The sequence below is a fragment of the Podarcis raffonei genome, chromosome 15 (assembly GCF_027172205.1).
Source record: "Podarcis raffonei isolate rPodRaf1 chromosome 15, rPodRaf1.pri, whole genome shotgun sequence".
NCBI lineage: Eukaryota > Metazoa > Chordata > Lepidosauria > Squamata > Lacertidae > Podarcis > Podarcis raffonei.
Window position 1 is genome coordinate 17,962,562 of NC_070616.1, and position 71,676 is coordinate 18,034,237.

The 71,676-nt window shown below is 47.1% G+C and overlaps 1 protein-coding gene across 1 annotated transcript; it reads left to right on the top strand.

The window, feature by feature from the left end:
• The first annotated feature begins 9,433 nt into the window (after window positions 1-9,433).
• ADAMTS15 (ADAM metallopeptidase with thrombospondin type 1 motif 15) lies at window positions 9,434-50,056 on the top strand. The gene is made up of 8 exons (XM_053366637.1): window positions 9,434-10,922; window positions 29,428-29,560; window positions 35,395-35,562; window positions 39,082-39,365; window positions 41,326-41,503; window positions 42,826-43,007; window positions 44,346-44,521; window positions 45,769-50,056. Exons 1-8 carry the CDS (start codon window positions 9,924-9,926, stop codon window positions 46,547-46,549), a joined length of 2,901 nt encoding a protein of 966 aa, XP_053222612.1. The 5' UTR covers window positions 9,434-9,923; the 3' UTR covers window positions 46,550-50,056.
• Window positions 50,057-71,676: the final 21,620 nt, after the last annotated feature.

The window sequence follows — 71,676 nt, forward strand, 5'->3', positions numbered from 1 at the left end:
TAGTAGGGGGAGATGGATGCAGTCAGAGAAAGAAGAGGGTGAATGTGCTTCCAGAATAAGTGCTCTGATTTCCAGATTAGGGCAGAAAACTCCATTGCAAATTTTTGGAGAAATGTGAATTTCAAAGGATAGCTGTGTTTGGAAAATGCAAATTTGCTTCAGTTCACTTTTAAATGGGAACTGAATCTAATTCCCCCCTCTTCCCTCCTCCTCAGATTAGATAAGCCCACACAGACTTTGAGTTGCAGATCTTGATGTATTTATGTCAATACTTTAGTTTATCCAATGGCCTTGTGCCTGGTCTCTTTATCTGGTGGTCCCTGGCAAAAGTACCCCAAAATTATGGAAGTTTGCTTTGTTATGAAAAAAATTGTTTGGAGATGTGATGTTAAAGGGTATATACTACGTCACAAGGCACTCAACCAAGATGATTGGTCAAAAATTGGTTTAGAACTAACTTTCATGGTTTGGGCTGATGAGTCAACTGATTTAAACAGTCCCTTGTGAACTGGAGGTGGTTTGATGATTCAGAATGAAGAAAATGGCGCAGTAATGCTGGAGCGTAATTTTAATCTATCATAGTTTGCCGCACCCCACAAGCCGAAATCAGATTTAGGTGGCAAAAGCAGCATTTTGCCATGGGCCCTTGGATCCTTCTCCAGATGTTCCTCTCCATCAGAAGCTGAAGTCCACACCCCTCATCATAAACCTTGGCTCAAAAAATGTAACCAAAGCAGGAGCTATAGTTTCAGTCCTCTCACCTTCCACCTGGCTCTTGATATGAATCGGCACAGATGAGGAACATGTTCATGAATCGGCACAGATGAGGAACATGTTCACATGTCGTCATAATGCACCACAACCACCAACACCTAAGACATCTAAGACATGAAATCTTCTGGCCATAGGACCTCACCTTCTGCATCATAAACCATTAGTCTTCTTGATGTACTGTGGCTGTTCACACACCGTAACTTGAAAGCACATTTCTCACCCCCGTAAAGAATCCTGGGAACTTTAGTTCACCCCTCACATTCCCTCACAAACTACAGTTCCCAGGATTTCCCTTTTTGGGGTGGAGGAGGAAATGTTCTTTATGTGCTCTTCAGCCGAAGTGTGTATTTCTGCCCTTAATGATACAATTAAAAAGCGCTTTGCTTTCATGGGTCTGCCCGTTATCAGGTGCCTTTCGAGAGTCGGTGCTCCGCCGGATGGAGTTGACCTGCCCATTGTGTTTCTGTGCCCCTCCTTCGGCAAAGTCCTCATTCAACCTTTGCCAAAAAGTCTCCAAGTGCCCATTAAGGGGAGGCGTTTCCTGTTGACTTAGCAATTAATGACCTTTTCCTCGACTGCTCCCCTCTCCTTCCTCTTTACCCTTCCGTACTTGAAACACAAATACAAAAAGTAAGGGGTGGCGAAAAGAGATCTGTGCAAATGCTACAGTGGGGGTAAGTTGACTGCACACAAGGGGAGGGCCAGGATTTCTTCCGGAGGCTTTTTCTGAAGTTTTCCTCCCTCTCGCATAACACTGTAACTTAGGGTTACCATCTTTGAGCTATTTTTGTGGAAAATCCAGACATATGGCAACCCACTAACTAGTGAACATCCAATGGAGCTTAAGGTTGGAAGATTCAGGCCATTTTGGGTGCCCTGAAATAATTTGATTTTGGGCCAAGATCTTGTCCTGAAAAAACAACAACCATTTTTCAAGGCAGCAATCATTTGCGGCAGCCAAAAATGTGCATTTTGGGGCACCAGGAGAGCACATGTTGGACAGTATGAAAGTGTATTTTAGCAGATTCCTCTCCCCTCTTCTGTCACTGGGCCCTGGTGGGCTTCCCAGTAATAGACAACTGTGGCAGCAGTGGTGCTCCAAGCAGTTACCCACAATGCACTTTGGGGACGTTTAAATGGTGGCAAGACCCACATTCCTTGCACTGCTTGAAGCACCCAGTCAGAAATGTTTTTAAAAGGAGCGGGGGCTTAGGGTAGAGGTGGGGAACCTCCAGCTCAGTCTGAACATGACCCACTAGGCCAGAGTGGGAAAGGTCCAGCCTGCTGTAGGTACGTTGATCCAATGGCATCAGGGATGGGTAAGCAGATTTTAGGACTACAACTCCTATCAGCCCCAGCCAGTGTGGCCAATGGTCAGGGATGATGGGAATCGTAGTCTAAAAAATCTGGAATGTGTCATGTTGACTTTCCCTGCAACACTCACCCACCCACCAGTGCATAATACCCATTAATAGGATCACATACCCTCCAGCGTTTCTCTGATGAAAATCAAGACGTCCAATTCCATAATGATAACTTTACTATTTATACCCCACATATCTTACTTGGCTGCTCCAGCCACTCTGGGCAGCTTCCAACATATATAACAACATAATAAAACATTAAACATTAAAAAACTTCCCTATACAGAATTGCCTTGGGGGTTGGATAACTCCAGACCCTTCAACATTTCTTCAGTGAAAATAGGGACATCCTAAGGAAAAATGGGATCAAATCTGGTATCAAATCAGAAACCGGGACAGCTTCTCTAAATCAGGGATGTCACTGAAAAATAGGGATACTTGGAGGGTCTGGGACATGGGTAGGCAAATTAAGGCCCGGAGGCCGGATCCGGCCCAATCACCTTCTAAATCCGGCCCGTGGACGGTCTGGGAATCAGCGTGTTTTTACATGAGTAGAATGTGTCCTTTTATTAAAAATGCATCTCTGGGTTATTTGTGGGGCATAGGAATTCATTCATCCCCCCCCAATATAGTCCAGCCCCCCACAAGGTCTGAGGGACAGTGGATCAGCCCCCTGCTGAAAACATTTGCTGACCCCTGGTCTGGGATCAGTATAACTGCAACCCTGTGCAGAGTTTTCTGGGTGTAAATTTCATTGAGCTCAGTTGAGCCTCCTTCTGAGCTCGTATGTTAAACGCCCTGAGCTCTCACCTTTGGCCTTTAATTAGAAATACAGTGGTACCTCGGGTTACAGACGCTTCGGGTTACAGACTCCGCTAACCCAGAAATAGTTAAGAACTTTGCTTCAGGATGAGAACAGAAATCGCTCGGCGGCAGCGGGAGGCCCCATTAGCTAAAGTGGTGTCTCAGGTTTAGAACAGTTTCAGGTTAAGAACAGACCTGCGGAACAGGAATTAAGTTCTTAACCCGAGGTACCACTGTATCGACAACTTTGCAAAGAAGTGCCACCACTGAAACTCTTCATTCAAAACTGTGTTTCCCTTTCTACATCAAAAGAAAGAAAGGCCCAGCCTCTGCCTCATTGATCTCCTCATCCGCTGCTTTCCTCTATGCTAACCTCCCACCCAAAAATAATAAAACTTGAAAGCCATGTTATCCCCTCATTCACTTGCTGGAGCCACGAGGATCCCTCAATGACCCCGGTGCTCTGGCAGATGACATCATCACTCTAATTCTGAGAAAGGTCCTGGAGGAGCCCCACTTGCCTGCATTCTCCCTCCCTTCCACCAATGATGGGAACGTCATTTTGGTCTCTGAAGGATCATCTGACATGCATCTCAAGAGGTACACACAATTAGGGCCCAGCACTCTTTCGGAGGAGACAGTTCCAATTAAAAAAACCACACGTCAAATATGCAATTACTGAATCAGCCCATTCAGCTATACTCATTCGTTTTTCCCCCTTTTCCTTTTCCAGCAATAAACTGTCACGTCCCAGAATCAGGGAGAATCTTTTCAAACAAGGAACATCTGACTTTCTCTAAGTGAGTGAGGTGCTTCTGGGTGGGGAAGTTCTGTTAAGTCTCTGAAGTCCTTGAGCCCTGTAAGTGCAGCTGAATAAAATTCCCTCTTTTCACCCGCAAGCAAAGTACTGTTCATTCAAGTAACTGAGCTCATTAGCTAAATTCACCCATTCACTCACTCTGAGTTGCTCAGAAAGCTTTTGTGGGTCACAGGTTTGGCCCAAAAGAGGCCTTGATGATGGCTGATGTGAGCGCTAGCAACAGATCTCTAATTTTATGCGCTAGCAAGACAGGCTTGTGGGGTGGAGGGAAAGCTCTCTCTCAACCTCCTGGTAGACAGCCCCGTTGGTTTAGATTTCAGAAATGCATAAAATTCTTCAGCTGCAGCTGTCTCCCTGCCAAATCTTTAAATCAAAGCAGAAACCAGCTTGTCTGCAAGGACGGCTTCATTTACCATTAAACCATTTCAGGGCAATATAAACAAGCATTGGTTTTGACTACGTGACTTATGTGCAAACGTGTTGCACAGGGGCGGGGAAGGCGGGCATCACAGTGTGTGAGAGTGGGGCAGGTGTCAAGGGGCACAGAGTGCTGGCAGAAACTGGCCAACTTGATTTTATCAAACTATTCCCATGTGATTTGCACTGGCTGCCAGTTAATTTCTGGGCTCAATTCAAGGTGCTACGGTTCACCTTGAAAACCCTCAGTGGCTTGGGACCTGGGGCATCTTTTCCCCAGTGCTTTTGCCACCATTGCAGATGCTGAGGAAGAGCTTCCTGGCTGTAGTTTCTATTGGGGGACAGAGCTGGGTTTGCCACACAGCCCAGCATGGATCCTTCCGATGCAACAGAGGACACTGTGCCACCTCAAGTGCTGAAGGCACATTGAACCGCCTGTCCAGACAGCTTATGGATCAGTTCTGCTTTCCCCATATGTTTTCCCTTGCATGTTCTGATTGCCATCTGAGCCCCTGCTTCAAATCTCTTGGCCTCAGGTGCAAGGCTGATGTTAGCACCCAGTGGCAGGGCCTTTTGTGTTGTGGCACCTACCTTGCCAAGTGAGGTTTCTCAGGCTCCATCGCTATGCTGCTTCGGGTGATCAGAGAAGGCCTGGCATTTTCCTTTTTCTTTTTATAAAAAAGATATTTTGTTATTTATGTTCTTTCTGTGCTACTGAAATTTGCTAAAATGCACTGCATATTGATAAGTTATTCATCAGAGGGCAATATAATGGAACTCCTTCCCTAGAGAAACTAGATGGGACCCCTCCTTGTCCTCCTGCCGGCAGGTGAATATATTCTTGTTCCAACAGGCTTTTGGAAAATAACTACAGTGGTACCTCTAGTTACGGACGCGGGTGGCGCTGTGGGTTAAACCACAGAGCCTAGGGCTTGCCTATCAGAAGGTCGACGGTTCGAATCCCCGCGATGGGGTGAGCTCCCGTTGCTCGGTCCCTGCTCCTGCCAACTTAGCAGTTCGAAAGCACGTCAAAGTGCAAGTAGATAAATAGGTACCGCTATGGTGGGAAGGTAAACGGCGTTTCCGTGCGCTGCTCTGGTTCACCAGAAGCGGCTTAGTCATGCTGGCCACATGAACCGGAAGCTGTACGCCGGCTCCCTTGGCCAATAAAGCGAGATGAGTGCCGCAACCCCAGAGTCGGCCACGACTGGACCTAATGGTCAGGGGTCCCTTTACCTTTACCTCTAGTTACAAATTGAATTCGTTCCAGAGGTCCGTTCTTAACCTGAAGCTGTTCTTAACTAGAGGTGTGCTTTTGCTAATTGGGCCTCTTGCTGCCGCTGCACCGCTAGCACACAATTTCCATTCTCATCCTGGGGTAACGTTCTCAACTTGAGGTAACTCTTCCAGGTTAGCGTAGTTTGCAACCTGAAGCATTTGTAACCTGAGGCATTTGTAACTCAAGGTACCACTGTACTTTTAATGAAATGGTTGGTGCCGTGCTGTTTTTATTGTAATTACTGGTATGGTTTTAATAGATTTTAAGGTCGGTAGTTTGAATCTGCATGATGGGGTGAGCTCCCATTGCTCTGTCCCAGCTTCTGCCAACCTAGCAGTTCGATGGCATACCAGAGCAAATAGATAAATAGGTACCACTGTGGTGGGAAAGTAAATGGCATTTCTGTTCGCTCTGGCACTCGTCATGGTTCTCCGTGTGCCAACAGCAGTTTAGACATCACCTGGAAAGCTGTCTGTGGATAAATGTCAACTCCCTCAGCCTGAAAAGCGAGATGAGCACCACAACCCCATAGTCACCTTTGACTGGACTTAATTGTCCAGGGGCCCTTTACCTTTAATAGATGTTAATGTATTTATGTAGCTTTAAAAAAACAATAAAACACTGATAGAATTAAAACTACATAAATACATTAAAATCTATTAAAGGTTAAGGTAAAGGACCTTTTGTTATTTCCCTATGTTTTTAGCTGGTCTTATTTGATCTGTAAGCCACTTTGAGTCCTTGTACAGGAAAAAGGTGGGGTGTAAATAAATATTTGATAATAATAATAATCATATAAGGGGACTGTGTATGTTTTATTCTGTTTTTATTACTTTTCATTAGCTGCCTCAAGTCTCTTTGGTAAAGTAGGTGGGATGGAACTTTTGAAAATAAATCAATAAAAATAAATCACCTCTCCTAGCAGAAAGCCTTTCAACCATGTGACTAGAATAATATTTAAGATGAATGAATGATTCATCTTCATGAAGGAATAATCCTGCTTTGATCAGGGCACAGGGATGGAACAGCAAGTCACAGGGGAGACCTGGGCAGGATGCAGTGCCCAAAGCGGTCATGTTTACATCCCTTTGATGATGGAACCTTATAGTCTCCTCTTCCATCTTGCGTGCCTGTCCAGCAACTGTCAAAACCTGCCTTTTCCTCCTCCCTGCTCTCTGCTGCATATCCATAACTTTATTTAATTGACCATGCACACCAACTCAGATAAACTATCAAGGGAATGTACAGCAATATACGCAATAAGACATCAACCACCAATAAAACAATACCTATTAACTGGCCCCTCTTTTTATCATGTCTTTAACTATCCTGAGTGCAGAGACAAACAATTTAAAAACACTAAATAAGCCTGATCTATAATCAGCTGTTGTCAGTGTTTAGGAAATACTTTACATCTTCCGAAAAGGCTGCGGTCCTACAGACAACATGGGGGTTTGTGCCACTGAACTCAATATGGTTTATATATAGGAATGCATCACATGGTATAATCCCAAGATGCAGACGTCTTGTATTTTTTGAAGGGACGTTCTTAATTATTTCAGATTGCTTAATAAACGCCTCCTCTGCAGTTTTCAAATGGCTGACCTTTGTGTCTGTTTCAACTATGGATGGGAGTTAACCATTTTCAGTCTTGCATTTCTTTCTGTTTATGCTTTGGCCAGCTCTCTCTGCTCTGTTTTGCAAGGAAAAGCAACAGACAGCATCCTCTCATTCCTCTGCTGATGTCAGCATACAAAGCTCATATGATGTTGCTAGTGATAAGAAGAGGTTACTGGAGGGTTGCGAATCCCATGGAGACTTTTTCACATGGACGCTTCCCTTACAATTCATTGCAGACAACTTGAAAATAATACTGAGCATTCATATAGCACTAGTTCCCCAGTGTTCTGGGGGTGCTTTCAGGTGGGGAGAGGGTTTCTTACTGCAAATGGGTCTTTGAGATATTGCAGATGTGGCACTGGCAACAGCAGGTTTTTCCAACTGGATTTTCCCCAGGAAGAGAACACTGGGTGAAATGGAGGAGAAATACAAGCTGTTTCATTCATGCACAAGTTTAACATGGGGGGGGGGAGCAACACAGTCCTGCAACATCGGTGGGTCTGCCCCAATCGGAGGGGACCTGAGAAAGCGCTTTCTGTGTCCACACGTAGGCAGCAAGCGCTTGAGAAAGGCATTCTCATTGGCACAAAATGGATTATAACTTCTCAGCGGAACGCGATTTAGGTTGACAAAACAGTGTGGGACACGGACAATATAGGGAATGACATAGTGTGTGCAGCACCCCCGAAAGGCCCTTGCCTGCAGCACCGAAAGCACATTATTACAAAGTGTGTACCATATATATTTGTTTCATAAAATTTATACACTGCTTGTTTTTTCTTTTAAAAAACCCCAAGAAACCAAAGCATTTTAGAATGAGATTAAACAAGAAAAAATTACAGCGGTACTTTGAAACATACAAAAGTTAAAACACTGAAACAGATTAAAATTAGCACAACTTTCTAAGCATCTGGGCAGGCTTGTCTAAACAAGAATGTTTTTATCAGGTGCTGAAAGGTATAGATGGAAGACACCAGCTAGATCTCAATAGGCAAGCAGTTCCAAAGAGCTGGAGCTGCCACACTAAATGATTTGAGTTCTTACAAACGCAGAATAGGTATTGGCTGGCAGCTGCAACAGTGTCCTTTCCACTGATAGAAGTGGTTGAGTGGGTTATGGCAATATTGTAGGCCGGATGACTGGAGGCCCCTGCCAAAGGCCATGCCAGGAATGCACTGCGAGTTTATAACTTTCTTCTAGCAAGACTCCTCCCCTGGGCCTTAGACAAGCTCTGCATTGGCTTGCTCATGGAAACAGATGGCTAGGTAGGCAGGTAAATAGAATTAAGGGCCAGGATAAAGGCAAACAACTGCCTCATGAAGGTGCTGGATACACCTCTTTGCTGAGGGAATTCCATCATAAACACCCATCGGGAAGCACCCTCCAAACCCTGACAGACAGGAATATTGTCACAGTCCTCACAACAGTCCATGAAAGTCTGATCAGCAGAAAATTACGCCCATTTTTCTGATGAGGGGCTGAGGCTGTGTGAGCAAGAGAGGTTTTTCTAAGTCCGTCTCTGGACTTTGTAGGCGAGGAGACAGTCAAGACCCAGGCCTTTGTGACACAAGAGTTTGCCTATTTCTTCGTGACTCCACACTGGCTGTTGTTAACCCATCTTCTTATCCAAGGAGCTCAAGGCGGGGTACAAAGTGATTCTCCCCCCTCATTTAATCCCCACAACAACCCTGTGAGGTAGGTTAGGCCAAGAGGCAGTGACTGGTCCAAGGTCAGCCAGTGAGCTTCGTGGCCACATGGGGGGATTTGAACCCTCCTCTCTGACAGTTCCATGGTGGTCACACTGTTCTGAGCTACCCCTGCAAGGTCTTTGGTCTCCAGGCTGCAAGGTGTGCGCGAACACGAGTGTGAAAATAAAGAAGGAATATCTGTGGACGAAGGAAGGAGGACAATGGAAAAGGTTATTTGTTCAATTGCAAGCAGCCGGTAACAGGCGGTGCTCAGAAGTGCACACAGAGTGCTTTCCAAGTAGGAAATGATAAGGCGAAGGCTAATGAAGAGAAGGGAGACGGAATGCAGCAGCCCAAGGCACTTTTTGGCACATTCAGAGTGCATCTTTCTTTAGAAAAACACATACACGCACACACAAACATCCTTTTGGCTGGCTGTTTTGGCTTGTCAAGGCTTTCCTGGGGTTCAGGAAAACGCAGAAGATCTGGCCACAAACACAACACAACAGCCCTGTGAAAAAAAGCAGAGTCAGTGGAACTGAGGAACTTCAATGAGAGAGGGGCTGCGCTGAAGAGGGGCGAAGGGGCTGCAGAGGAGGCAGGAAAAAGAACAGCAAACGCTGCAGATGGTCTCACTCTCTGAGCGAGAGAGAGCGAGAGCGAGAGCGAGAGAGAGCGAGAGCGAGAGAGAGAGAGAGAGAGAGAGAGAGAGAGAGGAAGCCCCATAATTGCAAAAGTCAGCTAAACTCGCTCTGGCTCTTTAAAACGCGAGGCGAGCGCGCCGCAGCGCGCTACTAGGAGGCACCGGGCGGGCTGCAAGTGGCTGAGGGCAGGCCCAATAAGCGCCTTCAGCACCTCCCCTCGGAGAAAAAAGCAGCAGGCGAAGGAAAAGCAACTCTGGCTCCGAAGCCTTGATAAAAAAAAAAAAGAAAAGAAAAGGGACAGAAATTGGCACACGGCGGCGATGTATATAAAGCTCTCCTAGCAAGCGCGCTGCCTGTTTGCAAAGCCAGGCACCGTCGAGGGGGGTGGTAGCAGGAGCGCGCCGGCCGCGATGCCTCGCTGAGTGAGTGAGCAAACGGGCAGCGGGCTGCTCCCCGACGCGGAGGACCTGCAGTTGCCCCGGCCGGCCCGGTCCGCGCCCTCCCCGCCGCGCCATGCCGCTCCTCCTGCTCCTCCTCCGTCGGGGTGCCCTCTTGCTCTGCCTGACCGTCCTGCGAGGGTTGTGCGCCCCGGCGGAGACGGAGCTGGTCACCCCCATCCGCCTGGACCCGTCCCCGGAGGGCGGCCGGCCGTATTTCCATGGCCCCCCCGAGGGCACCCCTGTCGGACAAGGAGCCACCTTCCAGATCACGGCTTTCCACCAGGATTTCTACCTGCACCTGCGCCCCGACGCCCAGTTCCTGGCGCCCGCCTTCGCCACGCAGTACCTGGGCAGCGCCCCGACGGCGGGGGCGGCCGAGCAGGAGGGAGACCTGCGCCGCTGCTTCTATTCCGGGGACGTCAATGCGGACGCGGACTCTTTCGCGGCTCTGAGCCTCTGCGGAGGGCTGACGGGGGCTTTCGGCTACCGCGGCGCCGAGTACCTCATCCGCCCCGTCGAGAACAGCGGCGGGAACCGGGCGCTGTGGAGCGGCCCCGGGGAGCACCTGCTGCAGCGCCGGAGCGCGCCAGGTCCCGCTGTCCCGACTTCCCGCTGCGGCGTCGGCTCGGGCTGGAACCCGGCCATCCTGCAAGCCCTGGAGAAGTACAAGGGGGCCCCCGGGGCCCGACGGGGCCCCCGCAACAACGGGACGGGCCACGCGCCGCAGCCTCCACCGCCCCGGGCCAAGCGCTTCGTCTCCATCCCACGCTACGTGGAGACGCTGGTGGTGGCGGACGAGTCCATGGCCAAGTTCCATGGCGGCGACTTGCAGCACTACCTGCTGACCCTCATGGCCACGGCGGCGCGCCTCTACCGGCACCCCAGCATCCAGAACCCCATCCAGCTGGCCGTGGTCAAGTTCCTGGTCATCGGGCAGGACGACAAGGGGCCCAAGGTGACGAGCAACGCCGCCCTCAGCCTGCGCAACTTCTGCGCCTGGCAGAAGAAACTGAACAAGGGCAACGACAAGCACCCCGAGTACTGGGACACCGCCATCCTCTTCACGAAGCAGGTGGGTGGGGGCGATCTGACGGGGTGGGTTGACGGGTTGCCTCATGGCTCCTCCGGCTCGTCCCCCAGGGCAGGAGGACCAGGAGGTGCTACCAAGCGGGGTGGGTGCGTCTCGCCTCCACCCTAGTGGTCCCTGCAGGGGCGTCGAATGGGTCTTTCGAGGGAAGAGACTTCTAGGTTGGACGGCAGCGCGGGTGAGGCCGATTCCCCGCCTTGGCCAGCAGGAGGCGCTGTAACGATGATGGTTTTTACTAATCCAACATTCTCTGTGTGTATGGTACGGGGTTCTGGTTTATTGCATCTGTATGTGGCCTTTTCCTCCAAGGAGCTCAAGGTGGCGAGTGTGGTTCTCCCCTCCATCATTTAATCCCCACAACAGCCCTGCGAGGTAGTGTTGCTGTGAGGTGACTGGCCCAAGGTCAGGCACTGAGCTTCATGACTTGTGTATGTGCGCATGTGCGCATGTGTGGTTGAATCCTGATCTGTCCCAGGTCCTACTCTGAAATTGTAATCTTCACAACGCCATGAGGTAGGTTAGGCTGAGAGGCAGTGACTGGCCTACGGTCTCCCAGTGAGCTTCATGTGCTGAGTGAGAATTTGAACCCTGATCTCCCAAGGTGCTGGTTTGACACACTAACCACTGCACCACTCTTGACTCCTCCCGAAGCCCCATTAATCCCATTTCCCTTAGTCCAGTCTGGGGCCCTTCAGATGTTGTCAGATTACAGCTTTCATCACCTCCTCACCCTTGGCCATGCAGGGCAGGGGCTGATAGGAGTTTTAGTCCAGTGTTTCTAGGGCATCACATTGAGGAAGGCTGCTGTGGCCTCAGTGACCTTCAGGCTACCACGTCCAGTACACACTTACTTAGGAATAAGCCCCATTTGTTTTCAACGGGTGGAGACTTCTTCCCAAATTAATTCAGGATTAGGTTGCACCTGCCCCCTATGAGCAATGAGAAGGTGCCTGCCCAAATGAAAAGCAACAGCGCTTACTTGGCTGGTCACTTTCGGCTCTGCTGATTTTTCCAGAGAAGTGCAGGGAACCAGGGAAGCTGCTTTGATGCCGTTCTCCTTTGTTTAGCCCACTACACTGCTGCCTGCTTGGATTGGCAGTGTCTTTTGTGGGTCCTTGGCAGGTCCAGCCCTGATGTCTTAAGGAAGCTCCTAGTTATGATGGCTGCACTCTGCCTCCAGCATTCAGGTTTCCCCAGATAAGAATCCCGCTGGCCACTGAACCAGATGCTGGACTAGACTGGCATGTTCCCTGAGCCAGCAGGGCTCACTTTTTATGTTCTAGTCTTTTTGCTGAAGCTGCCAGGGGGACGTGGGTTTGGGACCTTCTGTGTGGGATGCATGCAGTCCAGCCTTGCTCTCTGCCACCACCACCCCAATTGCTTGGTTGCAGCTCAGAGGGGAGCACGTGGGTTGTGAGCTTGGCATACATGGAATTCCTTTTGAACAGCAGCCCAGAAAGAAATAAAAAAAGAGGGTAGAGAAAAAACACCCGTTGGCACAGTTTTTTGCGAGGCCAGTAAATGGGTCAAGAGAGAGACATTCTTCAGGAAGAGTCATTTGTGACAAGAAGCTGCCCTTTGCCAGTGGAGCATCTTGCTGGGCGGGGCGGAGCCACGATTCTCCTCCTTTCTCCTCCTTCTGTCTCTCCCTCCTTCTCTCCTTCCTGCCTTTGCCAACTGGGCCAGAGCTGCCAATTACCCAATGCAGTGTCTCGGTTTGCCTGCCATGATGTGGCTGAGAAAACCATTGCAGGGTGCATTTGTAGTTGCACCTTAAGAGTAATAAAAAAAACTTCAAGAGGAAAAAGGCAATTAATAGAGGCGATTAAGAATATAAGAAGAGCCTCCTGAATCAGGCCAATGGCCCATCTAGTCCAGTATCCTGTTCTCACAGTGGCCAACCAGATGCCCCTTATGGAACACCTGTAAGCAAGATTTGAGCACAAGAGCCCTGTGGTTTTCAGCAGCTGGTATGCGCAATCATTGCTGCCTCCAACTGTGGAGGGAGAGCGTAGCCATCTTGGCTCATAGCCACTGATAGCCCTCTCCTCCTCCATGAATTTATCCAATCCTCTTTTCAAGCCATCCAAATTGGTGGTCCCCACTGCCTCCTGTGGGAGGGAGTTCCACAGTTTAAGTCTGCACTCCATAAAGAAGTACTTTTTAAAATCCGTCCTAAATCTTCCAATGTTCAGCTTCAAATCTTACCATTTTTTTACATACTGTAGTAGGAGATACATAAATTGTAGGAAAACTTATGGAGAAGGTGGATAGAGATGCATCCACTCCCCCCCCCGACCCTTGTGGTGATAAAATGTAGAGCAGGGGTGAGGAACCTGGAAGTCCAATTGCCCCTGGAGCATCGGAAGTTCTGCTCCTGACTTGGGATCACCCTCTGAAATTAACTGGCAGCAGATTCAGCAGACAGAAGAAAAAAAATCTCTTTCCTCCTTCCCTGCATAGTGAATTCATAGGTTTTCCTTTCACCATAAAATGGTTATGGCTGCTGACATAAGTCCTGAGAGCTAAATGGAGACCCTCCATATTCAGAGGCAGTCTACCTACAGCATAGTTGTTGTTGTTGTTGTGGGATGTGGTTGCGGTGGGAACCTTTGATGCTGTTGGATTTCAGCTTCTCTCCACCCAAGCTGGCATGACCAATAGTCAGGGATGATAGGAGCTGTAATCCAAAAACATATTGAGAGCCATAAACTCCTATCTCTGCTGTAAGGGAAGTCCTATGAAAAGGAAGTTAGGATCAATGGACTCTTGGTTTCATCCAGCTCTTCTCATGTTCTTGTTGGTCACACAGAGCCAGGGATTTGCTTTGTTTTCTGAACTCCCCGACCCCCACAAACAGCTGGGCAGAGCACCAATCTCTTTCTGAAATCTCTTGCAGAACCCTCTATTGCATGAGGTTTTGGAAACTTGAGACCAATTGGGGTGTCTCTCCCACCACTAATGTACTGTATGTACTGTCTTTCTTTAGAAATTGTTATCTCTCACTCGCCTCATGTGTGAAGTGGGATTTATTCCCCTAGAGTAATTTTTCATGTCAACATCTGTTTACAGTGGACGTAAACAAGTTAAGTTTGTCTGGCTGCACGACTTTGCCCTTAAATAAACATTCCTGCGATTTCCCCGCTTAATTAGAAGGATTTGCTACTTCCTTTCCTGCTGTTCCTTTTTTGTTTGGGGTGGTGTTTGTGAAATCCAGTGGAGAGAGCAAAGTTAAGTCCTTAGTTTGTCAGTGGAAATCTCAAGGCAGTCAGGGATGTCAGATCAGTGGTGGCTGCTGTCCGTGGCGACTGGTGGGGTAGAAGTCCGGGAGCCCAACAGTAGGTGGCGCCAAAGCCAATGACAGACAGAGCCAATTCATTCTAGCTTGGTCCTTGTCCTCCTCCTTCCTGCTGAGTTATACAAGGGCAACTCTGAGACAACGGAGGAGGAAGGTGACAGGCAGTGCCACCCCTGGACTGGGTGTAAGTGGGAAGGCAGGCAGGTGGGGGCAGCCTAAGGTTGGCGGACAATGCCCAATTTGCCCTAATGGACCAATCTCTGCTGACATCCACCATGCATTTCCTTCTGAAATCTATTACTTACTGCATTTATTTCCCACTTTGTTCTCCAGGGGGCTCAAGGTTCTCCCCATCCTCATTTGATCCTCAAAACAACCCTGCGGGGTAGGTTAGGGTGAGAGGCAGTGACTGGCCCCTAGGGTCACCCAGTAAGCTTCATGGCTGAGTGGGGATTTGAACCCAGTTCTCCACAATGCTAGTCCAAACACTAACCACTACACTGGAACCCTGATCTTCCAATATTTTATATCTATGTGTGTGTGTGTGTGTGCGTGCGTGTGTACACACACACACTCTCTCTCTAAACTTCCAAGGTTCTAGTTCCCATTTCATCTTCACAACAACCCTGTGAGGTAGGTCAGGCTGAGTGGCAATGCCTGGCCCTCAAGGTCGCCCAGTGAGCTTTGTGACCAAGTGGGGATTAGATCCCTGGTCTTCGAGGTCCTAGTCTGGCACTCTTTCCGCTGCACCACACTGGCTCTCATCCTGAAACCTGGCTGAGCCTGTTCCTAACTCCTCCCCTCTGTAGCCCCTGGGCTCCTGCATCTCCATGTTGATGCTGACAGCCTGAGCATCCTCTGCGATTGCTCCTTGATGCTGTGGGCTTCATGCCCGACAGGAATGCAACTGCTCCCTCTAGACCCAGTCGCTCAGCAGCCATCATCGCCTAAGAACGAGTGGTTTTTGCTTCCCTACACCTGGACGGGCTTCAGGCAGGTGATTGACTTGGAAATCTCCTCAAGGAATCCCTTGTCATCCTTGGGCTGAACCTTGGCTACACACACTGTTCTGATCCATGGCAGCCTTCCCAGTTTTGCTCGCAGGAAACATTTGTATGCATCCAACTGGGATTTCTCATTTGACACGGCAGGAGCTTTGGCCAAACTTGTACCGGGAAACGTTCTGACCGTTCTGTTTCCATCTCTACCATTTGCTCGTCGCCTTCCTCCTCCTCCTCCAGGGTTCTGTTGCCTAAGTGAAGGCTTCCTCCTCTGTGTTTGCGCGGCCAGCTGCTGTGATAGGCAAGATTAAGGAGGCGCTGCTTACATTGGGTCTCAGGCAAAAAAATGCCTCACCATCTTAACCCCAGATACATGGCCATAGTCTGGCCCTTGAATTGCTGTTGGACAACAGCTCCCATCATTTCCAACAATAGCTGCGATTCCTCCATTGCAAGGCATTGGACTAGATGACACAATGATCCTTTAGGTCGCAGTGATGCTGTGAATATAGGGATGGCCACATCTCTATTTGCTGATGGAGAAAGATTAGAACAAACCTTCTGGTAGGAATGAAAGGCATCGTGATTGTGTATTTGTGTGTGTAAGGAAGCAGCACAACACACACGACCACTCGTGTGTGAAATATCTCAGATACTACTCCATCCCTCTTCATCCCTTCCATGACTACAGCCAAATGACCGCAGCTAACTGCATGACTCACACCTAGACTTGGGTTGTTGTTTTTTTGGGTAGGCACAGCCCCTGCAAAGCTTTGAGCCATTCTGCGAACTTCCATAGGCACTTCTGTTTGTGCAAATTTCAGAGAAGGGGTTGAGGACAAGGGGGATGGAGAAGCAGACCCAGAGATGTTTTGGGGTGGCCTGTCACTTTTACTCATGTCACAGGCATGGCCCTCTTAACACATGGCAGAGGCTGCAATCGTATGCACTCTCACCTGGAGAAGGGTCCTATGCAATTCAGTGAGACTTATTTGAGAGGAGACACTGGTGCGATGGCAAATTCTGAAGTGCGGGAATGCATTGTGATGGCAACTCCTATGGCAGGGATGGTGAACCACAAGCCTGGGTGCCAAATTCACCCCCACCCAGGTCTTTCGGTTTGGCCTCCAAGGATCTCCCCTTTCGAAGCACAAAACGAGCCTGTTCTATGGCATCTTTGAGTGCTTTTGCCTGGTTGGATTTGAACTGCGATCCTGCTTCTTGCTTGCCTGGATGGAGGACAGGACAGGTGCAGGTGTGTCAAACCTCTGATTTCTGCCTGGCTAGTATGCAGCTTATTGTAAAAAAGTAAGAGTCACATCCATTGCTCCTCCCAATTTTGTATCTGGCCCTTGCATGCGCCACCACTGCAGTACAGCTATAGGAACTGTGTGTTCCTTTAGTCCCTAGCCAGACCAAAGACATACTCACAAGTTAGACCATCGTTCATGGCATTGACTGCAATCCCGTGCATCACTTTCTGGGAGTAAGCTGAGTTCGGTGGTCCTTCTGACTGTAGAGGTTCAACTTGGAAAACACACTGAGCTTCAAGAACAAGTTTTTCTGCCAACTGCAATGGCAGCCTTTTCAATTAGAAATGCTAATCTCTTGCAAAGACATGTTGAGGACGATGACAACAACAATGCTCCTATCTTACTGGTGTGAAGCAGGTACCTCATCAAAGAAATGGAAGGAAGTACCTAGCCTTGATTATTTTTATTTTTCTCTGACTTCCTCAATGCTAACATCCCACAAATCCTGGAGGTGGGGGAAACGGCAACCTTGAAACCTCATTCAGTTGCTGTAGAAAATAGAGTCAATCAATTCCTCTGGTGTTGCAGTGGATGATGTCATTGCTCATGCTTTGAAAAAGGTCCCCAAACTGTGCTCCCTCACATCCTCCCTCTGCTGCACCACTGGGAGTAAACATGTGTGGGATTGGACTGTAAAACTCCTAGAAAGAGACGCAGACTTTGAGGCGGTGAGTGAACATGGGACTCCGCCCTGTGACGAACCCTACTTCCCTTGTCCCCTCAATTCCTCCCATGATATCAGGCTGGAACAAGCCAGGTTTGGCTGCTCCTTCCCTGCTGGTCTATTGAGTTGGGACTGCAGGAGCCTCAGATGGAATGCATTAGAGCAGGATGTGGCTCAGGAGCATGAGTCCCTTGCCTTGTTGAAAACGAGACCTGGAACTTTTCCACCGACTTTGGAAGGAGGGAGCCAAGGCTTCCCCCAGCTGTTGCATCCCAGCAGTGTGGCGACGGAAGTGAATGTGACAAATGCGATATTATTTGCCGGATTGTCAAAAAGCTGCCATTATGGAAAAGGGGGAGAGAAAAGAACAGTTTCTGCATGTTAGGAATCCGAAAGAGTGATTCAGCCTCACAACTGCCAAGGGAACAGTAAAAAGAAAAAGGAAAAAAGGGTGGGGGAAGGGAGAATACATATTTTTAATAGATAAAGCGAGGTGTCTTAGATTTTCATTTTCCTCCCGATTCTGTGGAATTCTATCCTGGAGCAGATGAGTAACTCCCTTTCCCCTTTTCTTTTCAGGATGAGGGTTTCCACTGAGTAGGTTCCAAAATAAAACACTTTTCTGGAATCGCAGGAAATTGGGCTCCACGAGTTTGTAGCTATTTAGGCAATGTGATGACTACAAGGCTCGGATTTAGTGTTGACCTTCAGTTCAACCTGAGCTGCGTGTCCTGGTCCTTACAAACATCAGATGGAGAAGATAAACGTGGGTGCAGAGTCATGCGACTTCAGACTGGTGGGGGAGGGAGGCTGGAAGGAAACATAGAAGCATAGGATAGAATTTGTAGAGTTGGAAGGGGTGCCACTGGTCATCTAGTCCACCCCCTGCAATGCAAGATTTATTTAAGCCAGACTTAAATAAAACAAAAATCATTGCATCCAGAAAACTAACATGTCAGGGAGAAGGTATGACTCAAACGCTTCCTCCCTTGATATCTGTTGCTGGGTTTTTTTGTTTTTTGTTCTTCCAGAAGCAGGAGCTTTTGGCTCTGTGATTCTCTCCACCTCACACTGCAGACTACAGTGGTAGAATCCAGAACCATTTCTACTCTGTTGGGTTTGAGTTGTGTGCCATTGAATCCGAGGCCCTCCCTCTGGGTCGGTTGTGAGCAATGGCAACAAAAAAGTGGGCGGCTTCTCCTCTTTGCATCTGTGGGTTGTGTCCAATGCTAGTCCTACTCAAGAGCAGACCCTTTGAAATGAATGAGCCATGTCTGCTAACTTCAGCCGGTCTCCTCTCAGAAGGAGGCAACCAAATACCTTGCATCTATTGGGGATGCTTCCCAGGAATGGGGTTACAGTTTTATGGATCGGAACCTGTCTGGTTTAAGAAGATGTAGATTGTGTGCACACTTGTCCCTTTGAAGAAGAAGAAGAAGAAGAAGAAGAAGAAGAAGAAGAGTTTGGATTTGATATCCCACCTTTCACTCCCTTTAAGGAGTCTCAAAGCGGCTAACATTCTCCTTTCCCTTCCTCCCCCACAACAAACACTCTGTGAGGTGAGTGGGGCTGAGAGACTTCAAAGAAGTGTGACTGGCCCAAGGTCACCCAGCAGCTGCATGTGGAGGAGCGGAGACGCGAACCCGGTTCTCCAGATTACGAGTCTACCGCTCTTAACCACTACACCACACTGGCTCCGTGCACATCTGAAGCACATTTTCTCCCTCAAAGAATTCTGGGCACTGTAGTTTGATAAGTGCTGTTGGGAACTGTAACACTGCGAAGGGCGAACTACAGTGCCCAGGATTCTTTGAGGGAATGAATGTCCCTTGAATGTGCCTTAAAGGTGTAGCGGGTACGCAGCTCACAAGTATGAAAAAGGCAGCCTATGGGGTTATGTTTGGGGAGAGTTTGTGCTGCAGCGTTCCTGGGGCCTTGTCCCATCTTCCGAATAATAGCCAGCTTGCATTTTTTGCGCATTACTGAGCCGCGCATTCCTCAAACCCCAATGTGAGGGCACTGGATCAATGGAGACATCTGCCTTTCTTGAACTCCTCCATCTGTGGTCTCTTGATACCGCAAAATGTATCTGCCTGCCAAAAAGGCTGTTGCGTAAACCCCGAGCTCTTGTTTCATTAAAAAAGGAGGGAGGGCGACAAGCTAATTGATAGGCAGTTTGCAGTGGCAGTTGACAAGTCCCGTGCAGAGCAGCTGGCGGGTGGGTTGGGGTGTTTTGCTTTCTCATTCTGGTATCAGGAAGTTCTGGGAAAGGCAGGTTACTCAGTTCAGGAGTGGCACCAAACTTGAGAATGGCTGCACTTCAGTAGCGGAACATCTGCTTTGCAGGCGGAAGATCTCTGGTTCAATCTCTGGAATCTGCAACTAGGACTGGGAGAGACAGCTTGTCTAAAATCCTGGAGGCAGCTGCTGCCAGTCAGTGTAAACAGTGCAGAGCTAGATGGACCAATAGTTTGACTCAGGGTTAGGCAGCTTATTGCATTACGGTGGAGGCAGCTGCAATTGACTTTATGCTCCAGCTGTTTCATCCTGATCTTCTAAGCAGGTATGAATTGGAAGTCTCATTCTTTGGTGGTAATGGTGTAGCCCAGCAGCTGCAACTCTGTCCCATAGGATGAGCCCTGCCAGATTAGAACAGAGTCCAGCATCCTGTTTCACACACTGCCCAACCATGTGCCCATGGGAAGCTCACAAGTAGGATGTAAGCACAACAGGCCTCTCCTGCAGAAATCTCCCGGATCTCTCTGGGTGATCTTAAGCCACCCTTCCATATCTGCAGTTTGGGGATAATAATACTGAGCCTACTTTACAGGATGGTTGCTAGGATTGCAGCAAGACAATGTTTGCAAAACACTCAGCTCACTCAAAAGAGGGAACCGATCCATATGATGCACTACTCTAATTAGAAGGTGCTTGGTTGCATGATGATACTTGGGAGAATGCACCAACAGTGACTTTTAAAGTGATATTGGAAAGATCCCCATGTGCAGGACCACATGGGGACCACATCAGAATGCCGTCTCGGTGAGGTCCAGTTCTGTGGTTTGTTCTCTTGGAGAACAGAAGAAAACACGGTATAAATGCAATCAACAATATTTAGCATTTATATAGAGCAGGCACATCCAACTTCCAAGAGACTGTGATCAACTCACACTGGCAGTGATCTACCCATTGTATTGATGAAAGTTTTTCAGCTTTCTTTTAGGGAGGGTGAGCTGTGAGCCAAAGTTGTTGAGATTTTTTTTTTTGGGGGGGGGGATCCTGCAATCGACCAGGGATATCACGCGATCAACCGGTAGATCATGCTTCATATACATTATCCCAGGACTCCTCCTAGCTTGGGATGCCTGAGGAACTCGGCGTTCATAAATTCTGGTGCACATTGACCTGATTTACATCCTCAAATGGGCAGGTTGATGCAGAAATGGGATGGGGAAAACCTATGAATGAACGTGTGCAAAACAGACGTGGTCAGGAAATAGAGTGATCTGCCCATCTCTCTGCTTACAACATCCTGTAAGGCAGGGCAGTCTTATTCTTTCCATACTGCAAATGTGGTCTGGCTGAAAACAGTGGCTGACTTAATAGCTACTATAGGCACCTTCTGTCACAGCACTACATGATTCACTTACAATTTGTTTACAGAAAGGCACCTTTCCTGTAAAAAAAAAAAAAGACTTTCCTTTAACCTCTTACCTTTAACATCAGCGACCTCAAGCGATGCTACTAGATAGGATCCAGGGCCTGTCCTCATAAGCTGCATGCTAGGTCAATGAGGGTTGTACGATCTTCAAGGAAAAATGACTTTGGGTGACCTGGGTCTGGGGCGGGGCAAGGGGGCATTAAAGGAGGGCCTGTTAAAAGCTCCTTGTTAATCTCTGTCTGCAACCAGGAGGCAAAGCTCACTAGAGAAAGTGGGTCAGTATGTCAGTGCAAGTCTTAGGCAAAAAGCCAAGAGATCCTTTCAGCTTGCAAGGCAAGGAGAACTAAAATGAAGAAAAAAGGAATGAGTAAGGCAAAAGAAACAACCAACTTCCATTTTTTGGTCAGAGGCAATAATACTTCTGAATACCAGTTGATGAAGCCACAGGAAAGGGGGGGGTGCTCTTGTGTTTGGATATCCTGAAAGAGGGCTTCCCCATTGGGGCACCTGAGAACAGGATGCCTGTCATAGATGGGCCACTGTCAGCGGAGCTCTTCTGCTGTTCCCATAAAGCAACATTTCTCCCTCTCCACTTAACTAAGTTACGACTTATAGACTGTACTTTCTGAACCTAGAAGGTTTTCAGGAATTAAAGACCCATCATGCTCTGCTTCCTCTGGGCTGCATGTTTGGACAAGGAGCAGGGGCAAGCTAGGATTGTGTCCACAGTTGGCAGCTTTGCCTCAACACTAAGCTGGGCTGCCCTGCAGATGCTGCTGGACTCCAGCTCCCACCAGCCCCAAGCAACATAGCCAATGGCCAGGGGTGATGGGAGTTATCATCCCACAGCACCTGTGGGTCCACAGCTCCACCAGCCTTGGCTTCATTGTTGTGGACTGCATTTCTCCAACAGAAGAAGAGATGTGGAAGAGTATATGCAGAAAATGTTTCTGGAGATTGGTGAGAATCTGCATAGAGCTTGCAGGGAAGATCTGTGAGCCTTCCTGGATCCGAGCAAGGGGGTCCAGCTAGCTTTTCCTTACGTTCTCAGCTGAAGCTATCCATATGCCTTTGAGAAGGCCACAAGCAGGACATGATGCTTGAGACAGTCAACCCCAACCTTTCTGGGTCCTGCTTACAAACCTATTTATACATTCAGCATAATGAGGTGGCCACATCAGCCTGAGAGAGGGGGTGAACGACATGTTTAAAATGCCCCCCTTTATAGAGCCCAAACTCCCTGCACTTAGAAAGCTAACACTTACAGAAGGAAGCTTCTACCTTGGTCCTTTCCCTCGTGTGCTAGATTTCTGCATGCAAAGACACCTTTTTATTTTTTAAAAATGGGGTGATATTTGCATTGCAATCTTATGCATGTTTACTCAGCAGTGACTCCCACTGTGTTCAGTGGGGCTTACTCCTAGGTAAGTGTGCCTTATAACCCCAAGCAAGCAATCTTACACCGATAGTCCCTAAAGAATGTTGTTGCGTACATTTTTTCTGAAACGTAAAGATTGACTTTCAATCTGAATCTGGTGGCTAAGTTATTTTGCAGGGTTTGGAGTTTCTCTGGCAAGGCATGTTGTATTTCAGAGTGGGCGTAAATGGTGAAAGCGACTAGAGGATGAACAGAGAGCGCAGCGTAGCTGGATACCATGAGGGAGGAATGGCTAGCCTGCTAGCCACGCAGGGCACAGGTCCAGTGACCCTGCACTTGGAGCCTCTCACAGGAAGTCACTGTGTGTTCTCAGATGTTATCTTTGCATGTGCAAGGGCTTGAACATTGTCCTTAAACTAACAAAATCTCAAAAGCTTAGATTCTTCAGCGTGAGATTCCAAAATAACCACAAACAACCATGCTTTTAAGCAGTATGTCAGGGATGGGGGACATCTGTGGTCCTCCAGATGTTGCTGAACTACAACTCCCACCATCTTTGACAATTGGCTATGCCAGCCAGGGCTGATGGGAGCTGAAGTCCAACAAAACTCCTCACTATGCAAAGGGATGTATTCAGCATGATGGCCTTGGCTGTGAACCTTCTGTGGACTTGGCAGGTTGACTTGGAAATTATATTAACATGGGTCATTGCAAAGTATGATAAGTGATCAACAGAGCTGTCTTGTGAGCTGAGAGTTTATTCCCACCCACCCATGTTCGTTTTCTGCTAGCTGCCACCCTGCCTGGATCGTTCCAGAAAATGAGCGCAGATGGGTGCTGACCAAGGAATTTGGTAGATTCTCATCTTGATCTCCTGAGAATCAGGACATGACAATCTTGCTGATGGATGAGCTTAGCTTCCTCCTGAAGTCCATCTATCACAGTGAGATGAATGTGATTCCCATCCCCTGTGGCTGCAGGAAAACAGTCCCTGGGGAACACCCCCCTGCAATCTCTTGCTTCAAAATGCCAGTCAAAGCTCCTTAGTGCAAGCCCGTAAGTGGCCTGTCATCAAGATGCAATTGATACTCCTCATACTCTGCAAAGATGTGCCAGCAGGGGTCCTGCCTCACCTTGACCTCATGTGATCCCTTTTAGCTCCTGGGGGTGGATCTACACACAGGAAAAAATGCTATAAATAAGCCAGAAATTAAATCAAGGTAAAAAAAGAAACACTATGGAAAATTGCTTAGAAATTTCTTTTTGCTCTCTGGTGCGATCTGGTGTTGCATGTTTATAATGCATTCAAAACGCTGTTTCTTGACTAACGTAGCTGAGTCCTGGGACTCAGCAGAAAAAGCCCTGGGCCTCCATTGTGCCTTGAGGGGGTAGCAGGGCCACATTCACACCATACATTGAAACCACTGCAATTTCACTTTAAGCAGTTATGGCTCCACCACAAAGAATTCTGGGAGCTGTGGTTTGTTAAGGGTGCTGAGAGTTGTTAGGGAGATTCCCCATTTCCCTTCCCTGAGCTGCAATTCCCACAGTTCCCTGGGAAAAGGGCTTGATTGTGAAACCACTTTGGGAATTAGAGCTCTCCAAGAGGAATAAAAAGGTAAAGGGTAAAGGGACCCCTGACCACTTGGTCCAGTCGTGGCCGACTCTGGGGTTGCGGCGCTCATCTCACTTTATTCGCCAAGGGAGCTGGTGTACAGCTTCCAGGTCATGTGGCCAGCATGACTAAGCCACTTCTGGTGAACCAGAGCAGCGCACGGAAACACCGTTTACCTTCTCACCTTCCCGCTGGAGCGGTACCTATTGATCTACTTGGACTTAGACGTGCTTTCGAGCAACAGGAGCTCACCCCGTCGCGGGGATTCAAACCGCCAACCTTCTGATTGGCAAGTCCTAGGCTCTGTGGTTTAACCCACGGCGCCACCCACATCCTACCAAGAGAAATAGGAGTCTCCTAACAACTCTCAGGACCCTTGAACTACAGCTCCCAGAATTCCTTGGGGGAAGGCACTCTGACTGCTCAGAGTGGGATCATCGTGCTTTGGCTGCATGGTGTGGATATGGCCTTTAGAGCCCGCTCTGTAGGCGCCTCTCCACTTACAAAACCAGTAACCCTGCAGTCATCTTGAGGCTCTTACTGGAGCAAGAAATCTCATGTCCCTCTCTTGCATAAGGGCCAAAAGTTACGTGTAGTGGCTCTAGACCCACCAGTGAGCTGCATTACCAGATTGCTGTTAAGGACCAGTGATTGCCGAACAGGAGAGAGAGTTTTTGGCTTATTGCTCTCCGTTCACTTTCCCTTTTTCCTTTCTTTTATTTTTATTTTTGGTTAAAGTCAGTGCCAGATTATCTGCTCCATTGACCATCATCTGCCACAGAGAGGAGCGTGAGCTGGCTAGGGAGAGGCAATGTGTACAGAGGCAATGGAAAGCTCTCTCTGAATCTTGGCTACCTTGGCAGAAGCAAATTCCAGAGAGAGAGAGAGAGAGAGAGAGAGAGAGAGAGAGAGAGGGAGAGGGAGTGTCTTATGGCACCCTTAAGATAAACAGCTGTATTGTTTGTGCACTAGTATCCCAGTGGATGCTAATCATTCGGGCGAATGGGAACACCATCCCACCAACCGTGGTCCAGGGCGCTAGCATGGGCTGTAATAAGTTAAGTAAGTAAGTAAGTAAGTAAGTAAGTAAGTAAGTAAGTAAGTAAATAAATAATACCCCACCCATCTGGCTGGGTTTCCCTAGCCACTCTCGGCGGCTCCCAAAACATGATAAAAGATCAAACATTCAAAACTTCCCTAAACAGGGCTGCCTTCAGATGTCTTCTAAAAGTCAGGTAGTTGTTTATTTCCTTGACATCTGATAGGAGGGTGTTCCACAGGGCGGGCGCCACTACTGAGAAGGCCCTCTGCCTGGTTCCATCTTCTTTCACCTTAGTCTTGGTCAGGCATCCCCAACCTGCTGCCCACCAGATGTTTTGGCCTACAACTCCCATGATCCCTAGCTAACCGGACCAGTGGTCAGGGATGATGGGAATTGTAATCCAAAACATCTGGAGGGCTTGGAGATGCCTGGTTTTGGTGTTGCCCTTGTAGATCTCAGCAAGTTAGAGGATAGGAATGAAGCGCTAATTCTGGCATAGGCAAACTCAGCCCTCCAGATGTTTTGGGACTACAACTCCCATCATCCCTCACCACTGATCCTGTTAGCTAGGGATCATGGGAGTTGTAGCCTATGCCTGCTCTAATTAATTGGCCCTGCCTGTTATTGGCTCTGGCGCCACCTACTGTTGAGCTCCCTGCTTTCCCACCCAATCATTCCCCACGAGCATTAGTTAGCCTACTGGTATCCCAACTCCTCCAGTTCTGATTCTTTTGTGTAATATTTATGACTTATCACGGCCGGCTCCTGGTGGCTCACATCCCGAGCATCTTCATCCTGGATTCCTTCAGCTGTCGGCGAGATTGCAGAAGACGATAGCGTTGAAATACGATGCATCTTCCCCAAAGGTTGAAGCATGCCCATGTGTGAATTCCATGCAGCCATTTATCTTCCTCCTCCCTCTCCCCACCTCACTCTCTTGTGTGGGTGCACTTCAAAGGAAATGATCCACACAGGAAAGGAGGAGGCTGTATTTGCCTCTGAAAAGGAGAAGCACATGCAGGGACCTGAGTGGGATTGGATGACTCAGGATGCAAGCCCAGTCCTGGAGGTCAGCCACCTCTATGATGTTTGGAAAGGAATGCTCTCCTGGTGGGATCATCCTGTCAGCTGACTGTGCGCTGCTGGTGCAGAGGCATGGCGCTGATTCTCAGGGCGTTCAGGACTTGACAGAAGAAAGGCCCTCTTCACAGATAGGCAAAATTGCCAAAAAGACGTGGTGATGTAGAGTTAGGTCACCTGTTTTCAGAAAACGAAAACAAAACTGCCAGTATCATTATGACGAATCTGTGCTGCGGCCGCATTTGGAATACAGTGTACAGTTCTGGTTGCCTCACCTAAAAAAGGCTGCGATGGAGTTGAAAAAGGGCAACCGAAACGATGATTAGAGGAAAGTTTTTTTCTCCTCTCGTAACACAGGGACTCAGTGAATGTTGGAAGGTTTGGGACAGATAATAGAAAGGCCTTCTTCAGGCAGCATTGAGTTAAACTGCGAAGCTTGCTCTCTCGGGAGACAAGGATGACAACCTAGATCAGGCATAGGCAAACTCGGCCCTCTAGATGTACAACTCCCATCATCCCTAGCTAACAGGACCAGTGGTCAGGGATGATGGGAGTTGTAGTCCCAAAACATCTGGAGGGCTGAGTTTGCCTGTCCCTGACCTAGATGGCTTTAAAAGAGGATTAGACAAATTTGTAGAGGAGAAGGATTATCAGCGCTACTTGCCATGGCGGCCACAGATGGAGGCAGCAATGCTTCTGAATGCCAGTTACTGGAAACCACAGGAGGGGAGAGCCCTTTTGGGCTCAGGCCTTGCTTGTGGGCAACTGGTCAGCCACTGTGAGAATAGGATGCTGGACCAGCTGGGCCATTGGCCTGATCCAGCAAGGTTTTTCTTTCATTTCCCCCCACCCCCAGAGCTCCTTGCTGTCACCAGGGAGCACCCCCAAAAATCCAAAATGATCACAAGAGGAGGTGGGATCCATGCCCTTGGTGTAACCCCAAGAGGATATGCTATGCTGCGTTTGGGTGAGGTGTTATTAAGGTGTTCTCCACCCTGCCATAACCTGCTGCACTCTGCACCCTCTCCTTCGGGCTCCACACTGTGATCGCGGAACATGACAGCACGCGTTCCCATTGTTGTTTTAGTTTAACGTTGTTCCTGAGGGCATGCCTTGAATCTGTTCGCTCTGCTCTTGCGACCAGAGGATATGGAAGCAATTTGTAAGAACGCTCATGCCGGCACTGCCCTAACTGAAGCTCATGCGCTGGCCTTGGCAGGCAACATCTGCAAGCCATGATGTCAGTCCTGGCTCCTGACAGCAGCAAGGGGGCTTATCGCTTAAGATGAGGATGTGGCAGAAATCCCCCACGGTGCCTCTGACGCTGGAGGCTGATGCTCTTGTCTTTTCCAGCTGGGCGGGTCACGGCCTGGGGCTTTCATGCTTGCGAGATGAGAGGACGAGAGCTGCAAGGAAGTAGCTAACCTCCAGGCTTCCAGCCGGGGAGCCGAAACCCTTTCCTCTTTGCTTGCCCTTTGCCGATCGAGAGAGCATCTCTCGCACACATGTGCGCACCACGGAGGCCTTTATTCGCCTGCTTCCTTGGCTGCAAAGAAAGCTGGAAAGTCTATCAGCAGCACCTTGTCAAGAGCAGGAGGGACGGCCTCCTCTATTGAGGAAGGAGCGCTTCTAAGCTTTGAAAGCCAAACCGTCTCACTTCCCTTTTTGGCCCTGGGGGTTTTCCATCCCTTGCCCAGTTCTTCCGATGCTTTTTGAGACCTATCTCCTGCTTCCACGCCTTGATGCCCATAATCCTTCCTGCCCTGCTCTTGTGCTACAGAACAGGGGTGCCAACTTGAATAAAATATTGGGGGGGGGGGAGGTAAGCCCCACCTTGCATAATTGATCACAAGATACAGCATGCACACACCCTTTGAATGGGCAATGCCCATCAATTTTGGGAGGCCCCAGCAACTTCAAATATTTTATTTGGGGGCCTGAAGGAACCTTGGCCCCTAAGACTTGGCTCCTATGCTACAGAAGGTAGTCATGTCCAGCCACTGAGAGCCCCATTTCCCAACTTTTCCACAGGTACAAGGGATTCTCAGAATGGCAGGTTTACTAACCTGAGCTGCTCCACAAGGCATACACCCAGGTTTGGATTTTAAAGTGTGAATGTGACATGCAGGGGTTAGCAATCGCAGGTGTCCTCCGTGGCTTGGCGTGCCTTTTCCCAGCTTGTCTGGTTCACCAACAATGGCCGTTCCTGGACAGGGATAGCCTGACCGCTGTAGTCAGGGTCAGATCTATTATGAAACTAATAAGCTTAAGATTTGGGGCTCCTAATGCCCAGACTTTAGTCCACATTGCTTTAATTTTTTTTTGCATCTAGTAGACCAAATTTGAATCGCACATCTCAATTTGATTAATTTTCCTCTGTATCTATTTTAACAATCCTAAAGTTTGAGAGTCGGTTGGCTCAGGGATATTATTTTTCTACTCACAATAATTAGCCGATAGAGGAAGTTAAAATGGGAGGTGCTGTAGAATTTCATCTGGATTGCATTTTAAAGTGAACTGGTCTAATTTTTACTTCCCAGACTAATATGTGGATTGGAATGCAGTTATCCTGCAGACAGAGCATTTCTCAGAATTTTGCAAAAATGCGTAAATGATTGTGCGTTATGGGGGGGGGACACATGCAAAAATGTATATACTTGGAGGAAAGGCGTACCACTTAAATGCAGACTTTATGTGTTTTAAAAGCAATGGCAGAAAACACAAGAGAATGGGCATTTGAGTCAACGTGTGTGAGAACGACACAGACCCAAAATAGACTGATCCTCCCATCCCTAGTTATGACTCTTATTGGCAAAACATTTCCCTTCTATAGATGCAGAGCTTTGGTATGGACAGCTGAACCTACCATTGATCCCCGTGCCTGCGATCAGCTTCAGAGACCCTGCTGTCTTGCTTGTTGCTATTATTAGTTAGTATAAACTTGGCAGCTGCAAGGCCTGTTCAGTGGTGTCTCCACAGCTGTGGAACTCCCTTCCCAATGGACTCCCTCTTTTCACCTTCTCTAGACATGCAATGAAGGTCTCTGTGTTCCACAAGGCTTTCTGTGTGCAAGGCTTCCTGACTGTATGTTGATTCAGTTTTTAGGTTCTTCTGCTGAAATGCTTGCTGACATACCTTTTCGTTCTTTGCTGTTGTTTTTATTTCATGGAATTGTGGAGTTGGAAGCAACTCAAAGGGTCGTCTAGTCCAACCCCCCGTGATGCAGAAATCACAACTATTTCTTCTGTTGTAAACCACCTTGGAAAGATTGTATCTCGAATAAAAGAGATAAATTGTGGTTGCCTTGAAAGTGCATGTTCTGGGCCAAACTCAATCCAAGCAAAGTTGCTCTTTTGTAACCACCTTGGCTTCAGCAGCCAACAACCCCGGGTACCTTTCTTGCCATGAGATTAAAGAGCATCCTTTTGTCTTTGGCAGGATTTGTGTGGTGCTACCACCTGCGACACCTTGGGCATGGCAGATGTCGGCACAATGTGTGACCCCAAACGTAGCTGCTCTGTCATTGAGGACGATGGCCTCCCCTCTGCTTTTACTACAGCTCATGAGCTAGGTAAGTAGTAGCTTTGGCAAAGTACGAGATTTGGTCTGAAAATGCATTCAACATCATTTACTTATTGTCATTTCTTATATGATATAATTATACTATTGACCCCACACTCTTCTGCCAAAAGGGTTCCTAGAGCAGCTTGCAGTTCAATAGAAACAAGCAAACAAGATAACTCATGACCTTAGGCTTTCTATCTAAAAGACACAACACACATGGAAAAAGGGAGGAGGGCAGAGGAAGAAGAAAGCAAACTCAGGTGCCAGGAAGGGGGCGCGCATGCATAAACATGCTTAGAGCTGGGATCCCCCAGAATATTGCTATCAATCCAGCGCCACAGAACAGCGTAGAGTCTTTTGCTGCCTGAGCTATTGCATCTGTCTGGTTTTGCCGGCTCTCCTTCAAATGTTCGCCAGACCGTTCTTGGCTCGAAGCCTCCATTTATCATCCTGTGGCTTAGGAAGTGGCCACTTAAACCAAAGCCACAGCAAAGAGGCAGAGCCCCTGTCTGTGGTTTCCACCTGGGAAGCAGATTTAGACCAGGGGGAAGTGGAGACACAGGATTGGACCCATTTATGTGTGTGTGTGTGTATATATATAATATATATATATATATATATATATATATATATATATATATATGTGCATGTGTGCACGCATATGCATGGAGAGAGAAAGAGACAGTCAGAGTCAGTCTTAATCCATAATTTGGAGATGAGCCTGATTTTAAAAACAAAAAACTATGACTACTTTGCTCAGGAAGTTTAGACAATGGCAAAGCTTCCAGAATAGCTTTCTTGGGAAACTCCACATGTGTGTGTGAGAGAGAAAAAGAAAGCGAGTGAGACTGCAGCCTTGTTCCCTGTGTGTGTCAGAAAGAGAGAGAGAGAGAGAGAGAGAGAGAGAGAGAGAGAGAGAGAGGGAGGGAGGGAGGGAGAAACGCCAAGTTTATTCCCAAAGGGGCAGGGAGGTTTGAGTTAAACTGTTGGGAAAGCAGCTGTTGGGAAGACAAGGGAGCCCAAGCCACAAATTCGCCTGCTCTGGCTTGGTCACTACCTCGTTTCCCAGGCTTTAGAAATCCTGAAATAACATGTCATGGCCAGGACGCATTCGACACACACCTAGATCCGGAGAAGTGGAATGCCAGATTGTCAACAGGATTCGTGGCCAAATTGCTAGACTCTCATTTGGATAACAGGAAAATGCTCTGCTATTTTTCTTTACTTTTTTTTAATTAGTGCCACAACAAATTCTGCATCCGCAATTTTGATTTGGACTCCGCTGTACAGCCGGAAATGGAACTGCCAGGAATCAGATTTCCCTGGTGGGAATGGGCTGGTTCACACACATTCAGCTGTGCAAATGAGCAGCCCCCGGTTCAGGTTGCCTCCCGGCCGTGGGTTGTATCAAAGTTTATAAAATTATGTATGGTTTAGAGCAGGGATTTGGATGTGGGCCCTCCAGGCTTCTCCACCTGGTCTTGGGACTGTCTCTGAGCCACACCTAGAGAAGGGCCATTGGTCTGATCCAGCAGGCTCTTCTTGTGTTCTTAACAGCACCTGGCTGGTGATAACGCCTCTTTGTTGCCTCGATGGAGGATGGAGAGACATGTCTGAGGATCAGGAGCGGCTGGCATGATGCCGTGACAGAGCCAGCCTCCCTGAAGCAGCAGGGATCGGGTGGGGCAGGGTGGCAGTCAGGATGGAGTGGCACACTTCGTTGCCTGGATCTCACCACCCTGCTCTGTTCTGATAAGTGGAAGTGATGCTCCTGCTGGAAGCCTGGATGCATGAAGTCACATTGCCTGACTGTTTGCTCTATAGAAACCTCAGTTTCTTGTGCATACTGGAGCATATTGTACAAAGGGGAAAAGCCACATCTATTGCCCTGCCCATTTTTGTCTCTGGACACCATGGGCATAAGAAGAGCCTGGGCTGGTTCAGGCCAGTGACCCATCTACGTATAATAGCAGCCTGTTTCTCACAGTGGCCAACCAGATGCCATAAAGGGAAACCCACAAGCAGGACCTGAGCACAAGAGAACTCTCCTCTCCTGTGGTTTCCAGCAGCAAGTACACAGAAGCATTGCTTTCTCCAACTGTAGAGGCAGGACACAGCCATAGTGGCTAGTAATCATCAATAGCCCTCTCCTCCTCCATTAATTTGTCCAATTCTCTCTTAAATTTACCCAGGTTGGTGGTCATCCAAGGGCATGTGGTCCTTGGAAGTTTCCCCATGAGGGGTTGTGACCCTCAGGCTGAAAAAGGGTTCCCTATCTCTAGTGTGGAGGACTGAGAGGCAGTTTTCCTCCCTCTCTCAGAATGCTAGAACTGGGAGTCACCTAATAAAGCTGAACAGCGGGAGATGCAGAAGCAGGCAAAAGGAAGTTCATCTTCCCACTACAGTGCATAACTCATTTGTGGAATCTGCTGCCCACAAGGTTGTGGGTGGTGATGCCCAGTTGTTTGGGTGGCTTAAAAGAGGGATTAGGGAGGAAAATCATGGAGGGAAAGCCTGCCAATGGCTGCTTGCCATGATGGCAGTATGCAATCCTCCCAGATCAGGGGCCACAGAATATCAGTTGATGGGGAGCAACAGCAGGCAGTGACATAGTGAGGGGGCACAAGAGTGGTTGGCCCAGGCACAAAATTCTTAGGGGTGCACAATTTCATCAGCCGGTGCTGCCTCAATACAGCTGTGCACTTCAAGAACTCCATTGAAAACCAGTGAACCAGCAAGTGACCTCCCCAGACAACAGAATTATTATTCTTTTCTTATCTCTGTGGCTGCAATCTCCTGGGTGATGCACAGTTGAATGCACATGCGTGCTCTGTTTTGTTCCCTGCCATCCACCCCTGCCATGCCCCTGGCACTGGCAACCCGTGTTATGCCACTGGCACCAGGAAGGGGCTATTGCCTTCAGGCCCTGCTCATGGTGTTCCCAAAGCCATCAATTCACCTACTGCAGAAAACAGGATGCTGGTCCAGTAAGGCACAGGAATCTGCCTTATACCGAGTCAGACTATTGGTCCATCTAGCTTAGTATTGCAAGCAGCTCTTCAAGCAGGGGAGTCTCTCCCACCTTTACCTGGAGGTGCCATTGAGGACCAAACCTGGAACCTTAAGGATGCCCAGCAGATGCTCTGCCACTGAGTTCTGGTCCTTCCCCATGAACATATTTGTATGTTTAACACAGATGCCCAGGGATGCAGGTGCCTGCAGGATGAATCAAATCTTCACATTTCAAGTTTGCTGCCTGGTTTTAATGTTAAGGTTTTGGCAAGTGTCAGATTTAGAGGGGTTTGTGGGTTTGGTTTTTTTAAATAAAACAAAACAACATAGCCCTGATTTTAACAGCTTTCCCAATCATAGGAGGCATCTGCTTTCAGACGTCCAGGGGAAATGGGCAGTTGTGGCAGGCCCTTCCTCTCCGGGTAGCTGGGGAGTTGGAAGGAGGAAATCATTTCTTGTCTCCCCCTCTCCTCCCTCGGATTCTCAGGTTTCCTCCTCCTGCCTTCTGCAAGGGCGAGTGTCCACACACAAAGCAGATGGTGTGAACCTTGGCCAGGATGCGGCTGGCTTGCAGGCTCGACCCTGGCAGGGTTACACGCATCTGGTGTAGCTTTCCCCCTGCCTTTGGGGGGCAATCTGATTAGAATGCGAGAAGCGAGAAACAACGCAGAGCCAGGAAGCGGATCCAACGGAGCAAAGGCTTTACTTGCAGGCTTTTGCAGAGAGCCGGGAGTCCCAGGAGCGACCGAGATGCCTCTTTTATGGATTATGCAGGGAGGGTGACGGAAGAAGCGAAGACACCACTTGTGACCCACCAGGCCAAGCCACAGTCTACCAGCTGTGTGTTCGGGGGCCTGCCAAGCCATTGGCGCTGCTCTTCAGACTGTTTTCTGCTAGCCCACGCATCCAGGACAAAGAGGAGAGGTTTATCAAGCCCCTCGTGGGCCGCAGTACGCTGTTGATGAGCTGTGTTTGACCAGACATTGTGCAGGCATCCGCTGCAAGATGCAAGTCAAAAGGGGATGTGCAATGAGCATCCCGGACAGGCTTGGGGAAATCTGATCTGGGGTGTGTGATGGGAAGCTTCAAGGAACGTCAATGAACACCTGAAGCTGCCTTGTTCTGAATGTTATATTAGCCTAGTATTGTTTACCATGATGGACAGTGGTTTTCTTGCATCTCTTGTGTCTTAGGATCATAGCTCAATGGTACAGCATCAGCCTTGCATGCAGAAGGTGCCAGGGGCAATTTCCAGTAGGGTTTGCAGACACCCCTGCATGAAATTTTAAGGATGTGTAATATGTGGCTACATGGCTACACCCTCCCGTTGTCAGGGCACAGTGAGAGTGGCTCTCAGAGTCCTCTCTAGCAGACTTACAGGAAAACTCTGAAGTTCAGCTCCTATCATGTGCCTATCTAGCAAACATGCATTGTTGGCTTGACTGCAGTGTAAATATCCCACAGTGTAGACTACTGTAGTCTGATTGTGCTCAACCTTTGCAGACCCATGTGTTTGGGGACCCACTTCTTAATTCCTTACCGTCTGTCTTTATGGTTATAGGGCTGCTATTGTGACCCACCTTTGGTCAGGCTGGAGAGAAATTGGATTCAGTTCCAAGCGAATGATGACCCTACCTGATCTGCTTTGTCCCAATCCATACACAAACCAAAACAGAGCCATCCTTTGACATTTGCACTTCTCTGAATCTTGCAATGCAGCTTGCCAGGAAAGCAATACATTCAAAATGCATATATTGCTGTAAAGTGTCCATATAAATGCATACATTAGTGAAAAGCATTATATGATGAGAAACTGATGAGGCATCTGTCCTCCCTGTTTCTTTTCCTAAAGGCTTTTTGCTGCCATGACAGCCATATCTTCTTTGCAAATAATGCCCCTGGAAGATGCTGTGTCAATAACTTGGTCTCCTTCCACTCCTAGGTTTAGAGTGGCAGTGGCCCTGGAGTGTGCTGGTGCCTCTCCAATATCTGCTATCATCAATCTGAAGTGCAAACCCACAGCAAATTTCTGTATGGAGTTTGGTGACTGACTAGGGATGGGGGAGTAAATTGATACAGTTTGCATTTGAAGCCAAATCTATTCAGTCCACATGCTCTGAAACAATATGAAAACCGAAACACAGACATCCTTCAAAACATGCACTCGTTTGGATTTTATGATGCAGTTCTCCAACCAAACAGTGTTTACAAAAATGCATATATTTCAAGGAAGTGTGCCTAAATAGGAATATATTAGTGAAAATAGCATGCAAAAATGCAGGCAAAATATGTTCAAAATTGCATACAAAAATACGTCTGAGGCTGGAGGAACACTGCCCAGCTGTGAGGCGTGAAGGCCGCTCCCTGCAAGGCCCTTTCCTCCTGACGTAGGGGGCTGGGCCCACACTTACCAGCCCCACTGAAGAGGCTCCTCATGAGGTTGGAGGAACATCACCTGGCTAATGTTTTATTGATTGATTGATTTTAACATGCTGTACCCCACTTTGACATTTTAAATAAATAAATAAATGTTTATTAGGAGACATTTGCACTAAAATGTAATAATATTTTTTTAAGTTTTAAAAAATGCAACTTGCCGTAGAAGCGTGGGAATTTAAGAATGGAAACATGAGAAATGGAGAGAACTGAAATTGCCAGATGCTTCCATCCCTATGGCTGTCCAAATAATTTAGATTCCACACTCAGCCCCCCATGAAATCACTGGAGAGGTGATTGGTTGGACACCTTGGTTCACTGTGAACTTGGTTTCCCAAAGGCTGCTGGAGATACTCTCCGTGGTTTTCAAATGACAACTGTTTCTCCTTCTAGGACACGTGTTCAACATGCCCCATGACAACGTGAAGGTCTGCGAGGAGGTCTTTGGAAGGCTGAGGACCAACCACATGATGTCGCCCACTCTTATCCAGATTGACCGCATCAGCCCTTGGTCGGCTTGCAGCGCTGCCATCATCACCGACTTCCTGGACAGCGGACATGGTGAGCAGGGGATAGGGAGTAGGTAGGTGAAAAGGGGTGAGCGAAGGAGGCATTTGGGTGCCAGGACCGGGTGCCACCCTGTGTATTGCTTTGTTGTCAAAGCTAGCCAGAATTAGGAGGTACCTTACTTTGAAATTTGCTGGGCTTACATAGCAGTGAATGCTAAATAGTTTCAGTCATAAACAAGGAGGCAAAGGGGAGCTTATAGGAGTGTTCTTCCAGGCCTGAAGGATAGCAGTGGAATGGCATGTCTGGAAGACCAAGGAGATTGGTTAGGCCAAAGCTTCTGCTCCGCAGTTCCCATTCTTCTCCCTGGCAATGACGAAGGCTGGAGCTTATGAAGAGAAAACATATGGAGGCCTCCGAGTGCAGCATTTGTATTCTTCCATCGCCAGTGAACTGAGTCCTCCTTGCCTCTTGGTTGTCATCCAGTCATGGCATTTGATATGAGCGCAAGTCTCTCCCCGCCTCCTGCCTCCAGACCAATGTTTGGCCAGAAGCTGCCAGGAAGATTGACATATAAGGCACCACCTTTCTATAGAGCTGCCGCTGAATTTTGCCCAAAGTGTAATTTTGAGGTGGATATTGGAGGTTCATCCTCAGGTAAAGCCCCCAATGGATTTTGGTGGTGGAGCCCACAACCATTTCAGTAAGACAAACAAAATTTCCCAGAGGGGTTCTGCAGATCTCTACAGACTTTGGCCCACAGAAAATATGAATGCGTATTGTTGGTCAAACTGTACACTTTGCGTGCCATCCTTTGTCCCTTGCCAGCACTGCTGGGGATCGAATAGCTGGTGAAGGAAGCCTTTATTTATTGCACAAAGTTGCTGGGACTGGGCTTAGAATTGCCAGAGGATTTTGTCTAAAGTGAACCTGAAGGTTCTTGCTTGAGAAAAAAACATCTGAGACATTGCCGGTCAATCAAAACCTTTTATCAAGGCTAGGGGAACTTCTCCAGTGAGTTCTGTACATCACTACCATGTTATTGTGCAGTCAAAATGGTGGTGTGGCTCTGCTTTTAATGAGTGTGAGGCATGAGGCCTCAGCAAATGATGGGCCTAGAGAACGAGGGATGTCAGAGAGGCTTCAGTCCAACTGCATCTAAGGTTGGAGTCATCAGGCACTGACCCGGATGACTTGGCCTGCTCCTCTGGTTTTGTTAAACAGTTTATACCGGGAGGGCTGCAAGTCTTTAAAAATGCAAAACCTGGATGCTGCTTGAAACAGATGTGTTATGCCCTACCCCCCGAATTGTGTTACGACAGCTCTGTTTCACTGGTTTTTGAAGCCTTCCTACATTAATTTAATTCGTGAGATTTTTACATCCCCTTCCAATACAGATGTCCAAAGCAGTATACTATATAATACAGTGGTACCTCGGGTTAAGTACTTAATTCGTCCCAGAGGTCCGTTCTTAACCTGAAACTGTTCTTAACCTGAAGCACCACTTTAGCTAATGGGGCCTCCTGCTGCCGCCGCACGATTTCTGTTCTCATCCTGAAGCAAAGTTCTTAACCTGAGGTACTATTTCTGGGTTAGCGGAGTCTGTAACCTGAAGCGTATGTCACCTGAAGCGTATGTAACCTGAGGTACCACTGTACTGCAAGTCAGAAAACACCAGATCAAATAATAATCTATTTATTTATTTTTTTAAATGTTATAAAAGTAAAATGGACAAGTAAGCAATCAGCAGATGGGGGAAAGCGTATTAGCAGACCCAGTTGGTTGAAAGTGCTGCAGTAAAGGAAGGTCTTACCTGTTCCTGGAAGGAAGGCCTTGCTGGGCTTGTCCTTACAAAACTCAGTCTGGCCTTTGGTGACTGTGCATGTGAGTGGGAATGGGGAGCTGGCTCCCCTGACTCTTTTCCTGCCAGCTCCAATTCATGTTTGTAGGTGTAAGATGGTATAGTCCTTCGAGGTCTGTACCATCTCCATTTTGTAGATGATGATTCAAAAGATGAGATTTTGTTGCATCAGAGAGACATACAATCCCAAAACTTCTTCTTGACGATGCGAGGTTTGCCATTTAAAAAAAATAAAAACAAATCAGGGACATTTTTTTTTAGAAACAGACTCATCCCAAGATGGAACTGGCCGTCTCTGGATGGAGCAATCTATTTATTTGAGCTAGAATTGCAATTTAGGGCAGAGTTCCCTTGACTGAGACTGCAAGTTCCATATGGACTGTCACCTTTAAAATGCACTTGATTTATTTCCTTTGTAGCTCATCTTTAATGGAATTCAAGGAGAGGTACCTAGAGTTCTCAGGTGGTTCCTCATGAGGGAACCTCTGCCTTAGTGTCATGTGACTTCAAACCACATCCTGGAACAACACCCACAGAGCAGAGCTGGGGAACCTCCAGATGCAATTCCCACCACTTGTGGCCACTGGCCAGGCTGGCTGGGGCTGATGGGAGTTGGAGTCCAACAGCATCTGGAGGGCCACAGATTAGCCACTCTTACCATATTTGGATACGAAGCCTTTGACTTACATTCATTGGTCTTGAATGTCTCACTGGCTTCTTTTCATAGAATTGCAGAGTTGGAAGGGACCCTCTGCTTATCAGCCTCCAAGGAAGGAAAGTCCACAACCTTCTGAGGGAGTCCATTCTGCTGCTGAACAGCTCTTTCTGTCAGGAAGCTCTTCCTGATGTTTAGCCAGAATCTTCCTTCTTTTAACTTCAATACATTGCTTCAGGTCCTAGCCTCCAGAGCAGGAGAAAACAAGCTTGCTTCATCCTCCACGTACAGCCCTTGAGATATCGGAATATGGCTATGCATTTCTCCTCTCATCCAGGCTAAACATACCCAATTCCCTCAAACGTTCCGCATCAGGCTTGGTTTCCAGACCCTTGACCATCTTGGTCACCCTCCTCTGCACAGCTTCCAGCTTGTCAACATCCTTCTTAAACTGTGGCGCCAGAACAGAACATAGTATTTCAGGTGTTCAGGTATTCTGACCAAGGCAGTATAGAAGAGTTTGGATTTGATATCCCTCTTTATCACTACCTGAAGGAGTCTCAAAGCGGCTAACATTCTCCTTTCCCTTCCGCCCCCACAACAAACACTCTGTGAGGTGACTGGGGCTGAGAGACTTCAAAGAAGTGTGACTGGCCCAAGGTCACCCAGCAGCTGCATGTGGAGGAGCGGAGACGCGAACCCGGTTCACCAGATTACGAGACTACCGCTCTTAACCACTACACCACACTGGCAGAGCCCTTGATCATCATCAACATTGTCATTATTTGTTGGATTTATATACCGCCATATACCCGCAGGTCTCATGATCATGTTGAAAGTGCATCTGATCTTCTTTACAGTCCCTCTGGGAGCCGTTCTGTATGACATCTGCGACACACATCCAATGGAGCTGTGTGTACGCGTAAGCAGAGTTCGGCAGAAAGCTAGACTGTTTAGGAATATGGCAACTTACTTGCTTGGGGAAGCTGTCAAAATCTATGAAGTCTCTCTTTTGCTGACTCCCTCCCCGTTCCCCTCCTCTCCCTCCCTCTTCCAGGTGACTGCCTCTTGGATGAACCCACTAAGCCCATCCCACTGCCTGAAGACCTCCCTGGTTCCAACTACAACCTCAACCAGCAGTGTGAGCTGGCCTTTGGCATGGGCTCCAAGCCCTGCCCATACATGCAGTACTGCACCAAGCTGTGGTGCACAGGGAAGGCACGGGGACACATCATGTGCCAGACGCGCCATTTCCCTTGGGCGGATGGCACCAGCTGTGGAGAAGGGAGGTTCTGCCTGAAGGGTGTCTGTGTCGAGAGGCATAACATCAGTAAGTACCGGGTGAGTACCTGTTGGCTCCGTACTGAGGATGTGGCTTGGGGAGGGCTGATATCTGTGGAGGTCTAGACCATGGGTAAGCAAACTAAGGCCTGGGGGGCAGATCTGGCCCAATCGCCATCTTAATCCGGCCCGCGGATGGTCCGGGAATCAGTGTGTTTTTACATGAGTAGAATGTGTCCTTTTTATTTAAAATGCATCTCTAGGTTATTTACGGGGCATAGGAATTCATTTTTTTCTTTCAAAATATAGTCCGGCCCCCCACAAGGTCTGAGGGACAGTGGACCAGCCCCCTGCTGAAAAAGTTTGCTGACCCCTGGTCTAGACTTATGCGTTACAAAGCTCTAAATCATGTAAACGAAACAGATGTATGAAACGCATCTTAACCTCTTCCATTGACTAAGCTGAGGGCTTTAGAGAATTTGAATCTTTGACAGGCTTCTGAGATTTCACCGGCCATCACTGACACGCTTCCTCTTTTACAGGCGTAACAGCTAGAAACTTGCTTTAAACAAACAAACAAACAAACAAAAACAAACAAACCCTAAAAGCTGAGCTTCTCAAAACGCTGAATTCTCCACCCAGTATTAACTGCATGCTTGCACAGAATCAAGGAGTTCACAAGTTCTGCATGAAGGGGTTCCCCAGAGGTAGTGATGCTAGAAAACTATCCTTTTTCTTTCCACTGTTTTTTTGTTTTGTTTTGGCCATTGAATGTTTGGGATGCTTAGCAGCGAGAGCAGATTGCAATTTGTGCAGTGCTGATCTTGATCCTTGCTCCATGTTGCATGTGCCTTATTTTTGTTGGAGGGGCACACAATTAAGGTTGAAGTAGATTGGTTGATGGATCAATTGGTCACATTTGCATTGGAATAAAAACAGCTTCCGAGCAGAAAGCAGTGTTGCATGCTTGTGCCTTAGCAGACAGGCATCAGAAGAGGCATTGCCTCTTGTGTGAGGAAGAAGAGGTGCTACTGGAGAGGATGCTTGCCATCTGCAGACTTTTACAGTGGTACCTTGGTTTAAGAACAGCTTAGTTTATGAACAACTTGGATTAAGAACACTGCAAACCCGGAAGTAGGTATTTTGATTTGTGAACTTTGCCTTGGAAGCAGAACATGTTCTGCTTCCTGTTGAGTGTGTTCCATTTGTAAATTGAGTCCCCCACTGCTATGGGAAAGCACGCCTTGGTTTAAGAATGCTTTGATTTAAGAACAGACTTCCGGAATGGATTAAGTTCGTAAACCAAGGTACCACTGTACAATGATTGCATCAGCACCATCATCCAGAGTACCAGAGTACTATTTTAGCCCACCGCAAGGGTTTAAATTAATTACATATTGATTTAATTACATAATGAATTTTCATAATTGCATGTCATCAGGGCTTTTTCACTCAGTTCTGGCACCTGTCAGATGTTCATGATGAGTTCTGGCACCTCTTTTTCAAGAAAAATAGCACTGCATGTCATCCACAAGTGTGGCCATATCTGGACCAGGGATGAGGAACTTGTGGCTCTCCAGGTGTTGCTAGACTACAACTCCCATCATCCCCTGGTCATTGGTTGTGCTGGCTGTGTCTGTTGGGAGTTGGAGTCTGACATCTGAAGGGGGCCACAGGTTACCCATCAGTACAATGCAAGACTGAATTGTTGGGCACTGCATGAGCAGCTGACTTGATTAATTGCTTGCCGACTTGCTTTCTTGTCCTTTGCTTGCAGAGCAGGAGATAATATTATTGAAGCTATTGACTACAGAGAAGGGCGTTTTGCACATGCTCAAAAGATAGCCTTTTCTTGCCTAACATGGCTTGAGCAAACCATGGCATACAAAGTTCATGTTGTTGTTGTTGTTGTTTTTATCAAGGCTAGTGATAAATCCTAAGTAGAAATGTGATGAATATAATTAAGCTGCGGCGTTGGCTGTGGGTTTCACGTCTGCCTCTCTGCGGTGTGCCTTGGCAGGTGGATGGCAACTGGGGGAAATGGGCACCCTATGGCCAGTGCTCACGGACCTGTGGCGGAGGAGTCCAGCTGGCAAAGCGGGAATGCAACAACCCGCCCCCTGCCAACGAAGGGAAGTACTGTGAAGGAGTGAGAGTGAAGTACCGCTCCTGCAGTCTGGACCCCTGCTCTGATTCAGGTGAGCTTTGCAAAGGGGTGGGCCTGGCTGAGAGCCAGCGAACGGTCTGAGTCCATCTGAGGCTGCAGCTTGGGTGGAACCAGTGAATGGTTTCGGAGCATCTTCTTGCCACCAGCACCAGCTTCTGCTGCCGCCACCACCAGATGATTGACAACGCCTGTCACCGGACAGCAACGTGTGGACTGAACTTTTTGTGACTGTTGCTTTATGCATATTTTCATTTTGCAGGTGTTTTAATTACTTATTTAATTTTGTTGTACATTGCCCTGTGCTATGTTTGAAGAGTGATTCAGTAATAATAATAATAATTAATCAATATCTGAGGCTGAAGCACCAATGAATCTAAGCAGATGACAAGACAGGCAAATCCTGGATGAGAGACTTCTGGGGGGAAATAAATCACAAGAACAGGATATAGTAAAAGCAAACATATAGTATATGATTTCTCATATTAAAAATATATGGGAAATGAAACTCAGTGCTATTTTTTCCAAATAATTTTTTATTAGTTTTCCAATATTCCCCTAATAGTAGCTGAATTATAACAATGTCAAAACTTAGTACTTTGTTGGTCCCCTGCAGTCATTCCAAACTGTACCTTAAATACCAGACTCTGACCATTGGGCCACGCTGCCTGGGGCTGATGGGAGCTGGAATCCAAGTTCACCTGGAGGGCAACAGGTTCTTGTATCCCTGCTCTCCCTATGTAAACTCATTTATACGACATGCTTCTTTTATGAGACTGGCCCTCCTTTAGGTGTAACCTGCATCATATAATGCATGCAGCAAAGTGACCTGCCTTCTTCAAAACAATGGTCACTTGGAGGAGACCCTAAATCAAGGGCAGGGAGGGGACGGAGCATCTCCTTTGCGTACAGAAGGACCCAGGTTCAACCCCTGGAGACTCCAGGCTGGGCTGGAAACACTTCTGCCTGAAAGAGCTGTGTAGGCAATACTAAACCCAATAGACCAACAGTCTGAGTTAATATAAAGCAAGCTTCCTTTCTTCCTTTGGGCAACTCCAGCTCCCATCAGCCCAAGCAAGCAATAGCAATAGCCAGAGATGACGGGTATTGTAGTTCAACCACATCTGGAGGGCCACAAGCCTCAAAGAGTTTTCTCAACTACTGCCTGTAATCGTGAGCATGTGTGAAACAGACATGGCAGGTGAAATAGCACGTCAAACACTGGGGATGGCTCTGACACTCAGTGGAGAGTCGCTACATGATGGCATAACCTGATAACTTGTTTGCATGTGTGAATCAGTCCCAAAGGGTTGTTTCTTTTTCTTTTTTTAACTGCATGAAATTGTTTTCACACAGTCCCCGGGAAGAGCTTTCGGGAAGAGCAGTGCGAGGCTTTCAATGGCTACAACCACAGCACAAACCGACTCACGGCCACAGTCTCTTGGGTCCCCAAGTATTCCGGAGTGTCTCCTCGTGACAAGTGTAAGCTGATCTGCAGAGCAAATGGAACGGGGTACTTCTACGTCTTGGCTCCAAAGGTGAGCTGGGATCCCAAAACGTGGTCTCTTTGGTAAATTGGGAGAGGAAGGCCGATGTGAGGGCAAAGGCTGTTTGCAGAGTTGGCTTGAGCGGGGAGGTAAGGGGAATGCAGTGCAAAATTTAATCAGCGATAATGTGTTTCTGCAAACTTTCAACTAAGAACCAATGAGAATTAATAACTGGAAAGAACCGTCGTCAGAGAAAGAACATATGAGGTTGTTTTGATTAAATGTTGCTTGAAATATAAATAAATTTCTCCCCATTGAGCTAAATGGAGATGTTCTGGAATTATCTGAATGATGTGGATTGTAATCTAGATTTGCGTGAATCATACACTGTGGTCTAAACCAAAGAGCCTAGGGCTTGCCGATCAGAAGGTCAGCGGTTCGAATCCCCGCGACTGGGTGAGCGCCCATTGTTCGGTCCCAGCTCCTGCCCACCTAGCAGTTCAAAAGCATGTCAAAGTGCAAGTAGATAAATAGGTACCGCTCCGGCGGGAAGCTAAACGGCGTTTCCGTGGGCTGCTCTGGTTTGCCAGAAGCGGTTTAGTCATGCTGGCGACATGACCCGGAAGCTGTACGCCGGCTCCCTCGGCTAATAAAGTGAGATAAGCGCCGCAACCCCAGAGTCAGCCACGACTGGACCTAATGGTCAGGGGTCCCTTTACCTTTACCTTACCTCTGACCATTAGGTCCAGTCATGGCCGACTCTGGGGTTGTAGCGCTCATCTCGCTTTATTGGCCGAGGGAGCCGGCGTACAGCTTCTAGGTCATGTGGCCAGCATGACTAAGCCGCTTCTGGCAAGCCAGAGCAGCACACAGAAACGCCATTTACCTTCCCGCCGGAGCGGTACCTATTTATCTACTTGCACTTTGATCTTTACCTTTACCTTACCCATAACCTAGCAATGCTTCACTTGCCCTTAACCCCACACATTTGGTACAGCTGTACTTGGATGCAAACACAACATAAAGGGTGTGTCCCAAACCATTCCATTTTCATGGGTGGAAGATCGGCATTCTGCATTCCAGTATAAGTGTGCACTGGGCTCTGCTATTGTTCGGGACTAGTTCTGGTCATCGTGCCATTCTTTCAAGGGGAGTATAATAGCATACCTGCCTTCCAACCAGATGTCTGTGGGAAACCCACATGTAGGACCAGAGTACAAGAGCTTTCTCCCCTCCTGTGATTTCCAGAAACTGGTCTTCAGAAGCATTGGTGCCCCCAACCAGGAAGTAGAGCATGGCTAGTACTAGGTAGTACCTAGGTTGGTGGCCACCACTGCCTCCTGTTTAACTATGTGTTGCACAAATAAGTACGTACTTTTATCTGCCCAGGTGGTGGATGGCACGCCATGCTCTCCAGATTCCACCTCGCTGTGCGTCCAGGGCAAATGTATCAAGGCTGGATGCGATGGGAGACTGGGCTCCAAAAAGAAGTATGACAAATGCGGTGTGTGTGGTGGAGACAACAAGACCTGCAAGAAGGTCTCCGGCTTGTTCACCAAACCCATGTGAGTGAGCTTCTTTTTTAAAAACCTCTGCCTGCTTCCATGGAGAGGAATGCAGACACAGCTAAGTGGGGCAGCACCCAGTTTGCGTGCAGAAAGCCTGAGGTCAGATCTCTGGCATGCAATGTAGAAAACCGCCTTTTGTCACATCTCACCATAGGGCCATCTAACTCAGGGATGTCAACACTGACTGGCAGCAGCTCTCCAAGCCCTACCCAGAGATGCCAGGGATTGAATCTGAGACCTTCTGCATGCAAAGCAGATGCTCTACCCCTGAGCTGTGGGAAAGTGTTGGGAAAGAGTCCTGCTTGAGATCCTGGGGGGCTTTCTGTAGACATTACAGAGCTACACCCAACAAATGTCTGATTCAGTCCATAGGAGGCTAGATTTGAATAATGGAGAATAAGCATCAACATTTAGAGTTGGGGGTGGTGGGGAGATGCTGTTGGACTCCCACCAGCTGCATCCAGTCAGGGATGGTGGGAGTTGCAAAGCCACATTGGCTACTATTGCTGCCCAGCTCAAGACATCTTCTGTATGTTTATTTTAAGCTTTCTTAGAGAGGGCGCAATTTATGTTGCAAAATGACTATCGACATTTAGTTTAGAAGGGAAGTGCTGGTTTCAAGGCCAGTTTCAGCTGATGCCCTCTTATGGGGCTCTTGGAGGGCAGGCAGTGGTCCTCTGATTAGCACTGGAAGGTGAGACTCCATTTAAATTTCCCACAATGCCCTAGAATGACAGTCATACTATACATTTAATGTGCTATGATACTACTTTAAACAGTCATGGCTTCCCTCAGGGAATTCTGGGAGATGTGGTTTGCTAGGCATTGTTATGAAACCCCTATTTCCCTCCCAGAGTTGCAGTTCCCAGAGTTCCCTGCAAAGAGGGATTGATTGTTAAACCACTCTGGGAATGGCAGCTCTATGATGGGGTCTCCGAACAACTCTCAGCACCATTAACTAAGGACAGTTCTCAGGATACTTTGAGTGGGAAGGAGCCATGACTGTTTAAAGTAGTATCATAGTGCTCTAAATGTGTGGTGTCACCCTCCTGACACCAAAGGCTCACAGTAGGCTTCCCATCAACTGCTTGAGGATGCTGTTGCTAATTCTGGGCCCAACTGGCTCAAAAGCTTCCATCCTGAGATGTTCTGAGACTGAATTCTGCACTCCATGCAAGCCCTATGCTGTGCGAACTTGCTAACTTGTATCACATCTAATCTCTCCCCCCCCCCTTCTCATCCAGGCATGGCTACAACTTTGTGGTGCTCATCCCAGCAGGAGCTTCCAGCATTGACATCCGGCAGCGGGGCTACAAGGGCTTGGTCAGTGATGACAACTACCTGGCTGTGAAAAACGGGCACGGCAAATACCTCCTGAATGGGCATTTCATCGTCTCGGCAGTAGAGAGGGACCTGATGGTCAAGGGGAGCGTGTTGCGCTACAGTGGAACCGGGACAGCTGTGGAGAGCCTCCAAGCCTTTATGCCCATCCAGGAACCGTTGACGGTGGAAGTGTTGTCTGTGGGGAAGATGACCCCGCCTCGGGTCCGATACTCTTTCTACTTGCCCAAAGAAAGCAGGGAGGACAAGTCCTCATACCGCAAAGATGGGAAGCGCCCGCCGGTCCTCACCAACAGCATCCTCACCCTCTCCAACCGCCTTGATCCTGGCAGACCGGATTACAAACGCCCCTCTTACAAGTGGGCCACCACCAGCTGGGAAGACTGCTCGGTCACCTGTGGCAATGGGCTGCAGAAGCGCATGGTGCAGTGTCGTGATGCCCTTGGCCAGGCGGCCTCTGCGTGTGATGCCACTCAGCGGCCCACTGACATCAGGATATGTGGGGACCCCTGCCCGGTGTGGGAGGCCTCCTCCTGGTCGCCGTGCTCGAAAACATGTGGCCGGGGTTTCAAGCGACGCATGCTGAAGTGCATGGGCAGGGGGGCCGTCCTGCTGCCCCGCGACCGCTGCAACCTCAGGAAGAAGCCACAGGAGCTGGACTTTTGCACCCTGAGGCCGTGCTGACCGGGCTGGACCCTCGTATTGACCAAGGCCTAATGAGCATAATTCTGGCTCTTGATGATCAAGTGGCTGAAAGTGTAAAAAAAAAGAAACAAAAATAGCCTCCGGGGGGAGGGAAGGAGGGAAAAGGGAGTCGACTGAGTGGAGTGGGATCTGTTACATAGTGCATTTGGACGAACTAAAGGATTCTAAATGGGCCAAAAGAGAGAGAGAATGAGAGCAAGCAAGGGAGAGTGCCAATGAGAAGGGGTTGAGTAGGAGGGTTTGATGATCTGGGCGCTCAGTGGTGAAGCAGGAATAAACAACTACCTCGAAGCTGCCAAACCACCCAATCTCTGCCTCACATGGTGCAACCTGCAGTCATGAAGTAGAAAGGCAAGATCGGAGATTGAGAGAAATTGCCGTCCAAGATGGACCAGAGACAATGTCGGCCGTTCCTTAGAGTCATGGCCCCAGCCTATTCCGAAATACAAAGGGGTCATCTCCTATTGGGGACCCATCACCCCAACACCCTCCCGTTGTAAAGGACCATAAGGGATTACCATTGCACCCACAGCAAAATGCAAGGCTTTCCAACCGGTACAGTAAGGTACCCCCAAGGCCGACCAGCCCTGATGTGTTGTAGGTCTCTAGAAATCCCCCCCCCCCTTGTTGCTTTCCGGCTTCTGTGCAGGGCTGACGATGGATGGGTTGCTTTACTTCTGTTCATGTTTACGGGCCAAACGTGTAGGTTTAAATGGTGCTTGACCTCTTTTTCTATTCTTTTTTGTCTTTCTTGGTTGAAGTAAACCATTTGTTTGTTGCCTATTTCCCTTGGAACAACCCCTATAGCAGTTTGAGGGGGCATTTTATCTCTCCAACACATGCACAAGGGAGTGAGAAAACTCAGATTCTTCTCTTCTCTTCTTAGGAGTTATTCATAAGCCACACCTCTTCCAAATTCATTGCTGTATTATGAGTATTTCCAGAGATTGCAGTAAGCCTCTGCAAAATACCTGTGAATCTGAACGCCTCTTTCTCTGAAGTGCTCTGGATATTTGCCAAGCTGACTTTGTACTGTGCATGAAAAATCTTTAAGGGCCAAATTGAGTTTCCTGCAGCCATCCTTGTGTGCTACTTGAACAATTTGCAGGGAAGGGGGAAATCATACGGTCAGGTGGATATTTACAGCTGCTCTGATGCCTGGGGCTAAGTCAACCATTATACTAAGGATATACTGAAGAGGTGGTCCCCATTACTCCACTTCTGGTATCTGGAGCTTATTAGTGTGATATTGCACCTTAAGGTTTTCGTCTTTAACTCTCTAGGCTGGAAGGCTATGGTTGTTCCCTTATAGTGAGAATAGCATACTTGTTCCCACCATGAGACGAGAGGCCAAAGCTTAGTGGTAGAGCATTTGCTTGGCATGCAGAAGGTCCCAGGTTCAATCCCTGGCAACTCCAAATTGGACTTGGAGAAGCCATGGTTTGAAATTCTAGGGAGCGACAATTTTTTCCCAATAAAAAATTGTTGCTGCTGATAAACAGCAAATCAGCCAGAGATCTCCCAGTCAATCTGCCTTTTGCCCACCCATGTCTTAGTGCCCCTATGCCCTTCAGTTCAACTCTGCTAGTGCCTTTTCATGTGTCTGCAAATGGGTGAATCAACACCACCTTTCTCTCCAAGTTATTTTCATTGGATGTAAGGTGGTCAATAGCTTTCATAGCATTGTAGAGTTGGAAGGGACCCCCAAGGTTCATCTAGTCCAGCCTGTTGCAATGCAGCAACCACAGTGAAAGGATCCCTGACAGATAGTTCCACCTCCACCTCTGTTTAAGAACCTTCAATGAAGGAGAATCCATCATGTTCCCAGATGGCCCATTCCACTGCTGAACAGCTCTTAGCATCAGAGGTTTACTTGGAATCACCTTTCTTATCATTTGAATCAATTGGTTCAGGTCCTCCTCTCTGGAGTAGCAGAAAATTAGCTGGCTCCCTCTCCCATGTGATAGTCAGCAATCTTCAAATATCTAAACGGCTATCATATCACCTCTCAGTCACCTCCAAGTTAAACATGCTCAACTCCCTCATGGGAGTGTTCCTCATAAGGCTTAGTTTCCATACCCTTCATCATCTTGATAGAGTCCCTTCCACTTTGTTTGTTTCTCTGCCACATGTAGCAAATAGAGGCACTCTTGATTTCAAAATGGTGCTGATTCTATGGTATTTGGGGATGGGGATTTCTGTTGACTAAAAACAGTGGCATTCCCACTTCTTCCTTAACCGATTGTTTACAAGGTTGTAAAATGGAATTATATATTAAGAGAGGTTGTGAATTCAAGTCGCTGGGCCTGATATTCTGCTTGTCCACACATGCTTGGTGTGTTCCATTGAAACTAAGAGTTCTGCAGTGATATTCAAAGAACTTGAGAATGGAATCAGAACTTCTGGGTTTATTTATTTTCTTCTATAGATGGTGAGAAGAAAAAAATTGTGAAGGTATCAGGTTGATATATATATATTTACAACAAGGAGGACATTGGGAAAGTCATGGGGTGGGGCAAAATGGTCCCAGTTGATATTCTTCTCTAAAAGCACCATGTGGCCAAAGTTCTAGATCCATGCCCTCAAAATTCTAGACCTGTCGGTCCCTCTGGGCAACCAGTTACACCTGTCAAAACATATTAGTGCAGCTCTAGATGACAGAGATGGGGAACCTGTAGTTCTCCAGATGTTGATGGACTCTATCAGTCCCAGCCAGCTTAGCCAGTGGCCAAGGATAATCACAGATAGGGGCCAATAACATCTAGAGGCCACATGTATCTTTAGGTCTTTGTACATCACAGGTGTACATTGCATTTATACCAGTTTTACCAGGCTTGCAAGTAGTTGCTTGCCTTGTCTGCCAGTGAAGAGTAAGGAAAAGAACCACAAAGGGGTTGCAGAGTTACATGTGGTATGATGGGTTAGTACACCTTGCAAACTTACTTGCAATGGTGTATGGTGGGTTCACTCCCAAGAATCCTGGGAATTGTAGTTTGGCGTGGAGGAGTCTCAATTAGAAATCTCGCCCTTTTGCAGAACTGCAGCTCTCTGGGGGAGAAAGAAGGACCTGCTCTTAATTCTGTAATGCAGATATCACATCTGTGACTTGTACAGACTTCAAACTGACTTTCTGACTTCTCTGAAAATGCATTTTAATTTGTGTTGGGGTTTTTCCCCCTGTTGTCTTCTGCCATGCCCAGTAATGCAGTCACCAGCCTTTGATGGCTTCAGAGGCTTCCCTTTATCAAAATGGTTGGTTTCCGTCAACTATGCAGCACTGACATCCTTGCCCATTGCAGTGTGTTTGTGAAGGGAGGGGCTTTTAATTTTTGTTAAAGATATGATTCTTTTGCAAGATATACAGCAAAAGGATGGAAATGCCTATTGTACTGGCTGCTTTGTGTATACCATGTATACTATGTGTTGGTCTCTGCTGTTTGTGTGTGGATAGCAAACCTAAAATAAAACTGTTAAGTATTTAAACAATTTGGCTGTTGCACAGTTTTTTTGGGTCCTGGTGCACATATAATCACTGAAGGGCACATTGCATCTTCTATAATCTATATTTCAAAAAGTTTGTATTCTATTTATCTATACTGTTTATATTCTGATTCCCTACAAGCGGTGTGCATGACACGCACTACAGAAAAGGTAAAAATCGGTCAAAACTCTAAAATCAGACCCAGTTATTTATTTATTCATTGCATTTCTACCCCCCGTTTTCCTCCAAGGGGTTCAAGGTGCAGTACATGGTTCTTACACCCTTTTTAAAATCCCCACAACAACCCTATGAGGTAGGTTAAGACTGGGAGGCAAGGATTGGCTCCGGGTCAGCCAGTGACCATCATGGCCAAGGGGGTGAGGATTTGAACCTTGGTCTCACCTAGATCCTAGTCCAATACCGTAACTTCAATTAAAATGTTTGGTGGAATAAAATATGTCTTCAGTGGGCCCTGGAAGTTCAACAGCTTGAGCTGGCTGGGAGTTGCACTAAATTGGACTCACAAGACTGAACGTGCATGGCTTCCGGTGGGTTGTGCGTCTGAGCCATGGGGGACCACTAAAAAAAAAAGGTAAAGGACCCCTGGATGGTTAAGTCCAGTCAAAGGCCGAGGGAACCACCGTTTGTCCACAGACAGGCTTTTCTGAGTCATGTGGCTTCTGGTGCAATGGGACACTGTGACAGAAACAAGAGTGCACAGAAACACCATTTACATTCCCACCGCAGTGGTACCTCTTTATCTACTTGCACCGGTATGCTTTCGAACTACTAGGTTGGCCGGAGCTGGGACAGAGCAATGGGAGCTCACCATCAACACATGGATTAGAACTACTGACCTTCCGATCGGCAAGCCCAAGAGGCTCGGTGGTTTAGACCACAGTGCCATCCGCGTCCCTACTGTGGGACCACTAACAGTGACCAGGAAGGAATATAAGGGATTAGGTGGCCCTTGAGGTATACTGAGCCCAAATTGTTAAGGGTCTTACAAATTAATACAAGAACCTTGAATCTGTCCCAGTAGTGTGGGCAGCCTGCACAGTCTTGGAAGCACTGGAGTTACATGCTGGCATAATTCTGTCCCCATAAACATTAGCCCTGTGGTTTTTACATGCTGGGTTGAGGAACCTTTTTCCATGCAAGAGCAAGATTCCCTCACTCCCTGCTGCATAACATTCCTGGCTGCATCAATTGATGCTGCTCTTAACTTTGCAGACGACTTGCTAGCCATGCAAGATTCAGAGGTTTGAATGTCATCTCTGAGATGCAACATCTGAAATGTCATTGGAGGCCATCATTCATTCTTCTGCCACCATAAGGCCCCATGGTAGCCCACATCAGATTAAAATACAATATTAAAAGCAGTTGTAAACCAGTTAGTCACAAGAATAAGGTAGGTCCAAAAAAATCTCTCTCAAGTGTCAAAGGCCAGAGTAAATCAATGTGCCTCGAGCAAACGACAGAAACTGCAGAATGAAGGTGCCAGCTTCACCCACCCATGTTTTTCCCGTCAGATAATCAAGGCGACATAATCATGTTTCAAGGATACATTCTAGCCTGGCAAAAGCATTGCAATTAAAGAATTTAAAGCGGATTGGTGACATTTGCCTTCAAAATTATAGGAAGGGCTTCATTTGGTGCAGATATTTCATTGTTAGTATAAACAGAGGTCCATTTTTGCACCTGCTCTCTCTCTCTCTCTCACACACATCACTTTTAATTGTTCTCCAAAACGTTGAGGGGAGGAAAAAGGAAAAGCAGGACATTCCGAGATCAAATCAGAAACCAGGATGGCTTCTGTAATTCTGGGATAGTCTCTGGAAAATCATGACACTTGGAAGGTATGGAAGATGACTCAACCAGCTTCTTGCCACCTTTCCCCCCCAGCACATCCTGGATGAAACAGTCTATTCTTGGGAAACAAAACTGGCTCCAGCCTTGTGATAAGAGCTTCAGCCACATCACATTTCTCCTCAGAATGTGTTTGTGATGAGAGGTTTATCTGAAACAGAACAAGGGGAGGGGGAGTCTGTTCTAGGGCACGCCATCCTGCTCCACTCCAAAATAAATGAGACTGTCTCTTTTTTTTAATTGCAAAATTTGGCAAATTTAGAGGGCCTCTCAGTTTTGTGGCAGAGACAGAAAGGTTTACTTGCGTAAAGATGGGGGTGGGAAAACCACTATTCTTTTCCAATAGCAACACCCTCTACCAAAATCCTCTTTAAACCATTCACGGAAAATGATTGATAATTTTGTCTTCAGCCAAAAAAGGTCTTGCATATGTTCCATTTTGCTGTGACAAACAAGCTTTATTAAGAACATCTGGCCTTCTCTTCTAGCAAACCATTAGGCAGAAGGCCGTTGCATGGTGACAGGACATGTGCCTTGCATGCAGAAGGCCCTGGTGCTGTCCATTACAAGGCTTGGAAAGTCTGTGGAGGGCCAATGTTAGTCAGATGAGGCAACTGAGAGTGAAATGTCTCTCCAAAAAATAGCCTCAATGTATGTACAACTGCATTAGAATTACTTTTTTTTGCAGTCTTTTATCAATGCATACATTGATTGTTTTATTCACTGCATAACAAAGGCAGTGAATAAAGAAACAGATTTTTTTTTTTAAATTGCAAACGTAATTCTAGGTTGCATCAACAGAATAGGGTCCAGGTCAAGGGAAGTAAGAGTACCACTCTGTTTTGCCTTGGTTAGCCCATACCTGGAATATTGTGTCCAGTTCTAGGCACCACAATTTAAGAAGCATATTTACAAGCTGGAACTTGTGCAGAGGAGAGAGACCAAGATGATCAAGGGTCTGGAAGCCAAGCCTTATGAGGAACATTTGAGGGAGTTGGGGATATTTAGCCTGAAGAAGAGGAGACTGAGAGGTGATATGATAGTCAGCCATCTTCAAATATATGAAGGGCTGTCAACTGGAAAATGGAGCAAATGTCTTTTCTGTTGCTCCAGAGGACAGGACCTGAGCCAATGTGTTCAAGTTACAAGAAAGGAGATTCTGATGAAACATTAGGAAGAACTTTTTGATGGTAAGAACTGTTAAACAGCGGAACGGACTAACTCGGATGGTGGTGGACTTTGCTGGAGGCTTTTAAACAGAGGTTGGATGGCCATCGGTCGGGATTCTTTAGCTGTGGTTCATGCACTGCAAGGGGTTAGACTAGATGACCCTTGGGATCATTCCAACTCTACAATTCTGTAAAAATCTGAAAGCAAACTGCACCTGTCAGCATAGGTCAGGAAAAACAACAATGGAGACTGCTGATGCATCTGTTCCATTTTGGAAAGAAGACCAGGTAATTCAAAAGGACAGTGAGATGAGAAATTTGGATGAGGAGAATCTCAAAAGCAGCCCTCATTTTTCTGCTGAGCAAAGTTCAGCAAGAAAAATGCAATCTTGGTTCTAACTATTCCAAAGCTGGATCTAATGAGATGTTTTCCTGTCCCTTCATGGAGAAATCTTACATTCAGATGCAACATCAAGACAGGGACGGAAAGATCTGTGGGCAGGAGATTAGATGTCTGCACCCTGTTGTGTGTGTGGTTGAGCACATGGATTTCTGCATTTGTCAACATTGTTTCTTCCCATGCATTCCTCCACGGGTGTTCCTCTGTGGTGGGAAAAATGTGACACTGGAATCCATCCTCAGGCAGCATAATATATATCAGCAGAGGCCTGCAGTCAAAGATTTAGCTGGGTTCTTGAGGGTTGTCTCTGAAGGAGCACTAGACTTCCACCAGTACATGGCTTTCTGCTTGCACAGTAGGACTGCCTCCCCCTCTCCCCCCCGTATGTCCCCTTTATCTGTTCTGGGGTTCCCCCATTCCTCTGGAGCAGATGTGGGAAGGGTGTGGGGAGTGTGCAGGGGGGAGGTCCTGTTGCACGATCAGAAATCGTTGTGCTGACAGGGTGTGATAGTTGGCTACTACCCCTAGTCAGTATGGAACCTGAACAGGTCTTCAGCAGCTGTCCTGGTCATGCACAACTCTCCTCTCTGTATTCCTTCTTTTCCCAGATGCTTCTTTCCAGGTTTCCCCCCCTTGAGTTTTCGCTTTTCAAATCCCCACTACTAATTTCTTAAGTCTCTCAGTTTGTTTCTTTCCCCCCCGTCTGCCTTCTTGTGCTTGGACTTTGCTTGCTCCATCTTTCCTAGGCTTGGTAGCCCACAAAGGTACCTATGTAGCTCAGCCAATGACACAAGAGACACTGCTGCCTTCTGTTCCATGACATCAGAGCAGCTCAGCCAATCTCCAGTGGTTTCTGCACTTCTTTGTGTCATGAGAATATCACTGGGTAGTTTCCCACCTTTTTTTCTGTGGGGTTCCCTCCGAATAACAATGAGCGTACTCTTTCACAAGCCTATGGGATCATTTGTATTCACTTAAACAATGCAGGTGGAGTCCAGAGAGGAAAGGATAATACTGGATAGGCTGCACAAAAACAGGACATAATGCAAGGAGAAAAAAATTGCAAGAAGATATTAAACAACTAAACATACGAGGGAAACTCCCTCAGAACCACACAGCCAATAGCGCTTGAGTTACTCGCAAGGATCATGCCAATCTGAGTGGTTGCTAGGCAACATCTGGTGTGATTGTACTTATGATGGCAAGTGATATGTGTCTTGATTACAGGTTTCATTACTGTAATGCGCTTAACAGCATCTTAAAAAGCAGAGACATCACCTTGCCGACAAAGGTCTGTATAGTTAAAGCTCTGGTTTTCCCAGTACTGATGTATGGAAGTGAGAGCTGGACCATAAAGAAGGCTGATCGCCAAAGAATTGATGCTTTTGAATTATGGTGCTGGAGGAGACTCTTGAGAGTCCCATGGACTGCAAGAAGATCAAGCCTATCCATTCTGAAGGAAATCAGCCCTGAGTGCTCACTGGAAGGACAGATCCTGAAGCTGAGGATCCAATACTTTGGCCACCTCATGAGAAGAGAAGACTCCCTGGAAAAGACCCTGATGTTGGGAAAGATGGAGGGCACAAGGAGAAGGGGACGACAGAGGACCAGATGGCTGGACAGTGTTCTCGAAGCTACCAGCATGAGTTTGACCAAACTGCAGGAGGCAGTGGAAGACAGGAGTGCCTGGCATGCTCTGGTCCATGGGGTCATGAAGAGTCGGACACGGCTAAACGACTAAACAACAATGCGCTTTGTAAGGGGTGCCCCTGAAGACAGTTTGAACACGGCTTCCTTGCAATGGCAACCTAAATAAGATGCCTTTGGTGTGGTGTTTTACCAACACACAGGGAGGGGAGCGGGGAGCATTTGCAATTAGAGAAAAAATTGCACTGAAAGAATCTTGGCGCACTCTTCTGTAAAGTCACCAAAGAATACCTCCTTTTGCAGTGTTTCATTGCAGGGAAAAGCAAAGTTGCAAATGAACTTGCAGGAGTGAAACGCTCCACTTTCAAAGTGAATTTGGAATTTGGAAAAATTCTCCTAGTTAAACCAGAGGGATGGTCTTGGAAGACACTGGGCAAAGCAAACTGGGGAACAATCCAGAAATGGAAAGGGAGAAATTGTTTTGTGCCAGGCAGAACTCCTTAGAGGAAGGGTGGGCTGCAAGGATAATAAACAATCATGTACAGGAAGCCCGAATCTCCACAGAGGTTGGGGGTCAAGGAAAAGGATGGTGCCAATGAGGAAATTTACCAGCAAGAGCAAGGAGAACGGATTGCCTGTGTGTGGCACTTGTGACTCAGCTGCCCATGGTTTTGGGAAGCCGGTGTGCTCAGTGTTCCTGTGAAACAATGGGGATTATGAATGACTCAAGTGAGAGTGGCTATTTTCAGTAGGCATTGTTGTCAGTGGATGAAGCAGGTGATGTGGTCCCCAAATTGCCATTTCCTCCGACTGAGAATTTTCCCTGTTTCGCTGATTGCCAACTTGGCCGTGATCATGTATCAGCAGGAGACTGTGTCACTGCTTCTGCATTGTGCCTTTTGAGCTTTCTTGTACAGGGGCCGGCCCTAACAAGAGGCAATATGAAGCAGAGGCCTCTAGCAGCAGAATTTGGCTGTTATTACAGGCTGGAGTTTTGTATTTTATTCCATTTATTGAGGCTCAAACAGTATACGTATCTGAGAGAGCAATGAGAGAGGTGCAAGAGAAAGTATATTTTCATGGAACATTGCGGGGGGGGGGTGTTTGCAGGATGGGAGAGGGCGTAGGATGATGGGGTCTGAGGTTAGGTATAGGATTCCCAGGTCAGGAGCATCCCAAAGATTTCAGAGCCTAAACCTGAGACCTACAATTGGCCTTTGGTGATGTCACAGGCGTAGGTCCCATTGATGTCATTAATCACAACACATTAAGCATTAACCACCATCAGGAACCTCAGAGTGGCTTTGCAATAATTTGCAAGCTGCAGGCATCATCATCCTCACCACCACCAATAATTGTAAGGTTATCTCCCCTCCCTTCAGATTCAAACACTCCCCCTACCAACTAGGGAGGGGCAAGGAAACCTGGAGACTTCAGGTGAGCCATGGGAGTGGTCTCACAGCCTTAGTTAGGAGAGATGGAGAAAGGGGCCTTGGGATAAGGAATGAACAGAGGGAATGACAAGTGACAAAGGTGGTGTTGATGATGGGGTCAGGAGGGGAGCTTCCTTCCACCCTCAGTCTGATCACTTTGTCTTGGAACATGCATAGAGGTTGATCTTCAACTGGCTTCTAGTTTATGACGCAGGTGGCGCTGTGGGTTAAACCACAGAGCCTACGACTTGCTGATCAGAAGATCGGCGGTTCGAATCCACGCAACAGGGTGAGCTCCCGTTGCTTGGTCCCTGCTCCTGCCAACCTAGCAGTTCGAAAGCACCTCAAAGTATAAGTAGATAAATAGGGACCACTCTGGCAGGAAGGTAAACGGCGTTTCCGTGCGCTGCTCTGGTTTGCCAAAAGCAGCTTAGTCATGCTGGCTACATGACCCGGAAGCTGTACGCCGGCTCCCTTGGCCAATAAAGCGAGATGAGCGCCGCAACCCCAGAGTCGGCCACGACTGGACCTAATGGTCAGGGGTCCCTTTACCTTTACCTAATACTCCTTTTAAGATCTTCCATAGATGCTGCTGCAACCATTCTTGCTAAACATAATGAATCAAGATGTTTAAACAAGCTTGGGGGTGGTGGTTAACGAACAGAAAGGCCGCACAACAAGTTACTTTGAATAGTGTGCTTTGTCACATCATTTGCGCTCCATTTGGTCTGGGGGGAGGTCCAGCTCCCACTAGAAAGGGTTGCCAGGGGAAATATTCTGCCTCAGGCATCAAAATGCCTTGGGCCGGCCATGGTTCTCACTTCTCTGCCCCTTCCTAAAATTCTCTATGTGCGTGCATATCTTCAGAAAGCCTTATCTCGCCCCCCTCTCTCTCCCAGAGTCAAACTTGTTGCTGCAATTCCTCTGGGTGGAGCAAATTTTGCAAATGCAATCTGTTTATCATAAAAAGCAGAACCTCTTCTACTGCTCTTCCACTCCAAGGTCAGAGTAACCCCAAAGGTTTGTGCTGCTGTTACCCAGGCCAAGCTCGGGTGGCCATATTTGTCTGGCCAGCTTTCTTATTCTGCTGTTTTATTTCACTTGAATAGTTCAGCAAACTGGAGGCAAAACACAGCAAGGAGAGGCCACCGCTGGCAGCTATAAACCCTTCTATTTAAACAATTTTTAAAATTAAAAATATGATGTCCCTGTTTAGGGAAGTTTTTAATGTTTAATGCTGTACTGTGTTTTTAATATTTGGTTGGGAGCCGCCCAGAGTGGCTGGGGAAACCCAGCCAGATGGGCAGGGTATAAATTACTATTACTATTATTGTTATTATTATATACCTACAGCACCATAATTTGATTACTTTGCACATTAGGCCTTCAGGCATCTCAAAAAATGGGAATGGATGCCGTGAAAGTCAAATGGGCTGTCGATAGACTAGGGAGCGATGATCTGTAAATTTCACTTTTCTCTTCCTTTTTTTAAAAAACATATTAAATTCAGTTCTCCACTGTTCTGCAGCAATTTTCCATCGGTTTTAAAATCCCCATGAAAACTCACCAGCATTTTAGAACTGATTTCATCAAATCAGCACATTTTTAATGCAATTTTGAATAATAAACACATTTTTGCAAGGGTTTCCCCCTAATATGATGCAGCTTTGTATATTATTTTCACTGATATATGCATTTCTATGTACACTTTCCCCTAATATATTTATTTTGGTGCATACTGGTTGCAGAACTGCATTGCATTTTTTAAAAAATAAAAATTTCAAAGGGCAGCAGTTTTTTTAGTTCTCACATTGCTTCAAGAAGTGCAAATTTAGTCGTTTCTTGTTGACATGCAGGCTTGCAATTGATTAGACATGACACAAAAGGAAAAGGGGACTGAGGAGGGAAGAGGAAAGCAAGCAGAGGAGCAGCTACTCCTTCACTGGCCAATGGATGAAGCCAGGCTGGTCTCCCCCTTGCCATGATTTTCACATGGGACAGCCAGATGCAGAGAATTTCTGCGCACTTATTCTAAATTCCACACACCAAAAAATAAAACATTGGCCCAAGTAACCCCATGCTACAGAATATATTCAGATCTATCCCCTTGCACCGCCTCATACCTTCCAGTTGTGTTCTCATCCATGACAGGAAACCTTCCTGTAAGGATAAAAGAATTGTCACTGAAAGTTAGCTTAACACAAATTTCAAACCAAAATGTGAAAATTTAGATTGCAATCGTATATGTACTGGATTTTTTTTTAAGTCTTAATACTGATTACATTTACCATTTATGAAAGAAAAAGTATTAAAGTGACTTGACAAGGTAAAATGCAAGAAACCGAAGCAATTTAAAACCAGAAAAAATGGAAAACAATGCTCATTCAGTAAAACAGAGTATGAATAAGGACAAGTCCCACCCACAACACTAAAAGATGAGCCTCACAGAAGGAGGAAGTTTAAGGAAGTGCACTGTAGGGGAAGCATGTGAGGAACTTCAAGGGCAGTTGAAAGAGTTTCCACTTGCCTGGTGAAATTTCCTGGGTGGGTAGAAAAGGATTGTCCACAAAGTCTCAGGTTGTCAATGGTTTTTGCATCAAGTGAATCACTGACACAAATATGGAATAACTGAAGCCAAAAGAGTTCCAAAATCAACCCCATTACTTTCCTCAGGGGGAGTTTTGCATTTCCTCAGTGGGGGAGCATCTGTTTCACACGTAGAAGGCCCCAGGTTCCTGCATCTCCTGGTAGGGCTGTGAGAGACGCCCTTTCTGAAACCCTGGAGAGATGCTGCTGGTCAATGTAGTAGACAATAGTGAGTTGGATGTCCCTACATACAAGGCAGCTTAGTTCATGACCTGGAAAAACCTGACGTTGGGCAAGAAAGCTGACCTCTTCTTGGCCTGCACAAGGCTTGGCCTTGAAGCAGCCAAGAAAGCTATTAATGGTTGGCAATTGTGGTTGTGTTTGAAGGGGGAATGTCACAACAGGATCTGGCCTGAATCCCACCCGTCCGTCCAATGTAATCCCTGCTGAGCTGTAAGGAGGAGAAAACACTTCAAGTTGGGCCCAATTCATAGGAGTCACCAAGATGCTGAGTGCCCCTCTCAACTCTCATTTCCTATTCTCATTCATTACCACCCTCTTGGCTGGTCACTCTGGAATGTTTAAGTAATTTGACTGTGGTCTTTTGGACAATGCTAGAAGCTGCAAAGGTTGTTTCAGAGGACCAGTCTTTAACATCTTCTTTTTCACTCTTGGGGACTTTGCTCCATCCTTGTCTTGTAAGATGAATATTTATGTGTGTGTTTTAAATGATATCGTGTTGATGTATTTTTCCTAAGCCTGATGGTTTTTTTTTGTTTATTGCTGATTTTAAGTATTCAGCATGTTTTAAATACAGTGGACCCTCCAGATACGAATTATATTCATTCTGGGGGTCCGTCCGCAACCTGAAAAGTCTGTAGGCAGAGGCGCCGCTTCTGCGCATGTGCATGGTGCGATTGAGTGTTTCTGCGCACGAGCGCATGGCAAAACCCAGAAGTATAGAAGGTTCATAACCTGAAATTTACATATACAGAGCGGTACGTACCTAGAGGGTCCACTGTAGTTGTTTTAACTGTTTTTACCAATAATTTTATTGTTTTCTTTTTTTATGTAAACCTCTTTGAAGTTTTTATTACAATCAAGTGGTCTATGGATAGCTCAGCTGATAAAGCATGAGGCTCTTAATCTCAGGGTTGTGGGTTTGAGTCCCATGTAGGGTGAAAAGATTCCTGCATTGCAGGGGGTTAGACTAGATGATCCTCATGGTACCGTCCAACTCTACAGTTCTATGATCCTGTGATCCTGTTGGTTTACTGTTGGCATCTGCCTGTCTCGGGAGACAATGGAGGAATGTGCCTTTGGGGCTGACAACAAACTGTTGAAAGGTTACCTTCTACATGCAAAACACGTGCTCTATTACTAAACTACCTGGTTTGTTGACCAGGACTTGATCAACAAGTGACTGTTGACATGATAAGAGATTATTACATGCTTCCGAAGTTTATGTCTGAATCTCTACATATTGGGGAATCAAAGGACTGGAGAAAAGCAAGCAGCTGTTAAAGATTATAACTCTTTTAGCTAGGTAAATCTCTCTGCTGTTGTGGTCAAGGCTGACTGTGGTAGGTTTTTTGATGGACGCCCCATTGCCATGTGGTTGCCGGGGGTTTCCATTTAGTGTAATTAACACTGACCTCAGCAGAGAGATGCCGAACCCTCGAGGCTGTTAAATGCATGTAAAGGCGGCATGAGAGTAATTTAATTTTGGTTCAGGCATTTATTTTTGAAATGTTTGATATTGGGAGGGGGAAGATAAAGAGAGGGAGTGTAAATGAATTCAGCACTCCCAAGAGGTGCCAGACGGAAGGCTACAAAGAGGCCTGGAGCATAAATGAGACCTGGAATCTTTGATGGTAGATGGGCATCTGAACCAGCAAGCAGCCAGCTCTGAATAGCTCAGGGGCATAGCGTGGGTTGCCTGTGCCCAGGGCAGGGCAAGGGGACTGGGCAATAGTCAGTCCTTTCACTGGGACCAGCATCTAATCAAGGAAGTCTCTCCTTCCAAAACAGCTCAAACTTGGGAGCAGAGATAAAACAGGGAAACACCAAGCCAGGAGCGCCATGGTGTTGCCTCAGCTTCCTGTCCTTACAGCAAGGTGTTTTGGCAATGCATGTGGCTCCAGCAGTGTTTTCCTGCCTTCTTCCTCCCTCTGTCCATCGGGGGGGGGGGGTAATGGCCTCAGCCTCCCTCCCTCTCGGCCAGCCCAGGGGAGGGGCACATGTGGGCATCCCTTCGCCGGCCACAAAGAGAAGAAGGAGGTGGTAGCTCCCCAGCCCCAAAGGCCTGGCCCAGATGCAGCTTACTTCCCTGCGGTTCTGGTCTCACTGAGGGAAACTGTCATGGGAGCACCTGGTTGATCCACCTCATAAATTTGCACCAGCCCCCCCATGCCACTGAAATAGCCCCCAACATTGTCAATTGTTTAGAAAAGAAAAAGATAGGAAGAGGAGGACAAAGTCTTGCTTTTGTACCACCGAGTTAACACAATAGCTCTCTGCTCTGCAGTTGGGATGGTCTAATTGCAACCTAGACACAAACCTTAAAAAGCCACAGGAAGCCACCTTTTAGCGAGTCAGACTATTGGTCTTCCTTGACGAGTACTGTCTGCATGGACTGAACATATGAAGAGCCTTCTGGATCAGGCCAATGGCCCACCTAGTCCAGCATCCTGTTCTCACAGTGGCCAAGCAGATGGCCTGGTTGACCTCTTACTCGCCCCCCCCCAGGTCCCAGAAACAGCAACCTTTCCTTCTGGGGAACTGCTCCATCCCTTTCATCATTTGGGTTGACCTTTTCTGAACCTGTTCTGTATGCTTGCCTGTTGCCTGGCTTGATAGGAAAAGAATTGCGAGGGAAAGGATTGTAGAAAAGCTTTAACTACCTGCCTCTGAAGGAAATAGGGAGGTCATACAATGCTATCTGATTCCTGTAAAAGTGCGTTGACCTCATATCACCTTGCTATGAAGGCTGGCTTATATACAGCTCCGGACACTTAACAGAGATGGATTTCTCTAAGGAGAAGCTTTTCACTGCATGTTTGCAGTGCGCACGTGAGGGGCTCTGCTCGCCTGTTGCCGTATGGGAGCGCACAACACCTCCCGGAAGTGACCTGCAGGAATCTCGGCACTGGCATCCCATATCCATCTGGCAACTATCTCAGCAAACACAAGTGAATTCAGGGAGCAGATAAGACTCAAAGCCATGGTTTCCCACATGGCCTGTGCAACACACAAAGGAACCGGTGATAAAGAGAATAAAGCAAAAATCCAGGCATGATCAACGAGGCAAACAGAAATCTTTCAGACTCCTGTGACAGATACCAGAAGGGCAAAAGGCCAGAACAACCAGAAAAGCAATGGGAGTTTATGATATGGGATGCGTCCAGAAAGCTCAGATCTGGCCACATCTGCACCATAGATGTAAATCACTATTATACCACTTTAGATATTCAAATAGGAAAGGCTAGGGAAGACAGATCTGAAATTTATGGCATGTACTTTACTGAAAGAAAATTACATGATGTGCCGGTGACACTTGACCCCAGTTTAAGTTAGCAAAAATATATAGAATATATGTTGGAAATGTAAAGAGACAGAAGGTACCTTTTACCACATGTGGTGGAAATGTAAAGTAGCCAAAACATTCTGGGAAATGATTTATAATGAAATGGGGGGGAAATGCTTAAAGTAACTTTTATTTTAAAAAAACAGAAGGTTTTCTGTTAGGAATTATAGGTACAGAGATCCCAAAAGATCAAAGGAAGCTGTTTATGTATGTTACAACAGCCGCCCAGATGCTGTTAGCCCATAAACGGAAGGAAGAAGCAGTCTAGACAAAAGAAGAATGGCAAAGTTAATGGACTATGCTGAAATGGCAAAATTAATTGGGAAGCTCAGAAATCAAGATGACAACAAATACAAAAAAGAATGGGAAATGTTTATTATGTATTCACAAAATTACTGTAAACAGGTTAAAACATTAGTAGGTTTTTAGGAACACTTGTAATTTAAGGAGGATTTATAGATAATATGGGTTGTGAAAAACTGGAATACTATTGATATGCAGTTGAAAATAAAATCTGAAGGACCCAGGGACGAGATGGAGGGAAGTCGTGAGATTCATAGAATCTCAATTTTTTTGGATTTGATATGGTTTTGGATGTGTGTGTGTATATATATATTCTTTTTTCTGTTATTTCTTTTTGAGAAGCAAATAAAAAATATTAAAAACAAAACAAGACTATTATACCACTTTAGAACATAGCCATTGTGGTTGGGAGCCACTGGTAGCCTGATCCACCATATGCTTAAAGCAGTACCATACCATTATCAACAGCTATGATTCCCCGCCCCCCAAAGAATCTTGGGCATTGTAGTTTGTTAAGCATGCTGAGAATGGCTAGGAGATGCTGATTCCCCTCTCACAGAGCTAAATTTCCCAGTTTCTTGAGAAGAGAGATTGATTGTTAAACCACTCTGGAAATTGTACAGATGCAACCAGCTGTAGAGGTTCTGTCCTGGTCTCCTTTGGGATGAAGGCTGAGATGCAAATCTAATAAATAGATGCCAGTTTTTGGAAATAATGACTGCCATTTAAATAAAAACACATCTTGCCATAGTGGCAAACACGTCTGTCCCTAGGAAACATGCTGGGTCTGCTGCCCAGGTGCTGCTCACCTGGGCAACTTCAAGGCTCCTACCTTTTCTCTCTCTTCCTAACAGGGCTCATTAACCTTAAACTGGACTTGGACACTGGGCAGCCCTTCAGACAGAGGACTGTCCCCTGCAAATCAGGACACACGACCACCCCATGAAAGGTGAGACCCACCTTTTTAAAACAAAAACAAAACCCCCCTCCAAAATCTAAGCTCCAGGAAGAGTGTCTCACATCTAAGGATTTCTAGGCTGTGCTGACCTTGTTGTGGGTGTCAGAAAGTCCAGCTACTTTGGGTTGACTAATTTGCTTTCAACTGGGAGCAGTTAAATGGCCTCACTGGTGACGCCTGAGACAGCTCGAAATGAGTAATGAGAGGGTGGAGGAAGCTGTTTTACAAGGGAGGAGAGACCCTTCGTGCGTTCAGCGGGCCAAAGGCGCAGGCTTTTCTCAGGGGCTGAAGGGGGCCCAAACTGGGAGGCTTGTTGAGAGGAGGAACATGTAGGTCTGGGGGAAAGGGGATACAGGAGGTTGTGGAAAACTCTGGAGAATCAAGGGAAAGGTTGGGCCAGGCCTGTTAAAGCGAGGTCAAACAGATAAAAAGTTTCTGCGAGTCTGAGAAAGTGTGTGTAATTGGTCACCCTCGGGAGCTAGTTTTGGCAGGGCTACACATGTAATAGCTATCAAGTGCAATTCAGTGGTTTAGCAGATTGGAAAGGACTGGTGTGGCGTTGGGGAAAGTAGAGGAGGCGGGCTGGGTATGTAAGGGAGTCTCCACACTTTGCACAGTGCCCAAATGCAATCTTTTTCTGCCACTTGAACAGATTTGCCTCTTAGCATCTGCAAAAACACTCGTCTCGTGCTGCGTCATAGTGTTGCAAGCAAGAAGAAGCTGGGTGCTTCCATTCCCTGCCAGCCTTCGGTGCTGCATGCAATGAGGTCAAAAAAATTCCCTTGGTTTTCCAGGGTAAGGCCAGCAGAAGAGGAAGCTGTTTGGAGGAAGCCATGGGGTGGGGCGCACCACAGGCCTCCGGAGTCTGCCTGCCTCCTCCCACTCAGCCGCCCTACAGCTGTGGGGGGAGGCAGTGGGTGGACCGTTTGGGCAGTGTGGAGCTTACACGCACCCAAGCCACTGCGTCTCTCCCAGGAGAGACGTGTGGCTTGGGCGCGCTGCAGGCCCATGATGAGTGTCGCCCGGCATTTTGTCACCCCCCCCCAGTGGTGACACCGCCCCCACAGGCCCCCTTCCTCCGTCCTTGGGAAAGGCAGATGGAGATGGTGGTGAATGTCTCGGGGAGAACAGGAAGCAGAGACTGTAAGGACACCTATAATTTGTGATCTACAAAGATGCATGAGACTTGGCCTTCTCCTTTTCTGAAGATTCAACTATCTGTCACCTGCCCTCTTGCTTTAAAGAAACTTGCACACCTAGGACAAAGGGCCTCTGAGCATTTGCAGAGTTGCTCAAAGGGAAATAAATTGTTACAAAAAATACTGATGGACCCAAGCAGAGCATCCTGGGCAAGCTCTTCTGCATTTTCCTAAAAGCTAAAGTTAAAGGGACTCCTGACCATTAGGTCCAGTATTGGACGACTCTGGGGTTATGGCGCCCATCTTGCTTTATTGGCCGAGGGAGCCGGTGTACAGCTTCCAGGTCATGTGGCCAGCATGGCTAAGCCGCCTCTGGCGAACCAGAGCAGTGCACGGAAACGCCATTTACCTTCCTGCTGGAGTGGTACCTATTTATCTACTTGCACTTCGACATGCTTTCAAACTGCTAGGTTGGCAAGAGCAGGGACAGAGCAACGGGAGCTCACCCCATTGCAGGGATTCGAACTGCTAACCTTCTGATCAGCAAGTCCTAGGCAAGCCCTAGACTAAAACAGGTCAAAACAGAATGGCATAATATTTGCATGTCCTAATTCCTAGGTGCAGAATTAAGTAGCACTCTGATACATTTCACCATAGTGGGGAAGACTGTGACCAAGTGACCTGTGTGCCTGCTAAGTCTATTGTAAGTAGATTGTTGTGCTTTAAATGCACGGTGTGTTTGTGGCCTAAGTGTCTGTACCACATCTTTGCCAGTAGCTGCTATCAGGAGGTGGGAGGGGAGGGAATGGAATGGCAGGCCATGAGCTCATTGGTTCCCAGGCCTTTTCAGGGCACTTCACCCATTGGTTCCAGGAATTCATCCCAAGTGCTTCCTACCCTATCAAAACTACCATTCAGAATTGTGGTTAAAGAAGATTCTTTAAATCTAAAAAACGCAGCAAGATTCAAAACTGTAAAAATATACTCCTTTTGGGAAAAAGGTGTTTCACGTTATTTCCAAAATTCCACAGCAATCCCAATTTGGCTCTTGCCTTGTTATCCTTAGACTCAAATTTAAACAATTACCTTAAATGCAGAGATTTAGTATTTCTTCTATTATCAGCAGCCCAATTAACAATAGCCTGATACTGGAAACAACCTATAGAAATCCCCATTGAAATCTGGTTGAATAATATTTGGAATGTGGCTCCATTGGAATGCCTTATTCGCCACAGACGGGTAATTGAAGGATAGACACTTTTGGCAAGACTTGGCTTCCTGTCTCTGTGGAGAGGGTAGCCGGATTGATAAAGCATAAATAAATGTATTGCTTGTGTACTGTGTACTGCATATGAAACTGAATAAGATGGGACAAGTTATTGTAGTTATATATTGAAGAAGAAGAAGAAGAAGAGTTTGGATTTGATATCCCGCCTTTCACTCCCTTTAAGGAGTCTCAAAGCGGCTAACATTCTCCTTTCCCTTCCTCCCCCACAACAAACACTCTGTGAGGTGAGTGGGGCTGAGAGACTTCAGAGAAGTGTGACTGGCCCAAGGTCACCCAGCAGCTGCATGTGGAGGAGCGGAGACGCGAACCCGGTTCCCCAGATTAGGAGACTACCGCTCTTAACCACTACACCACTACACCACACTGGCTCTTGTATTTACATGAAAATCAATAAAAATTATTTGGGTGGGGTGAGGAACCAGTAACAATTATTTGCACATTTATTCAAAATCCAATTAAAACTAAAATGGGTGACTTGATGCAGTGATACCAACATTCCAAGGTCTGGTCGTCATTTGCATCTTCAGTGCCCGCCTGCTGCCCCCTTGCCTCTTAGAGTCCCCCTAGGTAACCCAGCCCTCCCAGGGGGCAGTACCGCTAATTTGGGAACCATTGGATTACATGAATGCACTGTGCATCACCCTCAGCCCAGGCGATGTCTCAGTGCAGAAGCATGCTCAGCTAGAGCATAGCGCACACATGTTCAAGAATGGCCCGGCTAGAAATTGCAGCCATTCTTTCCATTCTTTAAATCTGGCAACCGGCCAAAAGGATAACATTTCGGCTGTGCCAGTAAAGTGCTGGCTGGCTGGATACCCTATAACATTTTCAGCTTGATGTCCCCCCCCCCCCACCGCCAAGAAACTGGAACTGAAATGTTACTGAAGTGCTTGGGATTACATCTTGAAACGAGTTGTTATTGACGCAAGTGAAACCAGCAACAAAATGTTGCAGCGTGGAACGCTCCTGTTCAGCTGCGCCTCCTCGGAGAGTCCTCCGCTCCATGCCTCCTTCCCATACTGGTGGAGGAAGAGGAATGTGGGGGGAGCGCACTGCCCCCGGCAGCGCGATCCCAGTAGGGTGTAATCGCGGCTGCCCCCCCTGCCCGTGCTGGGCGCCACGCCACTGCAGGCGGTGTGCCCTGTCCCCAGGACACGTGACAGCCCTGCCCCCGCCTGCTCTCTGCCCCCCGGTGCCAGAGCATGAAGTTCTGCCACTGCCTTCCCACACACTTTTTGGGGTTTTCTCCCTCCAGCAGTCAGCTAGCAACTGTGTTTATTTGTTGGTCCATCTAGCTGAACATTGGGCATCATTATTGGAGGTGACTCTTCAGGGTTTCAGAGAAAGATTTCATCCAGTCCTACCTGGAGCTGCCAGAGACTGAATCTGGGACCTCCTGCGTGCAAAACAATGTGAGCCTGCCCACCCCCACCCCACATTCCTCTTTTTTTCAGTGTTTTGCTTGGATTTCAAACCTTAGGAAAGAGTTCTGCCTTGTAGACTGATGCACATCATCTTTAGATGTAAATATGTGCTAGTCCAATGATGGCTTGTTGAGAAAAAGATTCAGCTGATTTCTTTTTAAGAATTCACATAAAAGTATATCAGGACTGACTACAAGATAAACACCTGACTGTTGTTGATCTTTCAACCAGATGCAACTGTTTTCTTTTTTCCCCCTCCAGGGCCCGTTTCACATAACTCCAGTCTAGCGATTCTCTATTTTTCTTTCCTGAGCAAAAGATCTCTGTGTTGTTCAGGCTAATCTCTCCTCTCTGAACCTCCTCAGGGCTGATAATGGGGAACTTTTCCACTGCTTCTGAAATGTTGCTTTTCCAGATTAAGAAATAATCCCTCGCGGAATCCCGGTTTGCAATAACAACGGCAGTTATTAATGAAATGTAATTTGGGAGGAAATCTAGCCTCCCTTTTGGGTGAAACGCTCAGCTGTTTGGGAAAAGGGAGGCAGGGTGTCTTCTCATTGGGAATCCAGCACAATTCTGCAGAAGGATGAAACTGGTCTAGCTTGATCCCCTGCCAGGAAACAAATACTCCTCACAATAAAAGGAAATAATAATAAAAAAAGACTTTAAAGGAAGTGGTAGCTAGGAGGCTTCTCCTGTAACTTTATGGATCATGCAAGATGTAATTATTTTTCCATTCTGATTTGCAATTTCTATCCAGTCTTTTTGGCCGTTGTTCAGCGCTCCACCTGACCTAAATAAATAAACAACAATAATAATAAACTCTGCATGAGTCACAGTACAAAAATTGGCCTTGCTGACTTTAACTCTGTAAATGCACCCAAACCTCAGCACTCTGTGGGTGGTTCCCATCATCTCAGGTGTTGTTCGAGACATCCCACACTATGCTTTTAAAAGGGTGACAAGCAAGTGTCTGACTCACCAGTTTGTTACACCTCAAATGCATAAAGTTGCGAAGAAGTCCGTACGAACGCCAGTTTAGGTTATGGCAGGCATGGGGGGATCTGTGGCACTGGAGAAGGTGGACTACAGCTCCCATCCTCCTTGACTGTCGGCAATGCTGGTCAGGGTGATGGGAGGTGAGAGTCCAAAAAGTGGTTGCAGGGGGCGCAGGTCTCCCACCCTTGGGTTATAGAATGGGTTTGCCCATCAAAGAACAGGAATTAGCTGCAGCCGCATTCAGGGGTAAAGCCAGAATGGTTGCAGGGTAATGTGTAAATCAGTTTTATAGGATTTTTGTTGGAAAGTGAAGACTTGAAGTGGTAGGAGCTGTCACTCTTAGAATTGTAGCATTGGGAGAGACCCCTAAGAGTCATCTAGTCCAAGTCCCTGAATACAGAAGGTCATACAGAAGGTCAATTCTTCATAGCTCCAACAAGGACCAGGAAAGACCCGATGCTAACCATGGTCCTGTCCGCACCATACATTTAAAGTACTCTTATACCACTTGGACAGCCATAGCTTCCCCTTTGGTAGTCTGTTAAGGGAATTGTAGCTCTGGGAGAACCCTCGTCACCCTTAGCAAACTACAGTTCCCAGGATTCTTTGGGGGAAACCATGACTGTTGAAGTGATGAGATACAACTCAACCTGTTGTCTAGTGACCATCACCCGGCCTCATGCTAGCAAATTCAATTAAGTTCATAGACTCATGGGATTCTAGAGTCGAAAGGGACACACAGCTAAGTTAACGGCCGACGAGTAGGGATGCGTGAACCTGGCAGTTTTGGCTTCTTAGTCTCATTTTTTCCTAATTTAAGTTCAGCTCTCCACATTTCCACATCGGTCTGTTTGTGTGGTTTCCTTTTTTTAAGTCCTCATGAAAATTCATCAGTCTTTTAACAGGCATTTCTACTCACATTCATATTTTTGTAGGGAATCTTGACTTACATGTGCATTTTTGCAAAGCAATTTTCTATTATATGAGGCACTTGTATGCCGTTTCACCAATGCAGGCAATCTCTAGGCGTACTTTGCCCTGGTGTATGTATTTGCAATCACCTTACTTGTCTGGAGGGCCTGCACTACAAAATTTGGTGAGAAGAGTGAGGAAATAATGCAGCATGTACCTCTTGCATGGCTTCCTCTTCCTCTGACAGACAGACAGACAGACAGACAGACAGACAGACAGACACACAGGGTAATGGAGACAGTGTTGAGAAGGATATGGATCCATGCTAAGGTGGGGGCGGGGGGTGAGGAAGGGATCTCACTGAGGACATTTTGCCCAAAGCCATCTCCCTGCAGAAAAACTTTGATGACCCATGGAAGGCTATCCTTCATGGATCCCATTTCTCAAAGGGGTATTTGCTAATGACCATTGATACATTTTGTTGCAATGCATTCTCTGAACGGGTTATATTTACCAGTCCTTGGGAAAGCTGTGTTTTCAATGGTATTTTTTTTAAAAAAAATAAATAGATATTTATTTTTACATCAAAGTATTTTTCCGAAAGCTGCTTTCTTTCTTTTTTTTTGAAGCTCCCCGCTCCCCCAAAAGTTAAAAGGTTCTGAGTGACACCAAACCAAACATTTCTCCCTTATGTACACACTTGGACCAGTCCTAAGCATGCGGTAAGAAGTAACGGAAAACCTTCTCCTAATAGACAGAGCAGATGCAGAAGAACAGTCCAAGTTCCAGGCACAAAGGATTCTGGGAAATGTCAGCATCCCCCCCCCCCCGGTCAGTGCTCTTGCTCCCTGAGAACCATCATTCGGTGTGTTTATTTGTGAAAATGCAGTTCCCGTTTCGTTCTTCATTGCCTTATATAGCAAGGCAGCCGGGGGCCTAGACTACAAGCAAGGAGGAGGGTTGGGGTGAGGGTAAGCTCATCCAAGTCCCAGCAGTGGAAAGAGGTTCAATGCAACTAAGCTTCCAGGCTTGGAAAATGACAGATATGTGCATTTCTGGAATGGGGATCTCACTGGCATTTCTTCCCCCAAGTTCCTTTTTAAACAGTGGGCTCCTAGTCACAAAGAAACAGTCCAGCAGGGCTCTTCTTGTGTTAGTTGTTTTCAATTGTTTTCATATTGTGTTTGAATGCTGTAATCTGCCCCAGGACTTTAGGGTGAAGGGGTGGGAATGAATGAATGAATGAATGAATGAATAAATAAATGTAATACTGTATCAAGGTATCTATCAAGCACTAAGGTAAAGGTAAAGGGACCCCTGACCATTAGGTCCAGTTGTGACCGACTCTGGGGTTGCGGCACTCATCTCGCTTTATTGGCCGAGGGAGCTGGCGTACAGCTTCCGGGTCATGTGGCCAGCAGGACTAAGCCACTTCTGGCGAACCAGAGCTGTGCACGGAAACGCCGTTTACCTTCCCACCGGAGCTGTACCTATTTATCTACTTGCACTTTGATGTGCTTTCGAACTGCTAGGTTGGCAGGAGCAGGGACCAAGCAACGGGAGCTCACCCCATTGCGGGGATTCGAACCGCTGATCTTCTGCTCGGCAAGTCCTAGGCTCTGTGGTTTAACCCACAGCGCCACCCGCGTCCCATACAAAGCACTATTTTTCTAGAAAAAGAGGTGCTGGAACTCACCACGAATACCTCACTGGTTCTCTTATAATGGCAATGGCGCCCAACCAAGAGGTGCCAGAACTGAGTTCTGGTGAGTTCCAGCTGAAAAAAAGTCCTGTATTATTATTATTATTATTATTAATATTATTATTCCTAATCTTTGTGAGTGCATGTAGACTACTTTTGTGATGGGGGCTGTAATTAATAAATCCCTTGGAATTACAACCCCTCACACAC

Excerpts from the sequence above, each read along its gene's own strand:
- ADAMTS15 (XM_053366637.1), top strand. The coding sequence starts at position 9,924 with ATGCCGCTCCTCCTGCTCCTCCTCCGTCGGGGTGCCCTCTTGCTCTGC. Across the intron at positions 39,366-41,325 it reads ATAACATCAGTAAGTACCGG|GTGGATGGCAACTGGGGGAA; the intron begins GTGAGTACCTGT and ends GTGCCTTGGCAG. Across the intron at positions 41,504-42,825 it reads GGACCCCTGCTCTGATTCAG|TCCCCGGGAAGAGCTTTCGG; the intron begins GTGAGCTTTGCA and ends GTTTTCACACAG.